General features: G+C 40.2%; 5 protein-coding genes and 1 pseudogene across 7 annotated transcripts; 5 read left to right on the top strand and 1 right to left on the bottom strand.

The window, feature by feature from the left end:
- Positions 1-602: 602 nt before the first annotated feature.
- Positions 603-18,066, top strand: LOC116936602 (runt-related transcription factor 1). Of its 2 annotated transcripts, XM_032943797.2 has the most exons (7): positions 604-885; positions 2,031-2,603; positions 4,785-4,898; positions 13,306-13,458; positions 13,866-14,162; positions 15,895-16,219; positions 17,263-18,066. In XM_032943797.2, the coding sequence occupies exons 2-7, from the start codon at positions 2,129-2,131 to the stop codon at positions 17,765-17,767; spliced, it is 1,869 nt and encodes a 622-aa protein (XP_032799688.2). In that variant the 5' UTR covers positions 604-885; positions 2,031-2,128; the 3' UTR covers positions 17,768-18,066. The 2 variants fall into 2 exon arrangements, with proteins under 2 accessions (XP_032799689.2, XP_032799688.2); XM_032943798.2 differs by lacking the exon at positions 13,306-13,458 and having other exon boundaries at positions 603-885.
- Positions 18,067-37,659: 19,593 nt separating this feature from the next.
- LOC123477491 lies at positions 37,660-38,128 on the top strand (annotated as a pseudogene).
- A 13,596-nt stretch (positions 38,129-51,724) lies between these two features.
- LOC116936601 lies at positions 51,725-54,837 on the top strand. The gene is made up of 2 exons (XM_045180836.1): positions 51,725-51,945; positions 53,409-54,837. The coding sequence occupies exons 1-2, from the start codon at positions 51,725-51,727 to the stop codon at positions 54,835-54,837; spliced, it is 1,650 nt and encodes a 549-aa protein (XP_045036771.1).
- Positions 54,838-57,745: 2,908 nt separating this feature from the next.
- Positions 57,746-58,816, top strand: LOC123477462 (ADP-ribosylation factor-like protein 2-binding protein). The gene is made up of 5 exons (XM_045180827.1): positions 57,746-58,046; positions 58,190-58,296; positions 58,364-58,449; positions 58,502-58,595; positions 58,655-58,816. Exons 1-5 carry the CDS (start codon positions 57,953-57,955, stop codon positions 58,706-58,708), a joined length of 435 nt encoding a protein of 144 aa, XP_045036762.1. The 5' UTR covers positions 57,746-57,952; the 3' UTR covers positions 58,709-58,816.
- Positions 58,727-60,133, bottom strand: LOC123477461 (NADH dehydrogenase [ubiquinone] iron-sulfur protein 3, mitochondrial-like). 2 transcript variants are annotated; one of them, XM_045180826.1, is made up of 6 exons: positions 59,977-60,133; positions 59,829-59,915; positions 59,410-59,657; positions 59,237-59,349; positions 59,047-59,179; positions 58,727-58,985 (listed from the first exon to the last, which is right to left on the bottom strand). In XM_045180826.1, the coding sequence occupies exons 1-6, from the start codon at positions 60,023-60,025 to the stop codon at positions 58,812-58,814; spliced, it is 804 nt and encodes a 267-aa protein (XP_045036761.1). In that variant the 5' UTR covers positions 60,026-60,133; the 3' UTR covers positions 58,727-58,811. The 2 variants fall into 2 exon arrangements, with proteins under 2 accessions (XP_045036761.1, XP_045036760.1); XM_045180825.1 differs by having other exon boundaries at positions 59,971-60,131.
- A 5,649-nt stretch (positions 60,134-65,782) lies between these two features.
- LOC123477475 lies at positions 65,783-66,384 on the top strand. Its single transcript, XM_045180835.1, has 2 exons — positions 65,783-66,006; positions 66,084-66,384. The coding sequence occupies exons 1-2, from the start codon at positions 65,783-65,785 to the stop codon at positions 66,382-66,384; spliced, it is 525 nt and encodes a 174-aa protein (XP_045036770.1).
- Positions 66,385-71,123: the final 4,739 nt, after the last annotated feature.

Genomic DNA, 71,123 nt, shown 5'->3' with positions numbered 1-71,123 from the left:
CTTGATGGTGGGTGGTCATCAGGATCACATTCATTATTTATGCTTCAATCGTTTTTTTATTTACGGTCACTTTTTCAACTTAGATCTTATTACTTACACTAGTAATCAACATGTTTGGCGTCTATTTACCTACGTACGCTTGGCACCTATACCTACAGCAATGAAATCAATTTATGTTGGCCATTTGCATTCATTGCTTCAGAGTTAGCAGTGACACATGCTAGAAGACAAGGATCCTATCATAGAATGTCACTGGTCATACTGAAATAAAAAGCGGCGATAGGAAATCATTATTTCTGCATTTCCAAGGAAAGCCCAATTTTTTCCACGTAATTTTACTGTGAACTCGATTCTAGCACAAGGGAGGGGAGGTCCAGTTAGTCTCATAGAATTCGTGCGAGCGGAAGATATAAAAAGGAACGCCACACTTGAGCGAAGAGCTGAACGAGAACGGTCTCGATTGGATGTGCTTTATGGTAAGTTATTTCACTTTGAACGGAACGCGGTTTGATTGGCTGACGACGGCGCGCTCTAGCCCCTCCTCCAGCAGTACAGCCCTTAGTCAAGTCCCCAAGACACCGACATACTACAGACATGTTTGCTACCGAAGCTTTTTCTTTCGTGCCTTTTGGGCACGGGGAATGTGGTGAGGCTTTCAGTGGCGTTGCAACTGTGACAAGAAACAGTATTCTCTCATTTTCATCACAACAACCTGTTTTGCATTGACTTATGGTTCATTCACATCGTTCAGACATCTTCTGATGAATTCTCGTCTTTGTGCGACAAACGCATTACCGAAACCCAGTGAAGTGTTGTTGAATTGATCATCTCAAAGGAATAGTGTCGTTTTTAATCAGTTCGGCAATTATTGGAATCATTCATAAAGTAAGTTGGCTATTCATGATTTCAAGCTTCGGTGCCGTGACAATCTGCTTAGAGCTGATTCTATTTTGTGCTAGGCAAATATGAACGCTAATTCTACGCTATGGTGTAGAATTAACATTATAGTTTCACGATCCTTAGATAGATTTATCACCGTTTTACCCATTCTATCATAGCTGCTGGAAAATGCAAGATTTCCTGAACACCCTTGGTGCATACCGTTCTTTTTATTGGGGCAATCTTGCAAGCTTATGTCTGAGAGGGAGACAACTGCCAAGCCGAAACAGGCCTCTCAATTTGGAACTGAAACAGAACGGAAAGCTATCGAATTAAGAGCTACTTGGAAAACAGGGGAATGAGAATTTCCTCCATAAAAGGGAAGCAAAGGAAACAATGCAGATTTGAGCAGAAAGAAAAAGACCTAAAATAGTACTAGTAGCATGACAACTTATAGTCGTAGTCACTACCAGGGGAATTAACTAGCTACTAATAAGGAAACAAAGAAACTGCATACATCAACTCGTTTTCTGTTTTAATTGTCCCCGCTGCAACGACTTTTGGTAAAACGTGCATCTCACTGGGCAGGATTTGAAGCCTCAACCGTAATGGCAGGTAGATCGAGTAAGATTTCAGTTCATTTATTTTTCTTTGCAGAATCCATCTTTCCTCTTTACGTTTTCATGTATTTCACCATGTTGGTTGTGTAACACTAGTTCTGTAAATGATAGTCTTCACACATTTCCACGCAGTCTAAATTATAAAATTAAGCTTCTTTAAATTTCGTATGAATCACGTTCGTTAACCATTGCTAGCCGCACAGCTAATTTTGCACACGAACCGATTATTTAGAGGTGTCGTAACCCAAAGAAATCCGTTTATCTCCAAAGGGCTTCACCTGCTGCATACATACTGTATACACAATTAAATGGTTTTAAACGAAATTCTTTAACTCTATGTTTGTTACATGTCTGTACAAAAATTACAAAAATATTTGCAGAATTGGAATCATTTGAAAATTAGGTTATTCTTTAGGCCTATTATTGTTGGTGGTTAATGTACATTACAAGCAGCTAATACGAGCAGCGTCAGTGGAAATGCATCTTGGTTGACAGAAGCATGAAAAATCTCCTATTTTTTGCGACTTTCAGGTGAAGAGGTGAAATCGTGCTGAAAGACTTTATTCGTTCATTGGTGGACATAATCCGCTTGGCATTCGACACGCTATTGTCCACGAACAGTGTCAACCATGTTGCTAGCAAACGAAATGCATATGCCATCGGGTCAGGCTGCTGCCACGCCGCATCACCAATCCGTTAGTAGCGAACTGGCGTCGCCAACCGAATCAACATCGTCGTCGCCACCTCACGGAGGGAGACCCGACAGTGCTCCATCTACAACTGATTTGTTATGGACCGATCGAGCATTAACTGAGATCATCGGGGATCCCTCAGCTCCGTCGGCCCTGTTGGGGGGCGAGCTGGTGCGCACCGGGTCCCCTTGCGTCATCTGTACCGCTTTGCCGACCCATTGGCGTTCCAACAAAACGCTACCGACGGCATTCCGCGTCGTTTGTCTTGGCGGAGTCGAAGATGGAACGCTCGTCACTGTACGAGCTGGAAATGATGAAAATTGTAGCTCTGAACTTCGCAATGCCACTGCCATCGTTAAAAATCACGTGGCCAAATTCAACGATCTCCGGTTTATTGGTCGATCTGGAAGAGGTATGTCCATTTACACTTCAATTTTTGGAACACTTAGTCAAAATCATCACAGGAAAAACAAAATTAGTTCACCATTTTGAAGTTTTTGGAATGTGACTTGTAACATATCGCAAAAAATACTGCGGTTAGGAAGAGTCCCTTGGCCAATTGTTGATATTGGAATAGTCACAGTTATGTAAATGTTTAATATGACGGCAAAAACAACGGTTTGATTACAGCTACTACCTGCAGAGTACTAACTCCACTTGATTTGCGTAAAAAACACACAAGAACTCGATGCTGAAAAATACTAGGTAATTCGAAATGAATTGGAATACTCACCGTGTACGAAGAAACATTAAAGTTTTTCACTTATTTCTTTTCTACATTTTTAAAAATTTTGAACTAGAAAGACAGAAAATGAGCTCTTCTTACGACCAATGCTATTCCTTATTTATATAGTCTTTAGAACAAAACTCCGTCGATTTCTGCGCATGTCAAACGTATCCTTTAAACGTCGATAATAAAAAATAAAATGACATATTGTAAAAAAAATAGTATACCCGAAATAAAAAAATTTATTCTAACAAGCAATTAACGGTTTGCAATCAATTTTCTAGGATTGAATGTTTTAAGTCGGATATCAGACAAAGACAAACTTAGCGTGTTCGGTTCATTTGCAAAAATATCTACGGGACATTTACAATCTAAAATTTTACTCCACTTTAAAACAAAAAGGGTTTTGAGTTTTTTGGACGGCCATGTTAATGCCAAAAGAATCATTTGTTAATTCCAAGAAGATATCCAGAAATCTTCGATTTCTAAATATCTTTGTGACTGATCACTCAGGCGCCGCTGTGCTTGTTCTGTTTTCGTTATCTCAGTTCAGTTAACAATCCTAAATTTTGTTTTTGCTGCAAGAAGTAGGTCTAAACAAATTTCATAAAAAAAAAAACAAAAAAAAAAGTAACTGAAATTTAGATTCAATGTTCTTTCAGTTCTATTACTGCAGCTCACAATGCAGCGGTTGCAATATAAATCTAGCAGTACACCCATTGTTGGTCTACAAGGCGAAAACGAAATTGACAGAATTGCATTTAAAAAGCTATTGAGATCATTCCGCGACGTGGCTCGTGCCTTAATCCGTTTTTGTAAACACCTTGTTCTAATTCCTAAGAAACACGTATATACAACAAACAAAATGTAAATCGTGCTAGGCCATCGAAGTAACCTTATTCATTTTGTCTTCTCGTTCTCACGAAAATGGGATTATCGACGAATGATTCTGTGTTGAGAATAGTCGGTTGTTTGGAATTCAACTAAAGCCTAACTAATGTTAGTACAAGTTAAACTTTCCAAAGGTACTTTTCCTGTAGAAAACGAGCTAGGGGGTGGGGAAGTAGTTGCGAGAAAAATTTAAGAAGGCGTCCTAAAAGTAAAAGAAAAAGAAGAAGAAGAAGAAAAAAAAAATGGCTGTTTCCGGTAGGTCGTTACCAGAAAATAAAAAACGCCAAAGGGTTTGAGAACAACGCAAGGTTGTTGCAAAGGGGCTCTTACACCTACTCAGACACTTGATTATTTCAAATAAGGGAGGAAGACCACTTATGTCAGAAAGAAAAATAGGAAGCGAAGAGGTCAAAGATCTCCATTTTTCCAGCTAGAGCATCAATTACTTTGGTGCCATGCCGTCGGTATCTAGACCTAATGTGAGCACCGGTACCGGCATGATTCCTTTGTCCACAGCTTAAACGTAAGCTTTTTAAAAGGATATGATACGGCGGTGCTATGCGCTTGGCTTGGGAATCCACGATACGATTACAAAATTAGTTTATAAATAAGTTCTTCCTGCATGACTCGTATAGGACGGTATAATTTTCTTTCACCAGCGAAGAACATAAACAATGTATCCGCAACATGCAAATATGTGTTTTGTTGATGGTAGCCGGGTTACGTCACATTCTTCCTCAAATAGACGAGGCAACCGTCTCATTCGACAGGTGGAAAATGTTAGCGAGAAATCGCGCAAAAGAACGGAATTGTAGACTACACGCGTTTCCCTGCTATGGAAAACTTAATTTGGAAAGCTAGGGATGAATTCGCAAAAAAACAATTGAATATTGTTTCACCTGTCTCCTGATAATTGCTTAAGTTTGATCAAGATTCACATTGCCATGGAATTAACTGTATTTTTGTTTTCTGCAGGTAAAAGCTTCACATTAACTATTACAGTTAGCACGACTCCTCCACAAGTGGCTACCTATTCGAAAGCCATCAAGGTGACTGTGGATGGTCCTCGAGAACCCCGAAGCAAAACACGTGAGTTACAGCAAGCCATACAGCCTTGTTTAGGATTCTGTTTGATTATTCAGCCTTTCGGCCTGTTCAATTAAGGGGTTCTATGAGTAACTAGGATATATGTAGCTTAGCTCTTACTGCCATTTGCTTCTGCAACGGCGCGAATGGCCAAAAGCCAGTAGCTAAATGCTATCGCTTTTCGTAGTTTTTTCGGCTTTTCGTGATGCGTAACTGTGTCTACAGTATCTTTCGAAACAAAGCCTATCCGAGGAAATTAGGACAATGTGGTTATCCCAATGCTGTTGCCAACGTCTTTACATTCCTAGTAATCTAAGGGGTGACTTGTTGCGTACACTCATCTGCATCGTATACTCTCCACGTATCATCTGAGCGCACTACTATGCAGAAAGGTACAGATTCCCATCTAATTTTTTTAAATCCCGGTTATTCTCTACATTGTTTTTTAAATGGGAATTCAGAACTAGACTGTCGGAATATTCGTATGATGGTTGCATACCTCTCATGCATTGACTCAGTGTTTTAGGGATCCACGTTTAAATTCTTTTGAATTGTTGTATGCTTTGTGGCTTCACATTCTTAAATTGAATTTCCCGTTGAATGAAGTGCAAAGCACTTTGGAGTTCACCGGTTTTGCTATATGCGGTTTTCGCATTGACGCCGACGATTTGCTTGAATTTGAATAACATATACCTTTTGAATTTGATTTTGCTAGTTCATCCGAAATCCACTATCATTTAACGAGTTTTCTTGTAAAATTTCACAATAGATATTAAATTGAAAAAGTTGGCTTTAATTGGAAGGCTACTTGAACGGATACAGGACATCAAAATACACTAGACTGCACTTCGATAGAAAACCCTTGAACCAAAAAAATCCGAAAAAATGTACATAAAAACTTTCTCGTATTAGAAAACTTTGACTTCCGCTTACCAACATTGTATGAGTCACACGTTAGTAAGAAGGCTATAGCTAAGGTTTACCGTTGCATGTGTCATGAGACAGGTAAATGTTCTGCCTTATGGCTGCAATTTGCCAGACTTCATTCCATTTTAGAAATTTTCGAAAAATTTTCAATTAGGATGGGATCACTACAACGTAGCTTACTTTGGTGAATGGCTGCATTCTACCAATGATACATTTTTTCCTTGCATTGACAAAAAATACTGACAACTTGTCCTTAGAAATAATTCCCTCGACTGAAACTTCTGATTCCATTTTTCTATCAACTGGTAGTGAATGATTTTACAAGCGACGATTTTTAATATAAGTAACCAAAGACGAGACGAAACGATATACCACTGTCAGCAATTGCACCATTCGGTCTAATCATTGGAGTTTCATGGTAATTATTACCAACGATATGCCAATGCCACATAATTGGTATATCACGAATTGCTGAGGTGAAAATCGCACCTAACCGAGAAGTTCGCAGACAGTGCTTGAATCTCCAGGCGTTGATTTCAAAAAAATTATTGGTTTCATTTTAACGACAAAACTGGACGCATTTTGAACTGCATTTTATTAGCCATTTCCTCCAGTTCAAATTCTAGACAGCGAGCTTCCATATCCTAACATTTGGTAGCAGTTGAAACAATTTCTGTGTTGATCTCTGATAGAATAAATATATATTTGGTGTGTATATATTATTCTGATACATATGACACGTATCGTAACTTCCGGGGGAACTACATATAATACATAAAATAACGTGAGTGGGTTATGAATTCGGTGTAGTCAGGACACTAGAAAGGGCGAAATATATGATTGTTAAAAATTATGGCGTTGTGAAATCCAACAGTGTATAATTTTTAATGTTGAAAAATCTATGAAAAGGGCCTAAATTAAATAGCGCACACTGCTGCAACCACATTTCTTTGCTTTGGCTTTGCAGCTGCGTCACACTACAGGTATCTGTGTCATCCTAGGTGTGAATTAATCTTGCAGTTCTTAAGTCACGGAAATGGTGACGATGACGGAGATTTTAACGCCAGACATGGCTTTCTGAGTTGCTCGTGTTATCACACGTAAATGCGTCGTGTAATAAAACTAGAGCGTATCAACAGGAAATAACTGTGGACTCCAGGAAATTCTACGTATTGCACTTGTAGCAGCTGGAGTTGGCTGTCTAGCACATTGTAGCTCAAAGCTGTTTGTGTATGGTTAAGGAATATTACCTGTAGTCACGTAAAAGTGGGACTCGGATAAAAAAAAAAATAAATAAATAAAAAAGGAAGAAGAAAAAAAAAAAGGGAATGACCCCAGGGTCCGTACTCGAAGCACCGTGGTCTCGACAGCCATGACGCATCCTCCCCTAATCACACGCACCTTCCCCACTCTTGCAACAGCTGTACACAATGTGGGCATGCACCCCCTCATCTTACGCTAATTACACGCTATTGTCCAATTTAGTTATTTTTTTTTCTCTTCCGCCATACCAAATACTTGAAAGAAAAAAAAAAAAAGGGCTCCACATATTTCTATAGGCAGATGTGTTTATTATCGTGTCACTCAAACTAATACGTCCTGTAAGAAACAACGGGTGGTGCGAGTATATCTAGATTTGTATTCTCATAATAGCCGTCAAACTTTTTTCAATTACATTCATTCGATTCGCCTTGATCCGTATAAAAACCAGTCACAGCTTTCACGCTTCACGCTGCTGTAGGCAATCGGCGGTATTTTTCACGAAGATTAGGCTCAACGTGTCAACGAACAAATCAACTGATCAGGCCCAAACGCATAATCATAATCTCAAAGCCTTTGTCTGTCGTGTGAATTTGTCATAGAATTAGCGTGAACAGCAATGATCTGAGTTGGTGTTTAACAGTTATTACCTAGTAATCATTGAATTCTTTTTGGTGCATTCAAACTTCCGTTCAAGACGGGATATTTGCAATCATTTTCACTTCTTTAGATACTTACCCCCTATTCTACATTAGCTTCTCTGTCAAGAAGTTTGGGGGGTGACCTTATAAACCATTTCACTTTCAAATATGCGTAAAAGTATTTCTGAGGGTCATGTATTGAGCAGCAATAGAAGTTGCGACAATGAAACCGTGCCGATGGAAGAATTTTTTCTTTCTCTCGAATGCTTGTAATTGCAGCCTCAATAAGTAAGCTTAGTTGTGCTTCACGCTGCACTGGCAACCGGTAATTACGCTGCGAGCTGGATGAATTCAAAGAAGAACTCTTCCGTACAGCAAAGTTGGAAAACTGTAAGTTTCAAGGTTGCCAACAATTCGACTGTTCCATGTTGTATTCTCGACATACCGAAGGTCAGGAAAAAAAAAAAAAAAAAGACGGCTAAAACTTCGATTTACTCCATTACCTTCTTTCGGGAAAAACGGCAAAATGCTAAAATTCTGGGAAAAAATTTTCATTTTTTTTTTTTTTTTTTTACCGTTGAAATTAATCAAACGAAACGTTTCACGTAGATTTCTTAGTCGTCACTACCGTGTAGTTTGAAAAGTGAAATAATCCGACCTGACTAATGATGACGTAGCGATTATCTACCTGACGTGGCTGACGATTGCGTGTAAATCAGTGTTGGAGAAATTGCGACGACGCTAATATGTCATTTTTTGGTGTCCCCGGTGCCTAATGCATCTGCATCCTCTGAAGCTAAAAGAGCAAAATGCGTGTTAAAGACGCACGAAACATGACAGTGAGGGGAGCTCGGCTGCACGCACATCGGCCCACACGGTAGCAGTACCAGACTACCTGCAACCAACTGTTGCGTCTGGCGTTGTTGTTCCTCCACCATTCCCTCTCTCTTTATTAGTTCCTTCAGCCTACTGGAGACTAATTGCCATGTTTCCCTCTCCGTCTAATCATGCCACCTTCTTCCCTTCTTTTTTTTTTTTTTTTTTTTAAACACTCAGTCTTCGGCCTCTGAATCATCATGTACAAAAAAAACATTTCTAATTAGTATTGTGATGTGCTTTTGAAGGTAATTACTCAAGCTTTTATAGCTATAAGCTAGTAGCTACCTCATGCGCTTATGGCCAGAGCCTACTGTCGGCCCTGGTCAACTTCTAAACAACTGACAACGTAAGCTGTAGCCCAACATCACACAACATCTTAAAATATCTCTAGTGGAAACTGTTAGCATACGTTTGACGCTCTTGATCTTCATTTCTCTAATAGGGAAATGAACATCAGGAGGAATTTTGGCAGGTTTTTTTTTCTGAAGTGTAGGCTACGAGGAATTTTTTAAAATCGACAAATCCTGTAAAACCGCTCTACTTGCATGTTTTTTTTGTTATTTTTTACTCAAGCTTAAGATTCTTTGTAATGGTCGGCAAATATCCTAGATCACTTAGCCTTTGATTCGTGGATTTGCGACTAACTTGAGAATATGAAAAACGTACAGTAGTGCACAATGCAGTAACAAGAGAAAACATCTACTATTAATTTGTTGCTTCGTGAACAAATGCTTATCGTTAGCCAAGGCAAAACAAAGTATTTAAAATCCGTCGCGAAACAGGATGAATCATGTTTGTAGATTATGAACTGCGACGAAAAGGAAAACAAACACAAAAAGAGGGGACAAAAATGGAACTACTTGTACATTCCGTTGCAGATATCATGCTTTCATTTCTCCCTAAGAAACCCCTGGTTATCTATCGCGCCAGCTTCCGCTGTGGCCGATACAACCAAACCTTTTTTGTTTTTCAGCCGGCGTTCTTAGAAACGAGGAAATGCTCAGCGGAAATATCACAACTACAGCTCTATATGGCATCGAAATATCGTGACACTGTTTCAATATGCTACGAATATCCTGTAGTTATATAAAATAAAGGCGCTGCGGTTACGAACAAATTCTAATCTTCGACGGAAAAAGATTGATGGACTCCTTCGGGCAATTACTGAATTTTCGGCAGAAATCAGCTACACGCTACATATATATTCACGACATCGCCTAATATATAATTATTTCTTTATTTCTTTTTTTTCTTTTTTCGATTTTTCATTTTTGGAGCGCCGAGAAATGTTTCCTATTAGTTTTCGACCAATATTTTACTTGACTTTTTTCACATCCAGCGAGGCGAGGTAATCTACTGAAATACAAGGAAATGTCCCATGTTGCGAGAGCTTTTTTAATTTAGTTTTCTAGTTACCCAGTAGTTCTCGTGTGAAGAAACGAGGAGAATCCTAAAAGACCTCTTAAGCTACAGAGGCCATAGACCGTTTCCGCTTCCAAAACTATTGAACCGTGGGAATCTTGGACATCTATAATTGCAGTTAGGCTTAGCCTATAGCTGCTCGCATTTGTCTCATCAAGGACGATGGTACAATGTGAATTCGCATACAGAAAATAAAGGACTTCCCAATTTCTGACTCCTGCTAACTCATGCTGGATGAATACCAAACATCACAATCTGAGAAAACAAAACAAAAATAAATAAATCTTGTTTCCAGAGCAAGAAAACTGAAGATGTTTTCCCGCGGTAACCCAGTTCCCGCCAATGCAATTCAACTTGCAGAAATTTATCAGAGATGTTTCGCCAGCAAATGAGTAGATTTTCATTTCGGATTTACTTAAAAATAAATAAGACCTGGCTACTATTACTAGTAAGTAAAACCTATAAGACATAGTCATCGACGAAATTATTTCAGATGTTAAACAAGGGAAAAAGGAAATCCAAACCAAACATTACTTATCGTCAAAACGTGCAGAGACTGCATCCGTAAATTCCTTATCTCTTGATTCCCGCTCATTTCTGTTTTACACATCCTTGACGTGGGACGGAAATGGAACTCAAACTCACAAGTTATCAGTTGTCAGCTATAGACGGGTTTAACGTATACTCGCCGTCATTCTCCAAGTCTTTTTTTGAAGACAAAAAATGTGAAATTTTAACTTCACTAAATATAACTAAATATAACTTCACTAAAAACTATTTGTTGATTATGCTAAGCATTTACGTTGGATGTTGGAGTCGGGAAGAGAAAAGTACAAAAATGGGTAAAACACTGCAGACCTTGGGTACATCGAAGTTGGTCGATGTGCCGGTACCACTAACCGAGTCTTATAGATGCATTGACAACATTGTTGATGCTATACAACAAACTATTCTTGGGCAGAATAGTTTGATATCTTTTGATTTTTACCTTTAGTTGACATGGAATTGCTAAGAGTCCTCCATCTCACCAAAAACGCTTTAAAAATGAGATAGGTCTTCTATTGTGTATTTTGAAGGGTGCCTCTGTTTTATGCACATCTTACCGTATTCTATATCTCATTTAACAATTAACATTCTGAGGTTTTGTTCGTATTTCTAACGCGAATCTATTATTTTGGCCTTTTCTTGTTTTAAAAGAATCTTGTCTTCGAAGCCAGACGTGTTTGTCGAGTATGATTGAAATGCATTACCTTTCTGACATTTGTTGTTTCGGTCCGTTGAAACATTCTGCCATCGCAAGTTTTATCTTTAACATCACCTAAAGGTGAAGTTAATGTAGTTTGGAAGGGAAAACAATTTAATCCGATAATTAAGTTTGATGTTTTGATACCTAACTTCCTTAACTCCATAAAATTTAATGTTGTTTGGAAGAGAAAGTTGCTTGAAGTAATAGGGAATCGAAGGATATATGGGAGGCACAGAGCCAAGGCCTATGCGAAGTCTCCACTCAGCCATGTTCTTCATGGCTCATTTAAATTGCGCAAAGTTGAGATATGCTTCACAAGTGAAGCATATCTCTAACTTTACACGAAAATTGTTCTACGTAACTTTTTACCATGAGAGTTAAATATAATAAACGTGACGACTAAAATTAAACCTCTCCCAAAAACAAAATGCAGCTGTATTGTTCCTTGGCTTTGCTTCTTACAATTAATCTTAAGCTATCCCCATGAGATTAACGGTTTAACGAAAATCTTTGATGAACACCATGCAATGCGAAAGTAGGCTTGTAATATTTCCGTGTCAACTGACTTTTTCCAGCCTTTGAACTATCATTACATCATATATTTCATTTAATATTTAAAGAACGCCATTTGAGCCTTCCCCATCACATTGACTGAACTATTTTGTCTTCTTATCATGTGACGGATAACACGGTGACGATACCTATTTGTCTGCCTCATCCTTACAACCTAATCCTTTAAGGTTATATCAGGGAAAACAGCCGAAATGCAGATTAACTTCGTTTGTGTTCGAAAAGCTGAATAAAGAAATCTGTTAGTCGGAGGCCGAGGCCTCGTAACGTTCTTATAGCGGACGTTATGCATGCTCCTTCCCTTTGCTCCCCAATAGGAAAAAGAAAACATTTTGGTAAATATGGGCTACTGGAATTAGTGAAATAGTTATCACCATTAGCTGCGTGTTGCCTAATACGTCCGTGTTATTTTCTACACGTGAGTGCATTGGATGAGAACAAGCATTAGGTAATGTCCGTCATGACGACGTAAATAGGCGAAACATCTTTGAAGATAAATGCTTCTACTCAGGCTACTTCTACCTGAAGAAAACTACATATTAAACTGAGAGCAAGAAAAAATTATTTAAAATGGGACGTAATGCACATTGATTACATTCATTAGTTCCGCGCTCAGACAGATGATGCCTTAATGACTGCAAGACATGGATTGTCATTTACATGGCGCTGCACGATCTCTACAAAAATATAGCTGAAAGCCAAAATAAACGGCATTTCGTTGTTGGCAGAGAGTATCTATTACAAAAAAGGATGGTAAAATTGCTTTCCGTAGTAGGATTACTAAATTAATTATTTTCACGCCGTTTTGCTTGCGCTTGTCGGTGAATAGAAGTTCATTTACAGTGCTTCTGAAATACCCTATTTGGGTGATTCTCTAAAGCTTTTCGCAGAAGTCCTAGTTAGTTAGAGCAAGTTTTTGTTGTTGAATTCATAACACACAAAACCAATTCTTTCGGAAAATTTGGTGGAATGATTTTCTTACGATGCTTTCTAAACACAGGCTACGTTTTGGTTACTTATATACTTTCAGTTTAGGCGCATTTAAACAAATTTACTCGGAAAATTGACGACGTGGAAAATAGGCTACTTTCGCTAATGCGATCAATCGCCATTTTCGTACGGCTTTTGCCATCTCAAAAAGCTTTCGCTGTATATTTATGCAAGATTTTTTATTTCTATAGAAAAATCGTCGAAGACATAGGTGTATAGTTCAGTTCCAAAGAAAATGACTGTCCTCTTTATGTCAACCATGACACGTTATATCCCATCTGTTGGGATATTCAGAACAGCTATGATCTTTATCGACCTGACTGACGTCACAGTAGGCTACTTTAGTAGGCCTATCAGAAAATCAAACTGTAGAATTTCGTTGCCAACTGCGTATTTAGCCTGGTTTGAAAATTTTTCAATTTGCCTTTTTTTTTCTTTGTCTTTCTCTTCTAATACTATGAACGTACACAAACAGGGCAGCAACAGTCGTTTCGGCCATTTGGTCTGTCGGGGGCTCAGCGGCCATACATGCCTGAGAGTTTACGCGAACTCGATTCCCACCGCCGCAAGAACGACGCCCTTGCCAGTCTACATCCATTAGGCTTCACTGCCATCAACAATCATTTGGGTATATTAATCTTCTTTCTTCGGGATTTTATTAAGTTATGAACTATGGCAAACATGTATTATTGTTAAATGCTCGAACTGACTTGACAGATTTCGAAGCATTCTAGGAATTAAGGTGTCTGTCAAGGCCATCTGAGTTCCAGAAGCGCTCTGGATTTTGCAGTAGTCATGCTATAAAACATATTCCATTTGTTGCTTAAATTTAACGAAGGATGTGTTGTCACAATATTTAAACGAAATTGTGTAGTAAAATAAAAAACAGAAAAAAAACAGCGATAAACACCACAAAAGGAAATACTGCTATTGACGACACAGTTTTAAACGATATTACGTTTCATTCTTACGTTACGTTCATGTTTTTACATGCTCCAAAATTTGCACATAATTGAATACCGTTGCAATTTACAGACGCTGGCCAGCCAAATCATTTGGCAACCAACCAAGACGCAATTTGGCCCCCATACGGTGGAAGCGGAGGTAGTAGCGCTGGGGCGTTGAGTAGCGGAAGCAGTAGCAGCAGTACAATAAGCAGTTCCTATCCGTCTTACCTTGGATGCAACGTCACATCCAGTCCTAGCACTACGTACAATCCACCCGTCTTGACCTACACCGACCTCGGCGTAGGAGGAAATGGAAGCACGCCTTCAGGCAACAATGCAATCAACGTCTCAATAGCCCACGGACAAATAGCTCCGACTACAGCTGGTATGTACTCTTTTTTCACTATCGCCAAAACATGTACATCTTTTTCGTCTTCAAGTTTTCATCTTTTTTATTTATATTTATTTATTTAGTTTTTTTTAGATTTATTGTTATGTTTTTTGCATAAATTTGTTTAAATGACTATATTTCTCCGTGATCGCATTGGCGAAATCCGTAAGTTCGATTGGGATCGTGTCGTTTTTTAATAGATATATAAGAAAAGGGTATTATTGTCAACTTGACATTTAAAAAACCACTGGATGAGGATATATTTTTCTCATATCTAAAGATGATGGGCAGATGTTAGGATTCACCTAATGTACAAAATGGCTTTTCATTAAACAAGATAATCCCTCCCTTCCTTTACACTTGCTAAGCGATTGGGCTAAAACGATCATTAGGAGCACTACTGTTATTCATCTTAAATTTGTAATTTATTTTCTATGCATTATTTACTGCTCACAAAAAAAAAAATATGTCTCATTAAAAAAGAAGTTTTTAAGTATCGTTCCAGTATTTTACTTGCCCAATCTGATGAAGGCTCAAATAGTTAACTAAGCAGTATAGTTTTTGCCAGATTAATTGTGATTGTCTGACGTACTCCGCGAGTAGGTATCACTTCACTTGTACATTTTGGCTTTAAATCCATACCAGGTGCTTTTCAAAGCGCTTGAAAGCTTTTGGCTCAATGCTACTAACGAAGTAAACAAAATGGTAAATGCAGTAAACACAAAAATGTTTACCGAAATAGAAGGAATAAAAGGGATAGCAGTGTGTTCGTAAACCAATAAAATTTTATTGAGACTATTTCCTGGTAGCAAGTAAGAACAAGGAAATGGGATCACGTGTTTATACAATGTGCATTTCTGGACAAGCAAGCTTCGCCCATAAGGTTTCTTTTAGTTCTGAACGAAATCTCGAAGAATTGCCGTAGTATGTAAGCAACCTGTTTAATGGCAGAATTCATTAAGAAAAAAAAACAAAAATATTTTTCGGTTGAACCGAATTTAAGAAAAAGTTTAGAAGAAGGGTTATTCTTTAGGCTACATGGAATAGGCGCCACAAGTTTTTGATGCGCTGCCAACGCATTGTGCAGTAGGAGGGCAACCGGAAGCAATTAATTCCAATCAGCTTAAGCCAAGGGGGTATTTACGATCATGCGCAGGTGTAATCACACAAGGTAACAATATCTTGAAACCCTAAGCACCGAGCAAGTTTAATTTTAGTAACGACAAAATGGCATTGAAAACTCAGAAGTCTTTTGCGATACTAGACGACGTTTGCGGAGCTAGGATGTTTCTGATAGAAGCTTTATTCTTATCGAGACTGTGGGTCTACACCACTGAGATGGCAAACACTTCCTGTTATTGTCTAAGCTCGCCAACGTTCCTTTATAGAGTATCCAACAGTCGTCGAAACAACCCTGTTCCGTAGCTACGTATGTTGAATGAAAATGTATTTATTATGAAATTAATGATTTCCATCTGGTAGTTTACACCACAAACGTTTAATTGACTAATATAAGAAGTGCAGAAGTTTCTTTGGAATTTAGTGGATGCTAAATACGACATGACTATGAAAAAATCTAAATTGCGATGGTAAATGACAAAGACAAGCTCCGTTTTGCCGTACGAAAGCTTCATATCTAAATGAATTTGGTCGCTTTGTAATCGATTTCCACGAAAAAACGCGACCAGGCATTAACTGAAACTATAATTTTGTGATTCTATTTCAGGTATGGGCGATTGCAATGTTGGACTAGTTTCAGATTTTGGTTCCGATTACTCAATGATGAGCACAAACCGATACCATTCTAACATAGTGGCCACGGGATCAGTGTCGTCATCTGAAGGCACCGGCAATGGCGGAAATGTCGTCGAAATCAACCCTTCGACCAACGACCAACACAACCACTATGCCCAAGTACAGAGTAACGGCAGCACAGTATCTGGAACCGGTAGCGGGAATAACAGCACAGTCAACTCAAGTCAATTGTTTCATTCTCATCACAATATGGGGCATTTCGCACCATCCGCCGCGGCCTTTATCTCCGGCCCAGGGTATATTGTTTTATTCTCTATTCATAATTTCGTTTCATCGCAAGTCGCAGAAAGATTTATGAATTATAACTCAACATTTTTAGACTACTCCGTTGCGCCATATAACACAGTATTTTCTCTTTAAGTTTAGTTTATTGTAAAAATAAGGCAGAATAAGTTTACACGTGTATGGAGTGCAAAATAATTCTTCAGAGAGCTTTTAGTTTTTAAGTGTACGTGTCATATCGGCAGCGGTTGAATGAATGACAGCGGTTCGTTTGAGACTAGGCCACTGTAATAATAATAATAATTTTTTTAACTCTCACTATAAGATAACAAATAAGGCGACTGGCTCAGTAAACTTAAAGATGAACTGGGATGTACATGAGGTATTATTTATAGCTTAGCTTGGCTGAAAGCAACACTGTAATGACCTAACAAAATACCAGTAACAGCCGCTATTGATTGGGAAGCGAAAATGGAAGATTTCGCATATACTAGGGCTGTCCGAGTGGCTTGGGGGATCGAAAATCAGCAGTAGGTATTTTGTGTGGGTTCATGTTTCTTGTACCCCTGACTCTACCACCTCCTTGTTTTCACTTTGAATTCAGCCTGAGATACCTTGGTGTCTCAAATGATACTCATAACCGAAATACTATACGGTAGTCGATTGCTTTGTCGTCTTTCTGTAGTAGCGCGTATCTATTTCGAGGAATAATTGATACGTGCAAAAGTGTCAATCTTAAATTTTCTATGATTAGGAAAGTTTCTGCAAAAAAAAACAACACTTGTTTCAGGTTCAATAAAATATTTCTAGTTTAATCTTTAAATTTCATATATTACCCTTAAAATATTCGGCTATTAACTATTGACTAAAGAATAAAAAAAAAAATCATTTGACTAAAACCGAACCTATTACCATGAAATTACCGACTGCGGCCAAAATACTTTGGACGAATAAATTTCTCCGTTCGCCATTAAAAAAAACAAAAAAAAAACATTAATTAAAGTAGTATTATGAGTTTTTTGATCAATACTAAGAATTGCATTCTACATTTTTACAGAACTGGCAGTTCTCCGACAACTTATGCCCTGCTTGGTCATTCTTCAACCTACTACGGTACAGCGCCATCATCTTCAGTTGCCCCAACACATGGGCAGGTGTCATCGGTGGTCGGACCAGGATCGACACATAGTTCTGTCTACCAATCCATCGTCTACCCTCATTCCCATCAATATCATCACGGAACGATTCACCATACCGATACTAGAACGTCCCTTTATGCTCAAAGTCCTCATCATGGAAGTCCATCGCTCTACCGTGTTGATAATCGTCATCACCAACAACACGACGGATACCTAGAGTCGCTGAATTCAGCTATTGGGGGTAACGAATCAAGCGGAGAGATCGGTGAAGCGCTTCATGGATTGACTGGATCCCCACCGGATAATCCGAACGGTCCCGTCAATAGCGCGTCAAACGGGTCCGATTCTCCTGAACATGAAACGGGTGAGAACTTGGGAAGAACTCAACCCTCTACGGATCCAGCTGTTTGGCGGCCTTATTAACGAAGCACGTTACACAAACAAAAGGAAACAGCTTTCAGTAATTTTACCTATAATTATAGATAACACGTGCAATATGTTTACAGTTTCTTAAGCAGGAACTTCCATTTTGAATTTCTATTATACTTTAGAGAATATTGAATGTTTTAATGTTCACCAAATCAAGTTTTTCCATACCAAAGAAATGCCAGTACTAGCTGGGCTGTCGGAAAAATAACTAGTTACCCAATTCCATGTACTGTTGACTTGCGAATGGACCATAAACGAATGAGTTCCGTTCATAACGCGCGGTACTCAGCACATCTCTGATTATTCATTTTTTTATAATGTTATCACTTTAAAAACTATGCTCTCGAAAAAGTATTAACAAAAGAGATTTCTCCAATAAGTTTTCTAAAATTTATCGTTTTTTGTCCGATCTTCCGCAGAGAGCACCATTTAGCTACTTCAGTATATTGTAATCACACGTAATAGTAAATTTCTGATAAAATTTTAACACATTTTTCATGATTTGCATAACAATGACCACAGTATCAATACCAAACTTGCCAACGGATTAAGGGAGTCGCACTGGAAAATAATATTATCGCTGAATCTGAATTCTATTGACCCTACATTCTTTGGTACTGATTCTTTCTTTGACTTCACTGATAGGCCTACATTCTTTGGTACGTACATTCTTTGGCCTGACTTTGTGTCTCGAACTTGAACCCATGCTACCCAATCAACGAACAATGTAGCGTAAAAAAGAAAAAAATGTGCAAATTTTTACTGAGAAGATCGGATTTATGTCCAATGAAGGTATTTCTATTTTATTAAATTGTACAGCTATGACCGCTTTCTAGCGGTGGCGTTATTGATAGAAAGGGTATGCGGTGTTGAGGTGGTTATCTGTGGAAGCCACCGAAGCCACGGAGCCATCTGAAAAAAATGAAGGAATTTAACATGGGAGGCATAGGACGAAAGTGGGAAAATTAAAGATATAATTTGCTTATCATTAATTTGCTAGAGAAATTTTGCAGAAAAGGTCATTCTACATTTTATTTTTCTATCTTTTTTCTAGTCGAAATTATTCTGGTAAATTAATGGAAAATGAATTAATAAATGGTTTTATCGATGGTTATTTGTTGCAACTTACAGATTTTGATTTTGGACATATAGCTTATTAAAATACAATTATTTAAATTTTGAACTGTATGGAGCAGTAAAACGTCCAGGGTTGCGTGTTCTCCACAAATGCGAAAATCTCATTTGTGTCCAAGTTGGTCTGCTGTGGCTGCAGCCAGACTTGTCGCGATCGCGATCAAGATAAAAAAGTGATCGCCAATCCGATCATTCAAGATTGATCGGAGATCGAATAGACGATAAAAAAAAAATATTCCGATCCGATCATTTTTAGCGATCAAACTTTTCGCCATCTAGCGGTAGATTTTGTTATCGCATGTACCCTACTAGCATGCTGCCGTCACAGGGATATCCCAGCTAGGTCCTTTCAGGCTGAGCAGGATATCCCATTTGACGTCTTTAATAGGTAGGGCATTCTTATGTCCGTTTTTTAAACGTCTTTTTGGATTATCCATTGGACGTCCATTGGATATCCAAAGAAAATACACAAAATAAAAAGAGCCTTTGCTTGAAATTGAACCTTGGTTGTCTCTTCCATTCTATTGAGAATCAGATACTATAACCACTCAACTATTATTATACATTTTTTTTGTATCAAATTGCTTTTATTAGTGCTAAATAAATAAAAAAATAACTTGGAATAACTATTCCCACTGAGGTTTGCGAGTTGTGGGTTGGTTATTATAGTTTTATTTATTCTTAAGAATAATAAACCGTACGGTATAGTACGCCGTACCAGCATATGTTGTTATGTATAGTAACTGGGCTCTGCGTAATAATGTAATGCATTCTTACAATGTCAGATTGCGGCTCGTTTGAAAATTTGGACCGTATTGCTGAAAAACTATGAATGAGAATTTTAAACCATGCTTGGTTCTTGGTTGTACTTAAAATTTAATAAATATAACCACCTTCTTTCATGCTATTGCCCCGATATAAAAGGATTGGTACACTCTCGGCTATCCCCAAGACCGGCGGGTGTTCAGTAAAGGGTCCCAAGATTCCCCGCCAGGTTCGCTAGTAAAGGAGGCCCCTTGCCTCTCGGGGGTATAGTAAAAATTGGGGTTTTTCGTTCGTTATCTATAAAATTACCAATCAATGTGTCCAGAAATTGATTTCATTTAATTTTAATTTAATTCCCTATCCTTAAATACCTAATTCATCTAGATTAGGCAATTATTTCTATATTAAATTTGTAATTGAAATTCACAATTTTTTGAAATTTGCGCCTTTCGCAACATTGCCTATTTCATTATATTAAACACGTTTGTCTTCTCTCTAGTGCAGAATTCATTAGAAATAGAATTTGTCAATATTTATTAAATATATCCATTTTTAACAAAGGTGTAAAAGTTGCTGCACTAGAGAGAAGACAAACGTGTTTAATATAATGAAAAGCTGTACAAGAATATCATCATATTGTCACACCGGTTGCATTTGAACAAGCACAAATGAATACAACAAGTGATGACTTAAATCTAATCAATGGTTTTACTTAAACAAAAAGAGGATAACCATTACCAAAAGTTGGAGAACGTCTGAAGACCTCTAGGGAAACCAGGGAACTCCTCTAACGGCGCCCAGCTCCGGGAGCTCATCCGATAGAGACTTCTCTAACGCAGATTCGGGGCAGCGTTTTATACCGTTGCGCGAATTACTCCCCTTCCGGACTGGATATCTGCGTATCTTTCTTAGAGCAGACTTCTCCCGATAATTTCTTCACCACGATCGCAGCGTTGTCCAAGAAGTGGATGACTCATCTCTGCGAAGAGATAACCAATCTCTCTTTCCACCCGCGACAATATGGAATTCTTCATATCAAATACAAAATTCATCAAACAGTGTGAATTTTCAACATTAGGTGTCCCTAGAAATGATCGGGCAGAATGATCGGCAAAAATTTGACCGGCGATCCGTTCTTCACAGATTGATCGAATCTTCACAGATTGATCCAATTTGATCTCAGCCAACGTGACGAAATGGTAGGACGAATGTGACCCTCACTTCGTTGTACCGTTTCGTCACGTCTTTTAGACACCGCTACGCGTGCTGCCCTCAATGGCACAATTTTTAATCTTTAGCACTGTCAACACCATACTCTTCGCGCGGGAAAAATCATGTTAACAATATTTTGTGGTAGATTTGTGAAAAAGAAATGGGGAAAACTAATAGAAAACAAAATTCATTGAAGTACATTGATAAAGAATAAAGAAAGGAAAGAAGTTCGGTTTTAAGGAAACACAACTTGTCTGAAGTGGGTACAGGAAATGGTTGCAAATTGATGAGCAAAAGCAAAAAGACGGAGAAAAGGAATAACTCTCGAACCATATTCTGTCATCAGTCATGACACAAGAAGTGAATTTCCAAACAGTGATCTTAGTACATGTAGCCCGGCGTGTGGACGATTGCCCCCTTTAACTAATGCCCCCCCGTTTGGTCGACTATAGCCCCCCTCGACTGTTGCCCCCAAACTTATACTAACAAATGCCCTCCGGGACTATAGCCCCCCCACTTAGAAAATTTTTCTACTTTTCGTTTTTGCCCATTTCCTTCGTTTCTTCAACGGCTTCAACCACGTCAACTGCCGGTTACATTTTTCAATACTCCCGATGAGTTGGGACTTAGAAAAATTTTCAACTTTTTTTCGATTTTACCGATTTTCTTCGTTTCTTCAACGGCTTCAACCACGTCAACTGCCGGTTACATTTTTCATCACTCCCGATGAGTTGGGACTTAGAAAAATTTTCAACTTTTACTTGATTTTTTACACCAAATTTTTTTCCCAATCAAGTTTTATTTCGAAATATAAATAATAAAATAAGAGGGCTATCGTTTGTTTTTGGAGGGGGCATTTGTTAGTATTAGTTTGGGGGGCAACAGTCGATGGGGGCTATAGTCGACCACATGGGGGGCATTAGTTAAAGGGGGCAATCGTCGCAAAGCCGAATGTTCACAGCAAAGTTTTATTCCATGACAGTGATCAGTGATGGAAAACACAACAGCTTTTTGAGCCAAAGCGAATTTTTGTCTTCAGACGGATAAATTAAATAATTGGTAACATAAAACAATTTATTTTTCAGTTTTTACTTTATCTTCAATATAATTTCAAACTGTTGATATTCAGATGTTACTGTTCCATGTTTCCTTCCACTAGAATGTGAACAATGTAAATTCACAAGTCTACAATGTGTTGCAGGATCTAAAAATGTTGCTGTGGTCACAACAAAAGGTCTAAAAGCTTTACATAAATTGTATATGGTGTGACAGCAATAATACAGCCTGTTTAATTTGAAGGATGATTTGATGTAAAGTCCACTGCATTCGAATGCTCTGCGTGTGGTTGGAAAACTGAATAGGGATGTTCGAAATCTTTTTTGACATTTGTTGCCATCGCGGCAACGCAGCAGTCGTTGGTAGATTTCATCTGCTATGACTGTATTTTTGTTTTGCGCGAAATGTGAATAAATTTGAATGTTACAGTCGAACAATTAGTGTTTAGTGTCGTTATCTTCTTTTTTTGAATTATTACAAAAATATGTCGGTAACCAACTATGCAAGTGGACTGCAAAGTGATGCGAAAACTCGCTATTTAGATAAGTAAGATCGATAAATTGTGAGTGTCCCTACTTAATCCCTAATACAACGTGGAAAAACAGATTAGATTGTTGCCCTCTTAATTCTCTTAATATGAATTCTGAACACTACTATACAGTTAAAACTAAATTAAACTTTTACTTTTCTACTGAAAAGAGCAAAATTAACTACCTGTCGTAGTTAATTTTCGTGAATTTTCGTTTTACCTGTCGTAAATCACAATTCTGTCGTAGAAGATAAAATCTACCAACGACTGGTGCGTTGCCGCGATGGATACAAATGTGAAAAAAGATGTCGAACAGCCCTATACAAGACTGAAGACTACGTAGTATCAGGATTTTCGCTAGGAACTGTAGATGACGAGTCACGTTATTTGTTCTGTGAGAACCTTACATTACCTGGAACCTCACAACGCAAATTTCTTTAAATTCTAGGAGATTATCGGAAAAAACATAACAGAGTAAGTATGGCCTGTATATTTTCTACAAAACTTGTGAAAATATATAAATTTGTATATAATATTGTAGCTATATAAATGTATATAAGATTGTATATATAATAAATTCATTTACCTATATAGTGTTCAACAATAAATCCAACACATTTTGAAATGGCTTCAAGGGAATATGAATTTATGAACTATCATATTGAAGCAAAGATCAAGCTTGTCAATTACACACGGCTGTTAGCATTTTAAATTTCTAAAATGAGCTACCTCATTGATAAGTGTGTTGATTTGTTTTGTAATATCACAATGATTAACCTTCTACATCAAAGTGCATAATCTCCAGCGTGGATTGAAAACGCACAAACACTTCTTTTTCTAATTAAACAATTATTTAGATTATGTCTTTTTTGATTTTATTTTTATTTTTGAGACACACGTTTGTTTACTTCTTTAAGTAGTCACCTATCTTAAGGTTTAGTAACCAAGAGAGAAAGGGCTTCAGGAATTTGCTGAGACATAATGATCCAAACCCTTTAGTGGAAATTTTCACTGAGATTAGCTGATCCAAGCTGAGCGCTCAGTTACTTCATACAGCCCTGGATGGAAATGGGAAATGGGCAGGTCACGTGTCCTACCGTTTAGCCAACCAGCAAAAACTGGCATCCCCAAGGCTGACGAAGCCATATTTTAACATGCATTGAACATTCATTGAAGGCCAAGTTGAACTTGGAAGCTTTCTTTCCAACTGATTGTCCAATTGCTGCTTCGTTTCCATTAAAATTGGAATACGAACCTGAAAGGCTAAAATAAAAGATTAATATTAGGACTTAACCATTAGTAATTAATGAGCTAAGTTAATAGATTGAACTGCTGAATTTTCTTACGGAACTACAATGCCTCCTTTTACCCATTGTAGTGTAAAAATCCCACTGTGGATTGGAAAGGCAGCCAACATACTGTACCAAGATCTAAAGATAGGCATGAAATAATATTGCAACGTGGGGAGTTAACCTGAAAACCCGGGTAGTGACTAAGACACGTTTATTCACTGTAAACGCACATACAGCACTACAAAAGATGTAACTAGACTGGGGATATAGCAAGGAAAACGTACGAGTATTTATTATTTTGAGGAACAGCAGCTATCGTGGGAAATCTCTGCCGACAATACTGCCGGACATCTCGGATAGGATTGCGGGAAATCTCTGATAAAAGATAGCCGGACATGATAACCGAGTCCATATAGTCTCAATAACCGTGACATCTTTCTCTTTAGATAGTGTCACGTGGTCAATGACCACGTTATGTGATCCGGTATGGAATGCTACCGGACGTGTGACGTCAGTGTTTCCCCCCCATATATAGTCCCCCGTGGTCGTGTATCAGTGGGCAGTCTTAGTCTTGTGAACCGTCAATACAACATACTGTTACATGGTGGAGATGCAGAACCTCCGGTAAGTCTCTTTGTGGTTGTGTTTCTGTTCGATTCTGTGCTACGGAGGCGGTGGCTGTCAGGGACCCCCGAGAGTCGACGACCCAACTGGTTTTAGCACCTTAAATTGTTGGGGTACGGGGTCACGGCTCCGACCGTAGGGCAATCGGGGGAAGCATAACGAAGGAGAGACGCCGGGGGAAACGGTGAAAAGGTTTAAGGCGGGGCAGACGGGTACATTGAGGGAAAGTGGATAGCGGAAACCGTGAGCCGAAGTGGTCGGCAAGAATCGGAGAAGTGACCGTGAGCCGAAGAGTGCGGCAAGAAGCGGAGAAGTGACCGTGAGCCGAAGCGTTCGGCAAGAATCGGGGCAGTGAACCGTGAGCCGAAGAGTACGGCAAGAAGCGGAGAAGTGACCGTGAGCCGAAGTGTTCGGCAAGAATCGGGGCAGTGAACCGTGAGCCGAAGAGTTCGGCAAGAAGCGGAGAAGTGACCGTGAGCCGAAGTGTTCGGCAAGAATCGGGGCAGTGAACCGTGAGCCGAAGTTTTCGGCAAGAAGCGGAGAAGTGAACCGTGAGCCAAAGTTGTTGGCAAGAAGCGGAGAAGTGAACCGGGAGCCGAAGAGTTCGGCAAGAAACAGGCGGTGCGAGGATTGTGGGAAGTAGATGATAGGAGAGGAGGACGTAAGGAGCGGGGAGAGAATCCGAGACGCTCGGGGACGGTTCGTGGCACGGGGTAGTTGGGGTATACCCGAGATCGGGAGTGCATCCCAGGGGCGGGCGATGACGCGCAGTCGACCGTTGAGGGAAAGCGGAACGGAAGAGCGAGGAGAAATAGAGGACGGGGCTAACGAACCCCAACAGGAGCAGCGACCGGCATCCGTTCAGCAGGAGTATCATCTCACATTCAGTGAGGAGGAAACTGAGCGGTGGAGAACGCCGAAGAGGAAGAAGGATCGGGAGAACACGGAGAAGAGCAGCCAGAGTGGGATTTCACGGATTTGAGAAGAAGATCGTCGAATATCAGTAGCTACATCCGGGGATTCAGAGCAGCTCAACAGCAAGTGGGCGCAAGGCACGCGATGGCCGCACAGATAAAATTCCAATCCCCACCCACCTTCGGGGGAAGGACGGGGAAGACGTCGTGCAGTGGATGCATCGATACGAAAGAATCGGGAGATATAATCGATGGGGAGATGAAGAACTTCGCGACCACGTGGAGCTGTCGCTGTCCGGGGCAGCACAGAAGTGGTACTCATACAAAGAGGCCGCGGGACAACTAGTAGCCGAATGGGAGGATGATGCAGGACCGCCAATTGTACCAGGATTTAAAACACAGCTGTTGGAGCAATTCAAGCCAGTCAATCAGAATCGATTCAATGAAGCGAAACTGAGAGAACGCAAACAAGGAATCGAAGAATCCACGATCGAGTATTTTTACGACATCCTGGATTTATGCCGCAGAGTAGACCCGAATATGTCCGAAGCTACGAGATTGGCGCACCTATGGAGAGGACTCAAGCCAAGTTTACTAGAGAAACTCTGGAGTTTGAAACCCAACTCATGTGACGAATTCCTTCAGGAAATTAAGCGGTATCAGGAAATGACTTCCCGAGCAAGACACGAGGAATGGGCGATGGGCGGGTCGGAAAACAAACACCAACGGCGGGAAGTGAGAGAATGGATCGATTAGAAAAATTGCTAGAGGGACTGATGGGAGCCGTTGCATTGAGGAACGCATCAGGGGCAGCCGAACAGCAAGGAGAAAGAGCGGAGAGTCAACAGTATCGGTCGGATAACCGATCGATACTGAAATGGACTTCGGATGGGGAACCTATCTGCAGCAGATGTAAGACGGAGGGACACATCGGGAGAGAGTGTCCAACAAGAACATACGGTCAGGGAGGCCTGAGGGGTCGGACGCCGGACGGACAGGTCGTATGCTACGGGTGTGAAGGGATAGGACACATACGTCGTGACCGCCCGAGCTCCCAGCGAGAAGGAGGGGCACCACAACAGCAACGGCAGGTGCGATTCGCTGGAGAGGGTAGGCAAGTAATTGGTCTAGTAGGGACACAGCATGTAGACCCGGAGGTAGTAGCATGGCCAATTCTGAAAATCGACATCCAGAGGATGGTAGTACTGGATGTGTGGTGCTGGGGAAAACGGGTGGCTGCCGTGATAGATACAGGGGCGGGAGTGTCCGTGTGTTCGCCCAAATTAGTAAGAGAACTAGGGATAACAGTGACACCATGGCGCGCAAATCGTCTAGTATCAGTTGACGGCAAGGAGATTCAACCGGGAGGAGCCGCAATGCTGTCAGTATCAGATGGGAGGATGACCGTTGAGGGGGAGGCTTTGGTTCTGGACGGCGACATCGACTTTCTTCTGGGGAAGGACATGTTGGAAAAACTTGGAACGCGGATGAAGATTGGGGCGCTACCGGAGATCTTCATTGGAGACACTGCCATGGGAGCACCGGTGGAAGAGATGCCGGAGGAAGCACCGAAACTAGTAGTCCAGAATGGATGCTGGGTCCCACCCCGATCGAGGAAAGTGGTCGCAACTCAACCACTAGATTTGAATGGGTTTGGCGAAGGTGCACTGGTGGAACCATCCCAAGCATTGCAGAGGACGAAAAGGGTGTCGACGGGAAAGGTCCTAGTTAGCGGAGGGGAACAATCGACAGATGGCGATAACCCACTTATCGGACCACAAACAATGGATTGAAGAGGGACGGTGTTAGGAATAATCGAGCCAGTGACCGAAATCAAGGAGGGAGACACGCCAGTAGCCGTCGCGACAGCAGAGGCAGAGAAGAAAGCGCGCCGAGAGCACAAATTTGACAGCAGGATTGCAGAAGGATTAATGCCGACAGAAAGAGAAAAGATCCGAGAAGTGTTAGTGGAATATGGCGACTATTTTTCGTGGCCCGGAGACCAACTAGGACTGTGTACGGCAGTAGGGCAGACAATAGAGGCCAGGGAAAGGACATCCGTGACCGAGAGGCTGAAACTAGAGAGACTATACCCCTGGACGAGGAGGTGCAAGAAGCTCGAAATGAAAGGGTGGACGATCAGGTGCGTCGATCGACACGAGTCCGGATGCCACCAGTACTATACGGACAAATGCCGCAGGTGGCAGTGGGGGCTTTTCTCCTTCTGCTAGGACTACTAGACCGCGGATGGGGAACTTTTCCCACCTACTCAACTGCGGTCGGTAGACGACTCAGTAGACGACTCGGAGAGGGAAAACGAGCGGCGGAACATCATACATACCAATTCGAGCTACGGGGTGTGGAGCAGCGTTGTTCATGGCCAGTGTGGCTGTGTTCAGCATCCAGTGGTGCCACGGGAGAAAAGGAGACGTTAATAGGCCGACCTTCGGGAACGCCTACGGATAGTGGAGGAGTTCGAAGAAGAAGAAGCTAAGAAGCGACGTGCGTGGCGGTGGAGTACCGCCGAAAAAAAGGATGATGTTTTTTTGGGGGTGTCATGTGGCCTATATCATGTACCAATGTTCCCGGTTTTCTTTCGGTATATCTTTTTTGGTAATGTTTGTTTTTTTAGTAATGCATTCGGGGACGAATGCAGCCAGAGGGGGATGTCACGTGGTCAATGACCACGTTATGTGATCCGGTATGGAATGCTACCGGACGTGTGACGTCAGTGTTTCCCCCCCATATATAGTCCCCCGTGGTCGTGTATCAGTGGGCAGTCTTAGTCTTGTGAACCGTCAATACAACATACTGTTACAATAGCTAGGTTTCCCGACCGCTATTATTTTCCTCTAAAATCTCCTTTTTAAGACTTTCCTTTCCTTACGATAGCTTAAATCACTATTTCTTTTCACTAAAACCCTACATCCTAAAAACTCAACATACCATGCGAAACATTTTACCCATCTACACTCTACAGAGACAACACCATGCCAAACATCAACTGAGAGAAAAGAAACCAGTATATTGGTTCATGAAATAACATAAGTTGGGGAATTTTTCCACTTTCAGTAAGTCAACAGCTCCCGACATCGAAGAATTTCCATACATTGTCACTCATCTCCACTATTTGATTCTCCAGATTAGCCAAGGGGGGCTCATCTCTGCTTATTCTTCTCTACCTCGGGCTGCTTTCACGCCACTCATTTTCTTCCTTGCCCCACGCGGTAAGTCATCTCCTGGAAGCGTTTTAATTCCTGGAGAAACTCATCGCAGGTGGTGGGTTTCAGACTCCATAAATTTTCTAGTACACTAGGTCTCAACCTCTGCCAGAGATACGCTAGCTTCGTCACCTCAGCCATACGCACGTCTACCCTCCTGCACAGATCAAGCACGTTGTAGTAGTACTCCAGGGTCGATTACTGAATTCACTGTTTCCTCGCGCGCAATTTTGGCCTCGTTATGTTGTACATAGTTTACGGGCGTAAACTGTGTCAACAGCGTCGATTTTACTCCTCTGACCACCAAGGTGCCTTTGTACGTTCCACCACGTATTGGGAAGATTGTCCACTGCCTCCATGCACGCATACAATTTGCCCGCAGCCCCCTCTAACGCCAGCTCGATGTGATCCTTTAATTCGTTTTCGCCCCACCGGTTGTTTTTAGATTTTGATAAATCTAAATGTCGGAGACTGCCGACTCAGGTGAATTTTTAAGTGTATTTTCTTTTGTTGGTTTTTATTTTTTAGGGGCCTAACACCGAGGTGTCAGCGTATATATTTCTCTGGCCTAACACCGAGGTGTCAGCGTATGTATATTTGTTCTGAGGCCTAACACAGCAGTGTTAGCGTTTGTATATTTGCTGAGGCCTAACACCTTTATGAGGCGTCAGCGTAGGAAGAGGTGGGCCGTAAAGGACGGAAATATCAAGCGGGTTATGGCCGTGACACAAATGGAAATAACTTGAAAGAGCAAGAAAAGGTGAGTTTTATTTTTACTGTTGGCTTCGGGTTCTTGAGGGCATTTCGGGTGGAGCTGGCTGGATGACTGGGCTGTTGGGCGGCAAGGATGACCGGAGGGCGCGGCAACAGGAGGACCGAGCAGCAAGACAGCAAGGCAGACAGGCAGCAAGGCAAACAAGGCAGCAAGGCAGCGACAGCAAACAGCAACAAGCAGCACGTTACAATAATTAATTACAACTATGTTACCGAAATGAGAACAGCTAGACCGGAGCTTGGTGAAAATTAAGGTGTGTACTACTGAGCCTGAGACAGGCCGTTTTATACCAATTACAAAAAAATCCCGTTGATGGAGAAAACAATTACGTGTAACCTTAATTTTGATGCTGGCGTAGATGTCGTTGTCGGCTTCTATTCGTCTTTTCCGCGCGTGAACCTTATGAGGTGAATGAACTTGGTTGCTATGGTAATGTCTTTTAACTGGTTAATCGTGTTGCTATGGTGGTGGGTTTAACCGGTGAATCGTGTTATGATCGACTATCCTAAGTTTCTGAACTCAGCCTGTTTGTTGCCGGTTACTGATGGTGCCATCTCGTAACGAATTATTCTATGAATCTGGTTTCGCTACTTGGCACTAGATCTTGTCCTATATATATGTAAAAGCAACCTAGCTATTCCGATCTCACAATAATCTTCTCCTGCTTTCCGCTTATTTGTTACACTGGTCTTTTCATTATTTCTCCGTTTAGATTTCCTCAAATGTCGGTTACCGAAACATCAGGTTCGGGTGTTGGAATTTCTAACAGTTGTATCTACCCACCTTTTTGTAGCGATGGATCCAACTCACTACGTGTTTCCCATGCAACCCGGTGAAGGGGGGGGGGCTCTGGAATTTGATTTGGGCCGCCATCCCTACGGGATTGAGGGGGCGACTACCGCAGCTACAACAGAATTTATCGCTAACCTGCTACGTAGCAATCGAGCGCTTACAACCGAGGATCTCCGTCGAAAAGCCTCAAAATATCACTCCCACCCTTCTTCAATGGGTTCAGAATCGGAGCTGTCCTCGCCCCCCCCCACTAGAGTTTCCTCTTCACTTATTCTAGCTTGATGTTGCCCCAAATTACTTTCCCTCGTTATTACCCGTGTACGGTCTTCCCACCTAGATAATCCTCCTGACTCACCTACATACTCGACTCCCGTTCCTTGGCACAAGGTGATTCGGGATGAAGATTTCGACGGCACAACTTACAATTGCTTGATCAACCCTAGGCGCAAATCGCCCAAACTCGTCGCGAGGGCACTGTCTTCCCCTGGCTCTGCCAACACCCCCACTCATCTACCGCCTTCTGACTATTCGTCTTAAATCCGAACCTCAGATCGCTTGAAACGGCAACTTACTGCCTCCCGACGAACGACTCTTCGTCCAAATCCCAATTTTACGATCACGCACAACGGCAACCTACTGCCTCCCGACGAACGACTCTTCGTCAAAAACCGATCTTCAGATCGCCTACAACGGTAACCTACCGCCTCATAAGCCTCATTAATCACTACTGGGTCTCATCTTTCTCCCTTGAATCTCTTATGGTGTCCCTATGTTGTCACACACTAATCACCCGTCACACGGCCGGTGCCTTGACTTCGGACTCCAACAGTTTAAGGCGCGTAGGCCAGTTGGGTCGACGACTCTCGGAAGCCCCTAACAGCCTCCGCCTCCGCACAACTTGAGCAAAAAAGAATGAGACAAGGCAAGGACTTAACACAAGTTCTGCATCTCCACCATGTAACACGGGGAGTTAACCTGGGTAGTGACTCCCAGGTCCTAAATTTCTTCTATGAGACTGAAATGACTAGTTGCAGGAGTATTAGTAGCCTGGTGGGACATGCAACATGCGCCGCCAGTGGTCGAAAAATACAGCTATAGTCGTTCTAGTATAATAAGTTTTCTATGGAAAGGAAAAACAAAATTTGGGCGGTAGAAAGCAACAAAATTCAGGAAATAAAAGTAGGGTAAAAAATAATTTGATTACACAAGAATAAACTTGAGCTTATTCTTGTAACGGGGGAAACAATTACAAGTTCGTGCGACTTTTTGTTTCAAGGATATGCACGAAAGAAAAAAGGGACGTTTTTGGGGGGGACACTAACAAAAGTAATGGCGGCGCGAAACTAGGAAAAGGAGGAATTTTTGTACACCTGAACGCACATATACCGTTCAGGATATAACACGCTCATAGATGCGCTACACATCAAATAATAGCAAACTCATCGATGAGTATGCTGATTTTTTTTTATTTTTGTATCTTTTACGCCTGATCCGTAAAGTAAAAAAAGGGGGACGTAGTGCCATAAGAGGCCATGTAAAAAGGGACGAAAAACGACAAAGTGCACAATAATTTAGGTGGGTACTGTATGTTTGAATGTTATGCGTTGTTTTTATAACTGTCTTGTTGAAAGAGTATACATACAAGAGTTAACAGCTTACTTGCTTTATATTTGTGGAGAGACTGAGCATACCGAAATTGACAAATAGATCCAGATAGACTTTCCAACACTAACATACGACATAACGCACAGAGGAATCAGGGCAACATGTTTACATAAAGTAGAAGCCTCTTCTAACCACATGAGATGGAAATTGCTATTTCAACACACCCACTCAATTTTACATCACATGATTTAAATCAACAATATTGCTTTCTTCCCGGAGTCGACTGAAGAGGTGTCCATCCAGAGGCTTTGTTAAAATTTCTGCTAGTTGTTGTGAAGTGTGAATGTACTCAATGTGAATGACTCCTTCCTTGACCATGTTGCGAATGTGGTGGTACTTGACGTCTATGTGCTTTGTTCTCGCTTGATGCCCAGAGTTTTTCATCAAGCTGATTGCACCCTGATTATCACACAACAAGGTAGTAGGTGACTTCTGCTCCAATCCAATGTCACCCAGTAGTTGCCGAAACCACATGACTGCCTTTGTGGCTGCACTGGCAGTGACATATTCTGCTTCAGTGGACGAAAGAGGTACGTAGTCCTGACGATGGCTTGACCATGACACTGGGCCACCATTAAGAAAACAGAAAATGCCAGTTGTTGATTTCCTAGTGACGAGATCGCCAGCGTAGTCCGAGTCCGAGTATGTTAGCAGCATATTACTTTCATGTACTCCTCCATAGCAGACTCCAGAAGTGATGGTGCCTCGAAGATACGAAAGAATTCTCTTCACTGCCTCCCAATGTGCCTTTGCTGTATTATTTGAGAATTGCGCAACTTGATTCACTGCAAAGGCAATATCAGGTCTTGTACAAGTATCCGCAAACATCAAGGATCCAACTGCTTCTCTAAACGGAAAGGAATCCTTTGGGTCTCTTTCTGCATCATTAGACAATCTTGCATGCGGGTCTGCCGGTATGGATTTGGGATAACATTTTTCCATTTGGAATTTCTTGAGGGTCTTCTCGATGTATTTTTCTTGACTGATATGAATAAGGCCCTTTTCTCGATTTCTTCTTTTTTCGATCCTCACAAAACACTCCACGTTACCATAGGTCATTTCAAACACATTCTCAAGGTAGCGGACAATGTCTTCCAGTCTCGATGGTAGAGAACTGTAAACGATTCCGTAATCGACCCATATGGCCATTATGGTTAGTTTGGTTTCTGTTCTGATCGTGTAAACACACGGATCTGCTTTACTTTGCGAGAAACCATACTGCATCAAGAAGTTGTTGAATTTCTCATTCCAGGAACGCGAGGCTTGTTTCAAACCATACAGTGATTTGTTCAGTCAACACACCAGATCTTCTTGCCCTTCAATTTAGAATCCTGTTGGTTGAAACATGTAGATTTCTTCATGAAGATCCCCGTTCAGGAAAGCTGTCTTTACATCTCATTGCACCATCTCAAGGTTTGCAGCAGCTATAATTGCAAGTACGGTACGCAGAGAGTCATGTCTCACCACTGGAGAATACGTTTCTTCGTTGTTAGTTAATGCCAGGTCTCTGTGTAAATCCCTTTACGACGAGCCTAGCCTTGTATCTATCTTCGACACCGGTCTTAATCTTAAACACCCACTTGTTCCTGATTGAATTTCTCCCAGCTGGTAAACTGCAGATTGTCCAGGTGTTGTTCTTCACAAGGGACTGATACTCTTCATCCATGGCTACCATCCACTTCTCTGATTGAGCTGAGTTGAGAGCTTCTTCAACCGTTTCTGGTTCTTCAACATCCAGTATTGCCATTCCAGCATATTTTTCAGTTTGAGATTCTTCTATCCACCGGCTGGGTTTGTTTCTGATTCTTGTTCCAAGTGGATTTTCCTCTCTGGGAGTGATGATGGTAACTTGTTTCTTTTTTCTAGGATTCATTGCAACTGGATCGATGGTAACAACCGGTTACTCTTGGGCTTCAGATGATTGATTTGGATTCAAAGACAATTGATTTTCAGACGGCAATGTTCCAGATGAGTCTGATATTGAATTTTCTGGAGCCAACACTGCAGGTTCTGGATATACCAATGGAGGATCGCTGAAACTAAATTCTCTTGATTTATTAGAACAGAATTTCTCTTCGTTAAAGAGGACATCTCTACTGATCCTCACTTTCCTAGTGGCTGGATCCCGTAGTCTAAAAGCCTTCTGGGTTTCACAGTACCCAACATGGATACACTTAATTGCCTTCGGATCAAATTTTGTTCGTTTATCCTTTGGTACATGAACATAGGCATCTGCTCCAAACACTCGAAGATAAGAAAAATTTGACTTGATACCTTTCCAGATCTCATAAGGCGTTTTCCCTTCTCGACTCCTTGACACAACTCGATTCTTGATGTAGACAGCAGTATTGGAGGCCTCCTCGCAAAGTTCAATTGGAAGACCTGCGGCATGCAGCATACTCCTGGCTGGTTCAACAATGATCCGGTTGGATCTTTCCGACACTCCGTTTTGTTCTGGTGTCTTCGGGGCGCTTGATTCGTGCTTGATTCCTCTCTCCTTTTAACCATTCTTCAAACGTGTTGCTGAAATATTCCCCACCGTTGTCTGAGCGAAGGGTGACAACGTGATGGCCAGTTTCTACCAAGATGCGTTGAACTAGTTGTCTAAAAAGTGCTTCTTTCTTAGATTTTAGTTTGATAAAATATATGAAGACACTAAGTCGTCACTACACACTACACTAAGTCGCCACTAAAGTCGTCCTTTAATATAACAAAGTGCTGGGCTCCTTTAGGTGAGGGTTTTGACATGGGTCCACACACATCTGAGTGAATGAGCTCTCCTATCCTATTGGCTCGCTTTCTCCCTCCAGTCGGAAATGGCAGCCTATGATGTTTACCTAGTGCAAAACCTTCACAGAATGGTGCAGCAGATGTGTCGCTACGTTTGATAATAAGTCCAGCCACCAACTTTTCTGACTCCATCTTCCGGATGGTTTTTGTGTCTGTGTGTCCTAAGCGATGATGCCACAGGTGAAGAGGTTGAGCTTCTGATCTGGATAGCACATGGAATGCATTTTGTTGACAATCTGAAGTCTGTCCCATCTTCGGATATTCAGCTCGAAGGGGAGGGTTCGAATGATGGTTCTTGGCACTTCGTATATTCAGACGATATAGATGATTTGAGAAACTTTCACCAACCGCCAAAATCTTCTCCCCTTTAGATGATAACTCGGTTATTGTTGAACAAGACGAGTAGGCCTGCTTTTGTTGCAGATCGAACGGAGAAAAGATTGACGCTTAAATCAGGAACAAAGAGCACATTCTTTAGGATACCTGAATGCCATTCTTCATTGACATTGGTCTGGATAATAAGGTCTACCATTTCTTTAGCTTGTAGCAGGTTGTTATTATGTCCAACACCTTTCACTGGCCAACTTCCACTCTTAATCGCTTGATAATTTGTAAATAGATGAAACTGATCCGACATATGAATAGTACAACCAGAGTCCACATACCAGTTGTCCTTAAAATTATCTTCAAATTTAATACCACTTGGGAGAGTAGTGAAAGCGTAATCTCGGATTGTCTTTGAGGCTTGAACTCCGCAAATTGGGCTTGTAGTAGCTGAGATCCATTAGGGATTCCATTTTCAATGTGATCTTTCTTTGTCCAACACTGTCTTTCCCAGTGGTTCTTTCCACCACAGTAGTTGCAGTTTCTCCTTCTGAATCCTCGTCCACGACCAAATGAATGTTGAGCTGGTGGCTGTGATGGAAGGCAAGCAGCAGAAGATTGTGGATATGTAGACTGTTGACTTGGCATCTCTTGTTTCTTGGCAAAGAACGCAGCGTTGACACCATCTTCTTCTTGGCAACCTTTGTTTCGAGCATCTTTCTTAAAAAGCCGTGACCTCAAAGACTGCAACGTTTTCTTGCTATCATCCATGTTATCCCATACTGATATTATATGCTTGTAGCTGGGAGGAAGGGTGACAATAATCTTAGTTACAATGTCAACTTCGTCAGAACTCACCCCCCTATCATTCAATTGTTTTGCCATCGACTCAATCATGGTGATGCGTGCAGCAATGTCATGCTCCTTGTTGAACTGGTACTGATAGAATCTCTGCCGAAGAAAGTTCTTTTCTTCTGAGGCAACCTATTCATACTGATCTGCCAGGCGTGTCCACATCTCCTTTGCTGATTTACATGTTACCATTGAACGAGCCTGTTGGAATTCCATTGTTGAAGACTATGAGATTTCTAGCAGTACTGTCTCGTTGGTTCCAGTTCTTAATGGCAGCAGAGTTTGTCACGGCTTGAGTTGATGCATCAATGGCTGGATCAGGTGCAGTGGATGCACCAGTGACAATTTAAATCAGATCATGCTGTTCTAGTAAGAGGGTGATCTGAAACTTCCAGAATTGGAAATTCGTGCTGTCGAACTTAGCAACGTGACTCATTTCCTTGATTGGATTAGAAGTCATGCTAAACAATAGGCACAGTTTATACTCGAATGTAGTTTTCTCTATGTTACAGTATGCGTTCAAATAAGGGCCCATAACCTGTTGAAAGAGTATACATACAACAGCTTACTTGCTTTATATTTGTGGAGAGACTGAACATACCGAAATTGACACATAGATCCAGATAGACTTTCCAACACTAACATATGACATAACGCACAGAGGAATCATAGCAACAGGGTTACACAAAGTAGAAGCCTCTTCTAACCACATGAAATGGAAATTGCTATTTTAACATGCCGGAGCACTAAAAAAACTTTGCTGTAATTTTAAACAATACACCAATCAAGTTCCTAATTCAATGAGTAGATAGCCCTTATTATTACCTATCCATTGCTGTAAAATTTATGTAGATCCGCTGAAAACTCAAACCATAATTAATTATTTTGTTTCATGACCTTTTAGGGGGGGAGGGGGAAGGCCTACAAACAGACATTTTTAGAGTACGTTGTTTGATTACTAATATACACCAAACTAAAAAGAAAATATTTTTTTGTGATTCTTTATTATCTCTAGCATGTGTTGATATGATAATTTACTCCGATTTTTATAGTTTAAGAACTGCAAATTACAATAAAATGTACCCCCCTTCCCAGCATCAATTTCGGCGGCCATTTTGATGACGAACGTGAGAGCAGTAAAACATCCAAGGATGCGCGTTCTCCACAAAGGCGAACATCTGATTTGTGTCTAAGTTGGTCTGCTGTGGCTGCAGCTTCTTATGGACAACCAACTCCTTTACGTTAAAAAATAAGTTTTAATAACTATAATTTAGAATTCTCCTCCTTTTTAATTGGCTCGTCTCTTCTAGGAGAAAAATTTCGTTTCCTGCAAGAAGCTCGTCTGCTACAAAGGAACGAGCCACGAGCAAAATACAGCCACTCACAAACAATTATTAAATAAAGATAATCCAAGATTCGATTCAAGGTTACTATTGGGCTAAAGATCAGGCCACTCTTTTACCCTTTCTGGGATATATGAAACTAGAAGACGGAACTGACGTTAGTGTCAGTATGGCAGTTATAAGTAATCACTTGACGCATGATACTCTCTCGGTCCATTCCTTTTTGAAACCAGTTCTACAGCATTTAAAACAACTTAATCCGCCATTGAAAAATATCAAATATTTTACTGATGGCTCGGGCGCACAGTATAAAAACAAAAAGAATTTTGCCAACTTATGCGCGCACAATCTAGATTTTAATGGCCTTGATGCTGAGTGGCATTTCTTTGCTTCCTGTCACGGGAAAAGTGCTTGCGATGGTATTGGAGTAACATTGAAAAGGTTAGCGCGACTGGCAAGTCTTCAGCGCAACGTTAACAGTCAAATAACAACGCCGCAACATCTTTTTCAATGGGCTTCAGATAACGTCACTGGTATCAAGTGTTTTTATGTTAGCTCAGAATTAGTCAGTTTAAACGAGCAATCGATAGAAAAAAGAATGAATGAAGCTATCGCTGTAAAAGGAACACGTTCCTTTCACTATTTCGTACCAATCAACTCTTTTCAAATCAAACCATCTCAACTCTCAGGACCTGATTCTGACTTAAAAGTATTTGATGTTCTTCCTGTTCCGAATGCTGAATTTGATTTTGATTCTTGTCAAGTGGACGATTTTGTGGCATGTATTTATGAATCTGATGGTTGCTGGTATGTTTCGCGAATTACCAATATTGATGTAGTTAGCAAAGAATTTGAAGTTGAATTTTTTTCGCCTAACGGTCACACTGATTTCGTTGAAGGCTACAAAACGACCAAAGATTCATCATGGATAAGAAACGAAAATATGTTGCGGTATCAAAGTCATTTCTCTTAAAAAGACCACTGTTCGTGATAGACTGTTTAAACTTGATAAAAATGAATATGATATTATTGAAAATAAATTTTCAAGCCATATGGCTGATGGATGAAAATGAGTCTTTAATTTTTTTCATTCATTTACTATTATAAACAAAAAATGTAACCGTATAATAAATGTGATTATACATGCTTTTGAGTTTATCTCTATTTACGTCCCCAGCTCCCTCCCCTCCGTCCCTCTCCCTAGCCCTATTCCCCAGCCTAATTAATCCCATGGGGGGTTGCGGCTTCCATGATGATTGATTTCTCCGACCTGACAGTCCTTCCCCGTGTAAAAAGATAGGGCTGAATTTCCATTTTTAATTAATCATAACTAATTCACGCCGATCTGGCGGACGATGAAATTTTTTATGACGATAAACGTTATTGATATCTATTAACTATAAAAATTTCAAGTCTCTACAGCCAACGAGATTTTGTCTGAAGGCATTTGAAATTAAAAATTAAAAACTAGCATTAGGGTAACTTAATAAAACATAATTTAATTTTTTTTAAAAGATTCCGAAAGCCTGAATTTTTTCCGTTTTTTTATGTCTTTTGTTTTTTGTTTCGGTTAGTAGAAACGGTCGGAAAACGTGAAAAATCACTATTTCCGCATGCAAATTTAATGCAAAACCGGAAATTTTGATTCCAATATCACGGCTTCCTATTGAAACTAAAAATCTGATATTTTACACAGTGCATGATTGATGCATAAAGAACACACTGTAAAAAATCAGACATTTCTATTTTTTTCCGCGACGGAAAAATTCGAGTTGGGATGGAATGACCCATTAGTTTATGTTACGTAGAAGAATATAGCTTACTTTATAATATTAAATAATAAATCAAAAACTCTCATTAAACTTTTATTATTAACATAATTACATGCAATATTTTAATTTTAATTAGAAAAAAGAAACAAATAAATGTTTCATAAATGGCGAACAAAGTTATTGCATCCGACGTCCCATGGATGTAAAAATTAGTCCGTTTGTGAAAGTCTATTTTCGGACATCGATGGGACATCTTAATTGTAACGGGCTCCCAAGGCCAATTTTTGTCCCCGTGGAACAACACCTGTTCGTTCATTTAGGATGATACCAAGGCCGTTCAAAATTTTACGTCCATGGAACATCCAAACCGTCTCGAAAGACGGCGGATGTAGGTGGGAGCAACGAACGTCTATAGGAGGTCTCCAGGACAAGCAATGCTAGTAGGGTCTGTTAGGCCTGGTTTCCCGAGATCGCTTCTTCTCTGATTCTCTGCTCATCCGATCTCCATTTCTGTCGTGAGGAAGTCCCTGACGCATTCCTAATCGCGACAGCCCCCAAGTCCTTCCATCGTTTTCTCAGTCCAGTCTAATCACTCCCTTTCTGTTGGCGGTGCCTCCTTCCCAACCCCTCTTATCGCCCATTCTTCTTTCCGTGTTCAGGAGGTCATTTTTCTGATACCGCTTGTTTTCTTGTAGAAATTTATCGCAAAAGTTGGGTTTCAAACTCAAAACTTTCTCCATTGAATTCGGCTTGAGTCCTCGCCATAGGTGCGCCAGTTTTGTAGCTTTTGTTATATGTGGATCTACTCTACGGCATCAATCCAGGTCATCGTAGAAATATTCAATTGTGGACTTTTTGGGTCCCTTGTTTACAGTTTCTCAGTTTCGTTTCGTTGATTTAATTCTGATTGACTGGCTTGAATTGCTCGAAAAGCTGCGTTCTTACTCCTGGCAAAATTGGAGTTCCTGTTACATCCTGCCATTCAACTGCTAGTTGTCTCGCTGCAACCTTGTAATGGTATTTATAACATTACAAATTATTCAAAATCAGATTATTAACAATTGGGTTACCCCTGTCTGTTTCAATAAATCGTTCACGCATTGTTACAGTAAAGGTGTTGTTTACAATTGGGTAAAACAGCTTTATAGTTTCATAAAAAATTCTAGTTTTCATTCGTGTGCTTGTTTTCAAGGTTAGGGCTCTGGCTGGAGATGGTGGTGCTATTCTGTTAATGCATTCACCAAATTCTAAAAGCTTTTTAATAAAGGTCAAACCTATGGAGTTTTGGGAGCTCATATTTAAAAAAATCAGTATGTCAGCTTCCGAAGAAAGACTTTTTTGATGCAGTTTAGACATTCAAAAGTATTTTTATTTATTTCATCAACAACTGAAAATACCACATGTTACAAAATATTTCATTTGCAGAGAAACGAAAACAATGCAAGATGATGATCTGGAAATAAGTAGATCAAGAACTAAATATTCAAAGAAGAGAAAGAAATTGAATTTCAAACTGATGCTATCAATCAAGGTATGAAATATTTTTTTATTAGTCACCCTAAATGTAATGCGTACCTTTATTTGCATAGCAATGCAACGGATACCAAGCCATTTGGGAACTTCACTCACCGACCCAATTACCAAAGATTTTCAAGAAAACTCATCTCATACCCAAGATGATAGTTTAGTCAGGCAAATCGAAAACAATGTTAAAAATTAGAATTTTTGCAATATTCATGAAACATTCACAGAAAAATAGTTTAAAATGAGTAGATACTGCGATAAAAAAGCTCTCGGTGAAAGTAATGGGTAACATAGGTAATTTAATTAAATTAGTTTTTGTGGGAAAAAAATAACATAAGTATGACAAAAAGCTGAAAAGCATAAGCATAAGCATAAGCACATAACGTTTAGTGGAAGAGAACGAAAATGTAGTTTTTCAAATAATTTTTGTTCTGTATTCCATCAAATTGAAAATTAAGTAACATTTACTTTATGTGATGTTTATAATTTTGTTTTACGATGTGTGACAAAGTTTGTGTCATTTGTAATCGTGTTGATAAGTTATGTATATTGAGTGAACTTCTGAGTGAAAAGGGTGCAATTTCATTGATCTCAGCAATATTGACGAGGGGTGACAGCATTCCTATTACTTCAGAAGGACAATACGATCACGGAAATTGCAGAAAGAACTATTCTAACAAACGGAAAATTCTCCAGGCAATTCAAAATAATGATACCCTTCAACAACGTAACTACTTCTCAGTCAACCACGAAAAACAAGGAGTTTCAGATTTTCCATCACGTTTTGATTTCGACAAAAACTGCTTTCTTTGTGGAGATTCTGCTGGTATTTCAGCCTCACACAAAGTAAAAAATTCTGTGGTAAATGTGAAATCTAATGATGTTCATATAGCAATATTAAAACGGTGTGTAGAGAGGGCTGATGAATGGTCAGCTGCTGTAAGTTCTCGTATAGAAACTGGTTTTGATTTAGAAAATGTAACTCCAGTTCATCATACCAATTGTTTTACTAACTTCCATACATTGAGGCAAATTCCTGTAAAAAGGAAAGTTGAAGATGACGATAGTGAACGTTACAAAGCCTTCCTTGTTGCAGCAACTCACATTTCGCTATAATTGTTATCTTAAGAAATTGGGTAGTGCTCAATCCTTTGTACACCCAAAATGTTTACCCCCCTGTTGCAGCTGCAAAGTATCATAGTCTAAGAACTTTATTTTCAAGTTCAAGAATGGAGAGAGAACAATAACCTAATACCTTGTGATTTTGGTTAGAATCTCAGATATGGACGATTGCATCCATTAACTACCGACCTACCACCTGACCCTACTAATGTTTTAAAGTATTTAACTTTCATGTTCTGGTTCATGTTCCAAAAGGTGTTCTTGTAGAAAAATGGCTTGGAATGTACCTTAGCTTATAAAAATTGTAAAGGTTTAACTTGTACAAATTCAGATAAATTTAATGAAAATGACGAATCCCATATAGCAGATTTCTGCCGTCGGATGTCCGAATCATGGCCGAAAATCCGTTAGATATCTATGTACTCAATGGGTAGTTCCAGGGATGTCCATCGGCTAGTCACCTTGGAAATGCAATGCATGCGCGAAAATTATATTCTATGGACCTCCTTCCAACAGCCCAGAAGATTTTCAAAGGTTTTATTTAAGGATCGGCCTCGAGCCAATTGGAGCGCTTTTTTGCCAATCGGGTTTCTCATTTCGGGCCATCCAAGCGTGTCTCAGGGTGGAAAATTCTTCTCCCCGAATTCAATTGGGGTTTAATCGAGGTACTTAATCAGGGAAGGTACCCCAATTGCAATCAATCGATTCATCAATGCAAAAAACATTATCGATTGACTGTTTCACCCGATCGATCCGATAACAACCCCGATAATAGCTCGTTCTACCCGCTTGCCCCAATTTTTACTCTGAAACCAAAAGAACGGCATTTTTTAAAAATTGCGTCGGGGCAACGTAACCTAAAATTTTTCCCCGCACCACTCCGGTTGAAAAAGTGGCACCTCCATTCAGCCCCGAATGCACTTTATCGGTGCGGGGCGGTTAACTCGTTTAGAACTAATTGGGGCCGATCGCTAAGTTTCATTATTAATTGTCAAAATTTCTTGGTTTCCAAAAGGGAAGTACTTAACCGTGTTCAAATTTTTCCCTTGAACGTATTTTTATTTTAAGTCCACCATTTAATACGAAAAATTTTAAAAAATAAAGGAGTAGTTTTCTATTTGCCGGATGGTTTATTTTTAAATTTATTACAAAGAATGAATAAAATATATGTAAGTCATGAGTTTGTTTGCACAGGCTTTTCGTTTAGCTTACGGGAACCAAGCCATTGGAAATTAACTTACAGAAAATAAATATTATTCGGCATTTAATACTATTCAAAGCAAGTATACTTATGATAGGATTTTAATTTCAAATAATAAAAAACTACTTCAAACTTAATAAATCATGCTGAAGTTTAAAATTTAAAAAATATTTAGCATAAATTGTTTAATTGCAATTTATACACTTCTGGTTTAACCTAAGTTCGACATCATCTAGATATCTTTCAAATCCTAATGGTGATTTGTTATCGAAAAAAACTCAAGTGTTTTACAACAATTTGGTTGGATTGTTCGAAAATGATATATAGGATATTTGTAGATTGTCACAGTGGAATAATATTCGACTGTGGTGCGGGAGACCTGAATTCGAATCCAGATATAACCTATTGGATTTTCAAGATTAGAGGTCCAATGCATGTCATATTTATAGCCAAATGAAAGCCCGTTCAGATATCCTTAGAATTTTCGACGGCGCTGTTGAGAGCGGTAAAAACCACAAAAAATTACATCCATAGAACATCCAAATCGCATATCGGACTGTCTGGAGGATATCAAAAAGATGTACTCAACATCTGACCCCGACATCTGTCGGACATCTGACGGACTGCATTGTGTTATGGGGGATCGTTGCAAAATACAGAAAAAAATTTAAAAAAAAGTATAATTCTGTTATTTTTACACAAAGAAGTACTCTAGAGTACAAAAAGATAAACACTAAGGTAATATAAGTGGTGTCAAAAACCATATATTAACGGTTTTGGAAAAACTACAAAAAATGAATTCGTAAATTTAGCGGCAACACAAATCGTCTGCACTATAAATTGAAAAAAAACGCAGAAAAACATAATTTTCAATGAAACGTCGTCTGCTTTTAAGCTTTATAAAAAAAATTAAATGCTATACCATAATAGATGTAAAAAATTACTCTTCAATATATTTCATGACAGAAACTTATAAAATTTAATTTACCTATCTTCCCCACCGCATTCTATATCATGAACAGTTAATTTTAAAGATTGTAGATATTAAAAGTACTCATTTTCCCCTATTATTCTATATTGGTTTCATGAATATTGCAAAAATTCCCCTCTCTTTTCTTACGCTGACTAGACTATGATGGCTTTATAAGTAATAAAAAAAAAGAAAAAATTTTTTTTTTTTTTTTCTTTTGCTGAAAGTCTCTCACAATGTGGTGCTTTTTTCCGTGATTCTGCTGACATCCTGTTGACCTGACACCTTCCAAGTCTACTGGGTAGCAAACCGTCAACAGAACTCGCAAGCGGTTTCTAACGAACCGCAAACTGTTCCCATCTTTTAAAAAAATACATCTCAAGTACCCTAAGCTACCAAAATTGTCTCCATCATGCAAAAATATGCGTCTCAAGTACCACAAGCTTCCAAAAGGTCTCTAGTATGCAAAAAATTGTCTCAGGGGCAAGTTGTCTCCAACAGACCGCAAATAGTCTCAAGCACCCGTTTGCACCGTAACTGTTTGCCAAGTTGTTCTTTAACGGGCAAATAAATTCATCTTGTGGACCTCGTGCTATTTTCAAGGCACCAAAAACTGCATCTCAGGGACCGCTAACCGCAAAATGTCTTACGTTTCTTCGTTTATATATTAATCTTTTAGCTGCATCGGTACGTAACACGCTTTTGATTACAGAGGCAGATAAGCAATCCACCATGATCGACATGCTGCAAAACTGTAAAGACAAACCACGCACGGTCCCTGTTTTAAAAAGTCTCGTCGTCAATCCACTCATCATCCACTCACGAAGAAAAAAAGTGTTTTTGGTTTATTTTTTATGTTTTGTTTTACGTTTCGCGTTCCCAATAATGTTGCAATGTTTTGTTTTTTTAATTGTCAGAAGAATGATTTTTTGTTTCCTTTATTTTTTTCTCTGTTTTTTTTTGTTGGTTTTTTTAAGTTTCTGTTCCGCATTTGGTTGCGCGAAGTTTTTTTCATGTTCATTTTATCTGGTCATATAAAGCGTTTTAATACAAAGATCGAATAATAACACAACAATCTTATCTATTTCCACATTTAATTTTAATAATCATTAAAACGAATAAATAACCCTAATATGTATTAATCCCTTAGATGTCTAGATTATAGCCGTAAGAAGTCCGTTCGGATGTCCTTCGGATGTCTGACGGCGCTGTCTAGGGTGGTCCAAACCAAAAAAAATGACATCCGTCGGACGTCCAATTTCGGGCTGTCCGGCGGATGTCAACAGGATATACGTAATATCCAACCTCGACATCTGGTGGACATCCGACGTACTGACTTGTGCTATGTGGGGTAGGGCATGTCATGGAAGAAATGACGTGATTGCTTGATCGTCACAACCAAAAATACTTCCCCTTAATATACTACTTTGATTTAAAATATGCTCTAATTTGAAAACAATTTTTTAAAAAAAATTCCAGACATAAGAAAAAAAATTTAAAAATAGTGTCTCGGTTATTGAGGCCCCATTGACTAGTTGTCACGTCCGGCGCTCCTGTATCAGCTATTGACCGCAACTCTAACCGAGATGTCCGGCAGCCTTGTCAGTGGGTATTTTCCCCGGTAGCTGCTGTCCACAAAAGTGCATAAATACTTTTATGTGTCCCTTTCTGCCCCCAGTCTACTTATATCTGTTGTAGTGTTGTGTACGTTTACGGTGAATAAACGTGTCTTAGTCACTACCCGGGTCTTCAAGTAACTCCCCGCGTTACAATAGCATGGTAATGCCATAAGCCCCCATGTTGCCGAACGCAGTGTTCGGATTTTTGTTTACTAGCATGCTTCTCAACAACTATAGGTGATAAAAATTTTTAGCTATGTGTAGCAAATACCCTGTTCCTTGTTGAACGATAAACAAAATGTTCATCAGCATGCCCGATTTTTCCCTCTCGTCTATTCGTCCGAACAAGACTCTCGTCGCCGTAAGAGCCCAAGTTAAAAATAACACTAAAAACGGTGGTTGTTCGAACACTAAGGGCGGGTACTGTATATCCCAAGATGGCTTGATCAGAGAGGGGCAGTATACATTTCATCTTAAAATCGAATTTTCTGCCAAATACAAGAAGTTGCGCATTGTTTGAAAATGTTTCAAAAAAATTTCTATAATCTCAATGTAGAGACCAATTAGAAATACGAAGTTGTTGGGCTTTTTTGAATTGAGTGTCCATGTTTTACCTTTTTCCTTGCTTTATTGCTTGCCCGTTACGTTAGGGAAGAGTTGCCCAGTAAAATGCTCACGAAGAATGTTACGTTTTCCCCTTGTACATAATTCGTTTCAATGAACCCATGATGAATAATTACAGCCCTATGTTAAGTCAAGGAGAGGAATAACGTATTTATGCGTGTTTTTTTCAATAAAAATATGACAAAAAGAAGTTTATTGTACTAGCCAAACGTTGTTTGCAATGAAATAAAATGAATCAGGCTAACCCGTACGGAACGTTAAGCTTGGGTTTTGGCGGGGTTCAAATCCTAGCTTCATCAAGCTACCCCGTTGCTAGCTTGCAAATATTAAACAAGGGATATGGATGGGGGCAAAGCGACGATCGCCCTCTTTGACAATGTCCCCCCCGTTTTTGCTACAGTACATCCCCACCCTCCCACGAAAGTAAACTACCTAGCCATTGGACATGACACAGGGCCTTTTCGTTAGAAGAAATCAATTGTTATAGTTTTGGAGAGTAATTTGCTAGGGGGGCATTAGTTAGGGAGGGACACAAAATTTTTTTATGGGGGGGGTGGGGAACGCAACTGTAGCAAACATGGGGGCCTTTGTCAAAGGGGGCAATCGTCTATTTTATTTTCAAGCAAAAATTTTATAGAAATGGATAGCCTTCATCAATAGTTATCCGTTTGTATGAAATTGGTTTTTTCCTGATCTATAGTTTTCTCAAAAATAATTGTTTAAATTTTCGGTATAACAGAGAGTAGGGTATCACTGAGGCCCGTTAAACCAAGTCGACCTACCTGAAAAATGACCGATCGGTTACTATCCGGTTAGATACTTTTAAAGAAATTTATTTCAGCTTAAGATACCCGGTGTAACTGAATCTACCTTGCACAAACTTAAAAAATTACAATAATTGACGAAAAATTAAAAAAAAAATGAGTGAATTACATGTGGAGAAACTGGGGTACAAATCAGTGTAATCAGGAATTTGAACCGGTTTTCTTTCTTTCCTGGCACCTGTTTAATCACGGGTGCTTACCCAAATGCCCATGGTTAGAAAACCCCGTTATTAGAACTGCATCGAAAATTTGGGTCTTTCTTTTTGGCATTGTTTTTATTTTTTTAACGATAAAATTCTAATTATTATATTTCTCTTAACACAAGGAAAATCAAAATGTAATGTTAAAATTAAATACAATTATTTATGATTAAATTTGAAGTATACGGTATATGGTAAGGGCTATCCATTTCTGTAATATTTTGATCCATTGTTAGCATATATTAATAGAAAAAAAATTTTGAAAAAGAAATAAAATTTTTACTTATGTCTATTGAGTCTAGTATATGGATAGTGTTGTTCATAGTGCTAGCAAGAAAAACAAAATTGGTAGGGGCATCGTCAGTGCTTCTTTGTGGCCAACAGCAGACGAACTCTACAAACATTTTAATTAAAATTACTTCCATTACACTTACGGTAAAACATTTGAATTATTAATGTTACCAGAATAATATATAGTTCGTCACCTTGTGTCTAACTATTTCCTATCATTAACCAATTTATAAATTATTCAACTAAAAAATTATTCCATAAGAGACCCTGTTAAAAAGGGTGTGGCTTTCCTAAGATGGCGGATTGCAACGTTGCCGAACTACATGAATCCTAATATCCACATTGTGCTAGAGTATTCATATGTTATTCATAAAATGAAAAAAAGATTTAAAATAGGTAAAAACATTGTATTTATATGAATAAATAAATTTGAAACAATAAACTACATAATAAAAATAGAGAAAAGAAAAAACAAATGAAACGGCAGCGCTGCAGAGAACTCCACTGTGGAGAGTGTGTATCAGAAAATGCATCGCGGCATACAGAAAAGTGCATCGCACCGTGCAAAAAAGTGCATCGAGATTTAGGCTGCCATCGCTCGGAATCACCACGAAGCGTCTCTGAGAGCCGTCGCGATGATCGATATCTAGTTATCTCCCTATCTCGCCTTGTTAAAGGGTGTCGGGTTGGGCTATTTTCACGAAAAAAAAAATTTCATTAAATGCAGCTTTAAAAGGGAATTCTAACCACGTAATTTTTTATTTATCAAGCATTTCCTTTAAGAAGATATTGTGATTTTAATTTTAGAAGGAGGGGGAAAAGGGCAGACCACCGGTGCCATCTATCAACCACAAATCAAGCCAAGTTGACAGGACCTTGAACCATCCGTAAACATAAACACACACAGAACTCCAATCTCAGTGCTGTAGATTTCAACAGTTCATTATTGTGGCTAGTAAAAATAGATATTCACTTACTTTGTTGTATTTACTATTTGAGCTGTATTACTACTGACCAGGTTTCATTTTTGCGTTATTTGCTGCTAAACGTGTGATATCATTTCGTTTGCTTCTTTGCGCAGATTTTGTGGACGAATTTGCAATAAGAAAGAGAAAAGGCCAAACATTTTTGTTTTTCGAACATCTATTTGTGAACAATCGAAAATTACGGTAATGATCATTTCAAAATTGTGGATACAAAAAAGCAATGGGTTATAATTTTGGCTCCTAGATGGCACCGGTGGCCCGCTTAATTTCTCTATTTTCTAATAGAAAATAATTAATATCGCTTCGGGTGAATTTTCAATATATGGAAATTTGGTAAGTCAAAAATTATTTTTTGAAATTAATTTAATTAAAAATATTTTAAAAAATACATGGCTGACATAGGAATTGTCGAAGAATCCCGTCCTTAAGTTATAATAGTCTATGTCTTTACTTCGTAGTCTGTGCTTTCATTAATTCTCTCGTAGGAGCCAAGGCCTTCTTATTGCTTAAGGTCGGTAAACTCGAATACCTCCTATGGCGTTGATGCGTTACCTGGCAACAACCATTGTTGTCAAAATCTATTGCGATTTAAATCACAAATGATTTAAATCGTGATTTAAATCATTTTTTCATGATTTTGATTTTGATTTAAATCATTTTAAATTTTGTGATCTTTGATTTGATTCATGCGAAATAATTAATTTTAAAATATCAAAATCACCGTTGTTTTTTTAATCTAAATTTTAATACAGATTTCCGAATCGTCATCATTCTTTCTAAAATATAACGATCATTGCGGGAATCGTGCCTGATACTTTTTGTTTTGTACTGACTTCGTAGGGGAGGATGAAGCCAATTGAAACGCGGGGTTCAATAGAGCAGTAAAACATCCTACGTTGTGCGTTTTCCACAAATGCAAAAGTCTCATTTGTGTCCAAATTGGTCTGCTGCGGCTGAAGCGTCTTATGAAAAACAGGGTTTCCTTGTGTTTTTTAATTAAGAGTATCTTAGAATCCTTAACTTTTAGTTAAAGAATTCCAGTTAATGTGAAAAATCACCTCTTTGAAAAAGTTTTGTGTCCACTAAGTAATATTTTCATCATTACATTTCACGATTGCAATCAAACTTGCATCGGTATTGGGATTTTAGTTAAGAGGCGCATTTTTGCGCAATAATTCACTTCAGCTGTTTTTCAACTGAAGTGAATAAAATTCATGCAAAAATGGATTTTGCTGAATTAAATTTAGATGAAACACAATTTATCTCAAATTCACCTGAAATTTATTTGTTTATTTCGTCTGCTTTTTGTACTACGTTGCAACAAATAGAGGAGGAGGAGCCAAAACCTAGAAGGGTGTATAGTGAATTGAGGAACTGAATTGAGGTCCGGACCTCTATTCAGCTGAAGTGAAAAAAACAGGTGGGACAGATGAATTTGAAAATTCAGCTGAAGTGAATTTAAAATACAAATTCACGCAAAAATGGACTTTTTAAAATACTAAAATTCACTTTAGCTGAATTGTTTGTGCAAAAATGGTACTAAGGACTCTGTTTAGGGGTTTTTCGTCGAAATACACGGTTGCCAGATCGTGAATTGGTATTAGGGGACTCTGTGCAAAGTACGCCACCATCTTAGAAGTAGGGATTGGCCCCGATTAGCCATAATCGGGTTACTGCCCCGCCCCGCCCAGGGAAAATGTAATCGGGGCGGAATCGGGTTGCTATTTCACCAGCAGGGGCGGGGTGGAGCAAAAATCTAGGTTAACCCGCTTGCCCCGACGCCATTGGCAAAAATGGCGTCTGATTTGAAACTGCGAATTTGGGTTGAGTTTTTATCAGGGCAACCGGGGCGAGCTCCCCGATTTTCATCATAATGATCGATTTCAACTTGATCGATTATGTTTGACGTCGATAGATTGATTGCAATCGGGGTTTCATCCACGATTAGGCACCCCGATACAACCCCGATTGGGATCGGGGTTCAAAAATTTTCACCCCGAGCCCCAAACGCCCCGCCCTGAGCCCCGAATTTCGAAACCCAATTGGCAAAATGCGCCCTGATTAGGGTCGGGGCCGATCCCTACTTAGAAGTGAGTTTTTCCCCTGTAAACGTCAGTGGTTTGAAAAAAGTGATTGTTGTGATTGTTATCGTTGTTGTTTGTGCGAGTGTAAATAGTTTTTGATATGAGTTCAATATTCATCAACAAGGTCGGATCCAGTTGCAAGGGCTCGTTATTTGGAAGAAATAAGTTCCATCAACATCCCTTGTCTATATTCAATTCCAGAACTTATGTGGTCAAGAGGAAAAGAATGCTGCCCATTTGTTCCTGACATTACTACTTAGTTCCTTACATCTAATGGAATCTCATGACAACATTACTGGGACAACTATTGCAGCATCAAAAGAGTTAACAAAAGGTGCACAGAACTCTGTGAGCAATGGTTGGTTCGGTGACTTTTGTGTACTAAAATTGTCCACTTCAATCGTCCTCCTAAAAGCAAATTGCATACAAATTGCTCGACCTTAACCATAAGTGTTGATACTTTGTATTCAGCCGCTCTTAACGCAAAACAAACAAAAGAAATACGATCGAGGCCCCTTCGGCGCTACTGCCCCCTCGATGCCTCAGACTCTTTTCAGCTCTTACGCAACGCAGTCATGTCGAGCCCTAGCTCAAGCTCTAGCAGTTCAAATTCAAGTTCTAGTGGTGAAGCTTCCAGGCGAAGCCGCGGTCATGAGAATCATCGTACATCATCGTCATCCGACTATCGTCGGCAGGTGGATTTGCGGCAGTTACGATTTACAGAGACAGGTTGTTGGCGATGCCCAGCAGGAAGTCGGTGGCAGGCGGCAGCGTGAAGAGGAGGCTCGTCAGCGTGATGAAGAGGCTCGGCAACGTGATAAAGAGGCTCGACAACGCGATAGAGACCGGCGTCCCAGAGAACGTCGTAGCCAGGAACGGGACCAGAACCGCGATCGCAGCCGTACTCCTCATGCACGAAGCCCGTCTCCTACACCACTAACGAATTTCTCGGTGTGCCGCAAGAGCATGAGGGAGTTTAGAAGTTGGATGACTTCGTCGCTGAAACCAACAGAAGCGAAGCAGCTTCGGGAGAGTTTTAGTTCTAATTTCATTAATTCTTCTTTTGAGTGGAAATGTCCCCAGCTCGATAGCTCAATGGCCCGTCGTTTTAAGGATCCTAACATCAAAGGCCCAGAACTGTCCAAGGCGGAAGCAAATGAGAAATCTCTCAGAGCGGAACAATACAAAGTTCTTGATGTAGCCCGACCACTCCTCTTTTTACGGGAGAAGATGTCCGAGAAGGAGGAATTCAGAGGGTAACTTATGGCCAATGCGGTTGATACTGCGTTGCGCTTATGGGGCCACACCTTTCACCACATCACGGCCAGCCGACGGGAGAATCTTTTGAAAATTTCAGACCCTAAATTTGTTTCGCTTCTGTCCGAACCAAACCGTTTTAAGACTCGCCAATGCGGGTCGCTTTTTGGGAGGACCTTCATCAAAGGGATGGTGAAAGAAGCCAGGGATGACCAACAGCTCAGGATCATCAGCCGTGGCAGTGCCCCTTCTTCGTCTCGAGGACACGTGAATGGCATCAGCGCTAGAGGAGCGTCTAACGGTTTCCAACGCAACGGTAGCAGCCACGGCGGGCATTACGGTGGAAGTTTCAACAACGGCGCATACAACAGAGGTGGAGCAGCTAGGAACAACAGCTTCAGCAACAATCGGTATGTGTCAGACTCCTCTGTTCCTTTATTTGTTTTGGATTCTGTCATAGTGGGCGCCAGGCTATGTCTTTTTGTTGATTTTTGGAAGTCCCTATCTAAAGACCCCTGGATCTTATCGAGTGTAGGGGTAGGCGTAAAAATTGATTTTATTAGCCCTCCCTTTCAAACAGTCGCAGGCCGTAATATGAAAATGGGAGAAATTCAGTCAGAGATCTGTGACAGGGAAGTAAAAAATTTGTTAGAAAAGGGCGCTATTGAACCAATCTTCAGACCTACAGAAGGATTCATAAGCGGCCTATTTGTTATACCCAAACGTTCAGGCGGATTTCGACCTATTGTAAACTTAAAATCCTTAAATAAATTTGTTAAACCGGAACATTTTAAAATGGAAGGCATCGGCTCGCTTCAAGAATTGATCCGCCACAATGATTTTTTTGTTAAAATCGATTTGAAGGACACTTATCTCACCGTTCCCATCCACCCGGAGGATAAGAAATTCTTTAGAATACTTTGGGGGGCGTTTTGTATCAATTTTGATGCCTAGCCTTCGGTCTTTCCTCTGAACCTTGGATTTTCACCAAAATTTTGAAACCAATTGTAACCTTTTTGCGGAGACAAGGCCTTCGTTTGATAATTTACCTAGACGATATTCTCATATTAAATTCAAACGCGGAAGGGGAAGGGAGAGATTATTTTTTTGCGGTGTCCATTTTGGAAAATTGTGGTTTTCTTATAAATTTAGAAAAATCAGTGGGCACACCTAAACAAGACATTGAGTACTTAGGGTTCATTATAGACTCGAAGTCTCTGTCTCTTTCTCTCCGCCCCGAGAAAACTGCGAAAATCATTGATCTTTGTGGGAAAGCCTTGGAACGGGTTTCAGTTTCCCTAAGAGAAATCGCCAAGATTTTAGGTAATCTTGGCTGGGCGATAAAAGCAATTCCATTCGCCCAATCGCACTATAGAGACCTTCAGTCGCAATACATTGAAAGTTATAAACAATCGGGGCGCTCGCTTAATTCGACTATCGTTTTGGACCAAAATTCGAGACAGAATCTGTCTTGGTGGATAGCCAACGTGAGAGAGTCTAACGGCAGACTGATGTCGGCGACAGACCACGATCTCACAATATTTTCGGATGCGTCGCTTTCAGGTTGGGGGGCAGTATTGAATGAGGTTTCATCAAGAGGTCCGTGGACTCTTCGGGATAAGAACAGGCACATTAATGAGTTGGAACTTTTGGCGGGTTCTTAATGGTTTAAAATCCTTCACCAGTCAAGTCTCCAACCTATCAGTCCGTCTTATGTTAGACAATTTTACGGCGGTGCATTATATTAATAAGTCGGGCGGAACTAAATCTCCAGCTCTCAGCGCCATCTCGGCGGGCATTGTCGATTGGTGCGAGAAGCGCCAACTTTCGATCGAAGCAATACACCTACCCGGGGTTCTAAATGTTCTTGTAGATCAGCCATCGAGAATTCGGAACGAGTCCAGCGATTGGAAACTCCAGGAATCGACGTTCCAGTGGATTTTGGCCCTCTGGGAGCCAGAGATAGACTTATTTGCCTCGACATGGAATCGACAACTGGATCGGTTTGTCAGCTGGAAGCCTCAGCCGGAAGCAGTGGCAGTCGATGCATTTTCCCTGAGCTGGACCAATCGGAGGGGATATGCATTTCCCCCCTTCAACATGATCGCCAGATGTCTGACAAAGATCATGAAGGAAGAGGCCGAATTAATTCTAGTGGCACCGGTTTGGCAAGCGCAACCGTGGTGGCCGACTATCATGGAACTAGCCTGGCAGCCCCCCCGAATCATTTGTCCAGAGATAGCATTGCTATCGGACCCATTGGGAAACCCTCACCCTCTTCTGGAACGGGGATCCCTCCTGTTAGCCGTTTGGATATTGTCCGGAAACGCTTCAAAGACAGCGGCTTTTCGGAGCAAGTGGTCCAGCTGCTCGTGGAAAGTAACCGTGAGACCACATCAGCTTGCTACCAGAGCTCATGGAACGGTTGGGTCTGTTGGTGCGCTCAACGGGATCAACATCCCTTGTCTGCTTCTTTAACCGTCGTCCTCGATTTTCTTTCCGATTTGCACGACGAGGGTAAGGCATATAGGTCGATTAATGTTTCTCGATCTATGCTCTCGGCTACCCTTGATAAGATCGAAGGATATGACGTGGGTAAACACCCTTTGGTTATAAAACTTATGCTAGGCATTTTTAATTCTAACCCTCTTAAGCCCAGATATAACTCCTTCTGGGATATAGGCTCGGTTTTATCTTATCTGGAAGGTCTCGGTCCAGACACCTCCCTATCGCTCAAAAGCCTATCATCTAAATTGGTAATGCTTCTCGCCTTGACTTCTCTTTTCAGGGTATCGGAGATCGCGGCCATCGATTTTAAATCGATCGTCTTTTCCGGGCCGGTTGTTAAATTCGCTCTTGGCCGACTGAGGAAGTCACATCGTAAAGGCTGCCTACAGGTTTCTTCCTTAAATCGCCTTAATTCGTCGCCTTTAATTTGTCCGGTCTCATGCTTGGAACGTTACATTTTCGTAACGAGAGATTTTAGAAACGAATCAACGAATTCCAGCTTGATTTTAGGTCTTAGGTCGCCCCATCCGCCTATCGGTGCATCTACTATTGGGCGCTGGATTAAGCTCTTATCTTCAGAGGCGGGAGTTGACACAACTATTTATTCCGCCCACTCTACGCGTGGGGCATCGGCTTCGAAAGCCATGAGCGCCGGCCTTTCGATCGAATCAATTTTGCGGACTGGTAGTTGGGCATCCGAGAGTGTATTTTCTAGACACTACAACCGCCCAATAAATAAGGAGGCATTTGGAGAGGTCATTCTTGACGGAGAAGCCAATAGAGATGAGCTTTAAATTCACTTATGGTTAAGGTCAAGCAATTTTTATGCGATTGATAAATTGCTCGAGGTCGCATAGCGACCGAAGAGCAATTGAGATTGCTTTCAAAGAAGTGAGACCTTAACCATAGTTAAGGTTCCCACCCTCCCACTCCTGAACTAAATCGTTTTTTTTTTCTTTTTCTTTCCAGAGGACGTGGTTACCACGGTTCCCGCAACAATAATTAATCGGCCGGTCGCGGATGCCCACACATATATATATATATATTTTTTTCCTTTTTTCAAGAAGAAGAAGCTTTATTATTTTGGCCGAAAAGGTCTAAGGCATCGAGGGGGAAGTAGCGCCGAAGGGGCCTCGATCGTCTTTCTTTTGTTTGTTTTGCGTTAAGAGCGGCTGAATACAAAGTGTCAACACTTATGGTTAAGGTCTCACTTCTTTGAAAGCAATCTCAATTGCTCTTCGGTCGCTATGCGACCTCGAGCAATTTATCAATTTAAGTGTTTGAAATTTGTTATTCTCATTCAGTTTCCAGTATTGATGGTGACCCAACTATTTCTCGAGCTCAAAAGTTGACGATAAAACGCACCCTTACTATACGACGGCTATCAACTAGATGATGCTTATCGGCTAAGTCTTGACTTCCAATTAGATGATGTTTATCGACTGAGTGTTCAATTTCAACTAGATGATGCTTATGGACATATGGAAGGCCTTAAGGGCATTTACAAGAATTTTCCTACTATTATGCCAGCATTTAAATTAATATACGGGTAATTACTTACACAAAAAAAATTCCACTTATTGAAAATATAGCTATTAAAATTCTCTGTGTAATACCAGAAAACGAGCATCATTTATTAAAATCTTAGCTAAAAATATGAGAAAAACAAAATTTTGACCAGAAGGCACCTAAAAAACGTTTTAAAAAACTTTTTTGAAAATTATTCTTACATTCAAAAACTTAACAGAAACAAATGAATTTTAGTGCAAAATGACCGCGTTGACTAGAACTTTTGAAATGTATAAAAATTAAAACGAAAAAATAATATTCAGAAAAATCCGAAAAATTGATATTTGTTTTTCTACAACGAAAATGTCTGCTAACTCTGTACTGGATATAGGCGATTTGCTTTCAAAAACAAATTCAGTCAAAGAGATTTTTTTTTCATGTATTAATTTAATTTTTATATATTTCTAGAGTTCTAGTCCACGCGGTTCTTTTACACTAAAACTCATTGGTTTTTGTTAAGTTTTTGAATGAAAAAAAAATTGGTATTTTGCTTGTACCGGAAAAATTTTTGTCTTTTTCTTTGATTTTTATACTAGATTAACATAAATGCTGCTCATTTTATGGTATTTTATAGAGAATTTTCTTGGCTATCTTTTTCAATAAGTGGAATTATTTTTAGGCAACTAATAACTCGTCTATTAATTTAAAAGCTGGCATAATGGTGGGTGAATTCGCGTAAATACACTTTGGGCCTTATGTTCGGCTACTTGAGTTTGTAGGAAATCATTCATTTTACGGTACGTTTAAGCTTAACCATGGAACCAGGTTTTGGCATATCGGTCGTAATATCTTTGGTACAATTAGATCTACAACCTTCGATAAACAAAAATGGCTGCAGTATCCTAATATCCTTAACTTTTCGATAGAAACTTATAATTAGCATAGAAAGATTCGTCTTAATTAGATAAATTTAACCATACTTAGTTTATAGGGTGCAAATGATGTCTTGAGGTAGTAAATCCACTTTGAAAATATTCATTAACCATAGCTTCCCCACGCGTCTGGCGGGGAAATACCCGCGTACCCCACGCCAATTTTCCCCTTTTTCCCCTGAGTGGAAATTTTACACAAATATTTAAAATTTCTCGAAGTCTAGATATGGATCTATCTGAATTTGAACACGGAAAGTCCGAGTCGCACACTGCACGCACTACCGTAAAGCTACCAGACGGTTTTATCTTAGACTAATGTGTAATATCATTACCAATCTTATTTTTTGCGCGCTAAATTGAATGTATTGTAATCAATACACTTTCACACCAATTCCAATATTGCCCTTTGGCGTTATACCATTTTTGCATTCTCTTTCCCTCCCTCACCTCCGACCTAACACCCACCATTCTACCACTCTACCCCCGCAGTTCTTCCATTTCTTCTTCCACTTCACGTAAAGGTCATCAAGTTTACTCACGGTCAGTCACATGAAGATGATGTTCCATCAAACACCATTTTCACATTTTTATCGATAAAATGTTTATTTATTTATGAGAATTGAACCATGCATGACACGTTGTTATATCAACGGCGGGAGCTATAACCACAACGTCACAGAACACTGTTTACATTTTAGTATTCTAAAATGTCTATATCCAAAAATTTAGCGTGAAAATAATATGTTGCGTTTATACGACAACAATTTTCAACATTTTGTACTGACTTGTAGCTTTACGGTAGTGCGTGCAGTGTTCAACTTGGACGATCCGTGTTCAAATTCAGATAGGTATACATCTAGACTCCGAAAAATTTTAAATTTTTGGGTAAAATTTCCCCTACGCCTCAGGGGAAAAAGGGGAAAATTGGCGTGGGGTACGCGGGTATTTCCCCGCCAGACGCGTGGGGAAGCTACGGTTAATGAATATTTTCAAAGTGGATTTACTACCTCAAGACATCATTTGCACCCCCATAAACTGTATGGTTAAATTCGTCTAATTAAGACGAATCTTTCTATGCTAATTATAAGTGTCTAACTAAAAGTAAGGAATATTAGGATACTGCCATTTTTTTATTTATTTCCTTTCTCTTTAGCATAATTTGGTGCCTCAGACAGGTCAATATTATTATATTGCTGTACTATTGGATGCCATTTTCATAATATGTGGACTTTCGTCTGATACTGTTGCTGGGATACCACAATAATAGTGGCCTTATTAGTAAACTCATCTAGACGATAACTGTCAGCTAGATTATAAGTATACGCGGCCCAATAGGAAAAATTAGCGATGCAGCTTTGCCATCACCATCATCTAGATGTGTGCGACCATGTTGCAGGAGTGACATAAAGATCTGTTCTAAATTTTTTTATTCAAAGTCAATGTTTAGTCGATTGTGTTCTTTATCTCAATGGATACATCTAGTCACGAAGATATTGAATCAGTAGATCCGAAATTTGTGAAATTTGATCGGTGCATTGGCTGTATTGAGGAAATAATAATAAGTAAGTAATAGACCAGTAGAACTCATTTAAGTTTTATAAAGAATCACATGTAAAACTGCTATAATAAATTTTTGTGTTTGTCACTTTAATTTTTTGTTATTGGATTTCTTTGTCCATTTATTTTGTCTTACTTTCTACCTTAGGTGAAGAATTCATGAAAATTCAGCACAACTTCATAACCAAACATTGCATAATGTTTGATGATAAGGAAGAGAATAAGCTAATCTATACCAGCATATTTCAGGATTATGTGGGTAGTCGATTGAGCTATCAGCACAGTGTTAGTTACTAAAAATACAAATCTACTGATTCCCTAGGCACAGTTGGCTGAAAAATATCTTGAGCAAAAATTGAAGCAAATGATTCCAAATTTTTCTATGAAAGAGTTCTGTATAGAACTAAAGTAATTAATTTCTTTGTGCATGTTAACTTCAATATTCTAAATTTATGTTCAGCCATCAGCCAGTTCTTGATGGAGAAGTATTCGACATGCTGCGCGAATGCATCGATTTCTTTTCGTTCAAAGCGATGATGGTTGATTTTAAAAAGGTAATATGATTGAATCAAAAAGTAAAACCATAATGTATACAACGTATTGTTTCCTTTAGAGCCGAAATATAGACAACCTTCTACTCAGCGGCTTCAAGATTTCTCCCGACTAATCGAACGAATTGCAATGCTTCTCTTACAGGGCGTTACTGTATTTATTATTTGTACACCAACTAAAACCACTCTTGTCAAAAGAAGCACAATAAATCATTTTCATTATTGCTTTGCTGGACCAGTTTGGGTAGCTTTCAGGTCTTCCTCAGTACCAGCCGGAAGCGTTCGAAGGTTGGGAAACGTCTCCCATGGGCTTGAAAGATCAAATTTCCTGAACTCTTGCGCCAATTCTACAGGCTCAACAACGACGCGCTTAACTTCGTCATCGTAACGCACCTATAAGAAACACGTCGTGAATATGCGGATGTGTAAAAACAAACTAATTACTATTCCATACTTCAACGTATCCAGTGAGAGGGAAATCCTTGCGGAAAGGATGCCCTTCGAATCCGTAATCAGTCAGAATTCGTCGCAAATCAGGATGGTTTGCAAAAAAAACTCCATACATGTCCCATATTTCTCTTTCATACCTTTAAAATCATATTAGCATGTTTGTTTCATTCTTGCATTGAAAATATAAATAATACCAGTCAGCAGCTTTGAAAACTTCATAGCAAGAGTCAACTGGTGTGAGTTCATCTGTGTAACTTTTGACACGTATCCGAGAATTAAACCGTAGAGACAGGAGATTATAAATTATCTAGAATATAGAGAATCACAAGAACATAGAGAAAGCAGAAATTGCAACAAAACAATATACCTCAAATCTATTCTCCCGAGAAGGAACATCCATGGCTCCAATATCAGCCAAGCTAGCAAACTGACATTGATGATGATCTTTCAGAAAATGAAGAACAGGCACAATTCCATCAGGTGCAACTAAAACCTCCAATTCATTTCCAGTAACAATCTGCACTTTCTGCACATACTTTGGCATACACTCTGCTACATATAATCCGAAGTCCATAAGACTGGAGGTCGCAACAGCATCAACTTTCTTGATGGTTGCTGTAAAAATTAAATATATTTTTTGTGCCAGGTACAGATAGTAAGATAGTAAAGATTAAATGAATGACAAACATGCAGTAATAAAAAAAAATTATGTTCATATATGGCAGCACAAGATACTATTCTTATAGACACATTATTATGAATTTATAATTTTCACAAAATACATACGTGATGATTCCGTAGTGTTATACCGGAGAATTGCATTCGAAGACAAGATTGGTGATTTACTAGGCAAGAAGCTAGAACAGCACTTTCCTGGTAAAACAAGAAGATGTACTAAAACACAAAAGGAATCATTTAAATTATCAACCTTTACGCGAAAAAAGCGAGGAAATTCCTCGAATAATACGTCCTGAAGCCGCCATTTGTTTTACTACTTGGCTAGGAAAATATCCCAACACAAGCCAAAGCCTACTTTATGCTTAAGGCCTGTAAACTCAAATACCTCCTATGGCGGGTAGGCGTTCCCTAGTAAGTAGCAGAGTAATAGAATACTGGTGTAGCCACGGCCATGTTAACTCCCCCTCTCGGATTTTTTCCCAAAAGTTGTTGCCAATTTCGCGTATCGATTGTGAGAAAATGAGGCAAGATATCGATTTAAGTGTCCCATAACCGTAACTGCCACCTATGAATTGAGTTTTAAGGGTTGTTATTATTATAACAACCTATATGTTTATACATACATTTTTTCACACTAATTAATTAAGCCACTTTTTGTTTACTTTCTGAAGTACAGACGACGAAAATGAGCGAAAACATAGCGAAAACGTAATACATAACAAGTTCACAACACAGCCGCTGTGGCGCTTTCGTTATGGGACAGAAAGACTTTCAGGCCAAAAAGGCAATGGGAGGGCCCGCCATAAGCGTGGCTACACCAGTATTCTATTACTCTATAAGTAGTAACTGCCAATCAGACAAAAAAACAAGGGTTACGACGACACCATCTGGCGCTCGCAATTATAGCCTCGTTTAAAAATACCCCCAAAATACTTTAACCACGCTATAATAGGAAAGGGGTACAGTACACTATCGGCTATCCCCAAGACCGGCGGGTGTTTAGTAAAGGGTACCCAGATTCCCCGCCAGGTTCGCTAGTATAGGAGGCCCCTCGCCTCTCGGGGGTATAGTAAAAATTGGGGTTTATCGTTCGTTTTCTATAAAATTACCAATCAATGTGTCCAGAAATTGATTTCTTTAAGCTTTATTTAATTCCCTATCCTTAAAAACCTAATTCATCTAGAATAAGCAATTATTTATATGTTAAATTTGTGATTGAAATTCAAAATTTTTTGAAATTTGCGCCTTTCGCAACATTGCCTATTTCATTATATTAAACACGTTTGTCTTCTCTCTAGTGCAGAATTCATTAGAAATATCGTCAATATTTATTAAATATATCCATTTTTAACAAAGGTGTAAAAGTTGCTGCACTAGAGAGAAGACAAACGTGTTTAATATAATGAAATAGGCAATGTTGCGAAAGGCGCAAATTTCAAAAAATTGTGAATTTCAATCACAAATTTAACATATAAATAATTGCCTAATCTAGATAAATTAGGTATTTAAAGATAGGGAATTAAATTAAGCTTAAATTTAATCAATTTCTGGACACATTGATTGGTAATTTTATAGATAACGAACGATAAACCCCAATTTTTGCTTTACCCCCGAGAGGCGAGGGGCCTCCTATACTAGCGAACCTGGCGGGGAATCTTGGGACCCTTTACTGAACACCCGCCGTTTCTTCCAAGAGACTGGGATAGCGCGAGAGTGTACCTTTCCTATTATATCGTGCTTTAACACTTGTTATAGTTACATAAACACACGAATAAAGATAAAACAAAAGGAAATAAAATTTTTGAAATGAAAAGTGTGCTAGTTTGACAGCAATATGGCAATTGAGTTGTTAAAAAGAGAAAAGTAGTTTGTTAAAAATATATAAGTTTTATTATCATGTTAATGAAAAATTTTGTTCTTGTTCTTGTAGTTAATTGAATTAATCACCACAGACCAAGAATGGAAAGACTACGATCGCCTATACTGGCCAAAAGGCGATGCTCGTAACTACCTCCAGGTTCGTGTCGTGTGTTTTTGACAAGTTTTTTAATGAATTTTTTGATTTCCCTACTGATCAGATTCTTCACACACCCGGGGTTTGTGAGAAAAAAATTGCATTTAATTTTTTAAATTTTATTTCTTAATTACGTGTAGCACTTCTTTGTATAGAGCATTAAACATCCTGCGTTGCGCGTTTTCCACAAATGCGAAAATCTCATTTGTGTCCAAGTTGGTCTGCTGCGGCTGCAGCGTCTTATGGAGAAACCATCTTCTTCACGTTAAAAATTAAGTTTTTATAACTATAATTTAGATTTACCCCTTTTCTTCCTAGCAGTGGGTACCCTATTCATTTTTTCATTTCCCAATATTTTTTTATAGCTCCAGTTCTATCTACTTTATTTTTATTTTATTTTTGTTTGTAAGTTGCTCGTCTCTTTTAGCCGAAGAATTTCATTTGCTATCAGAAATTCGTCTGCTACAAGGGGATGAGCTACAAACCATTCACAAACAATAGTTAAATAAAAATAAACCAGATAGAACTGGGGCTAGAAAAAAAAATAGGAAATGAAAAAAGGAAAAGGGTAGAAGAAAAGGGGGAAAATCTTAACTATAGTTATGAAAACTTATTTTTTAACGTGAAGGAGTGGGTTTCTCCATAAGACTCTGCAGCAGCAGCAGACCAACTTCGACACAAATGAGATTTTCGTATTTGTGGAGAACATGCAACCTAGGATGTTTTACTACTCTATACTAGGGATCGGCCCCGACCCTAATCGGGGTGCATTTTGCCGACGTAAAAACATAATCGATTGAGTCGAAATCGATTATTATGATGAAAATCGGGGAGCTCGCCCTAATTGCCCCGATAAAAACCCGACACAAATTCGTAGTTTAAATTCAGGCGCCATTTTTGCAAATGGCGTCGGGGCAAGCGGGTTAACCTCGATTTTTTCCCCGCCCCGCCCTGGCTGACGAAATGGCACCCCGATTCAGCCCCGATTGCCTTTTCCTGGGGCGGGGCGGTTAACCCGATTATGGCTAATCGGGGCCGATCCCTACTCTATACACCCTTTTCTCAAAATTTCTCTCCCATTTATTATGAATCGTGAACCGCTGTACTCATACCTCAATACGGGATAAAGCCTAAATTGGGCGCGAAGTTCCAGAGTTTCAATCACAGACAACGAAGTGGTTTAAATAGTTTGATGATTAATGATTTATAAGTAGTAAACTAGTAATTACGTAAATAATCAAACTATTGAAACTAGTTCTTAAAGAAAATATGGAAAATATTCATTCCAACATCAACAAATTGGTGTTAAAATTAAAATTGCTGTACGGATTTTTGTGCAGGATACTGTACCTCTCCTTTTTCTCCCTATGCTTCTGCACGGTGTACGGGGCACCTCCTTCATTTGTTTTTTTTGCTTGTTTTTTTTTCGTGCTGGGTTTCCGTTTATTTTTCGTCGTCTGCTACGAAAACTGCAATATGGGTTGGTTTTAGTGCGATTTATTAGGGGAACGATGTGCAACAAGTTCAGTGTGTAGCTAGTACGCCCTGTTGGATATTATGCAACCTGATCCCCTATAGTCCTACCTGGCTTAATTCCACACTGGAAGTGTGATGAGACAGCCATACTCAAGAATCCCGTTGTTTCTCTACAGGAAAACGCAAATGCAGCGGCCATCAGTGCGTGGGAAAGAAGAAACACCCTGGCCATGAGAATCATCTATTCGTCCATCAAGGAGGAAAAGTCACGACTGCTGGTGTCCTGTACCTCAGGTCGAGAAATGTGGACGAAAATGGAGACAGCATACTCGGAATCTGCCGCTGATAGTGCCCCTCTACTATGGAGCCAGTTCTATGGGTGCAAGTTCCTACCTGGGCAGACAGTTGTGGAGTTCATCACCGAAATCGAACACGTCGTTTCTCGCTTGAGAACAATCAACGGGATCGTCCTCCTAGATGATCAAATCATTGCCAAGGCTACCATGTCGCTACCACCGATCTTGAAGCTGATCTTCAAAGCAGCATGGGAGAGCACGGCCGCTGCTGAGAGGACGCTGAGGAACCTTACTACTCGTCTTGTCCAGATGGAAAAAGAAGTCAAGGAGAGCGAGAAAGAGAAAGAATCGGATGCCCTGCTTAGCAAAAGAGTGAACCCCACAACGTCCTTTAAACCCCGAGATGAAAATAAAGAGAAGGGCAGAGCCGTCCGGGCATGCTGGGAGTGTGATGACACAAGTCATGTAAGATCCAACTGTAGAGACTACAAACGAAAATTAAAGAGACAAAGGGAGGAAGAAGATGATGACCGTAGCAGAAAGAGACGAAGGTGGGACGGTGAAGATGGAGAATGGAGGCGGAGCGACAACAACCAAAAGAGTGAGGAGCATGATCGCGACAGCCGTGACCGTGGAGGTGGCCGTGACTACGGCAATAACAATCGCTATCGAGAGGATCGGGAGCATCGCAAGGGCAACGGCAATGGTAGTCGGAAAAATCCTAGGAGAGAGGAACACGGAAGACATAGGGGATATAGCTATTCTGCTGCGACCTCGGAGAGAATAGACAAGCCCACTGAGTGGTTTGCTGATTCAGGGGCAACGCAACACATGACAGGCAACCAGGATCTTCTTGTCAATTTTGTTCCGGCTGGACCAGAACGCTGGATGGTGTCCAGAATTGGAGAATCAGAGCTCACAGTTGCAGGACAAGGAGACGTGTCTGTGAAAGCCACCGTGAATGGAATTACCCTTGAGAGAATCATGAGAGGAGTGCTCCTTGTCCCCGGCCTAGGCATCAATCTCTACTCGATTGGGTCAGCCACTGATGCTGGTGTAGAAGTTCACTTTGCAAACAACACTGTAACCTTCTCTCACAACAACGTAATCATCATGGAGGGAAGGCGATCAGGAAAGGAAGCCTTATATCACCTGAACATCAAAGCATCAGAGGGCTACCGGAGGACAGAACGGGTTCTCAAAGGTGTGGAAGTTGAGCCCCTGTCTCTTTGGCATCTACGCTTTGGACATCTAAACAGTCAATCCCTACTCAAGATGGCCTCCATGGGAAGTGTGAAGGGGCTGGCGCTCTTTAAAGATCAACTCCACTCTGCTCAATGCCACGGATGCCTACAGGGCAAGATGTGTAGAACCACCTTTCCATCAAAACGCACCAAAACCAGATGTGTTGGAGAGTTGATTCATTCGGACGTGTGCGGTCCTATGCAAGTCACCACACCAATTGGGGAGCGCTACTACGTTGTCTTTAAGGATGATTTCTCGGGCTGGTGTGAGATAAAACTTCTAAAGAAGAAATCTGAAGTATCCAATGCCTTCAAGAACTTCTATGTGAAAGTAGAGGCTGAAACTGGCAAGAAGGTAAAGACCTTAAGAACTGATGGAGGAGGAGAATATTGTCACACTTGACTTGAAAACGTTTGTATTATTCTTAACACAGAAAAAGGGAATACAATGATTACATGAATAATGAATTGAAACCTTACTTTTGCTAAGCGTCTAGTTTAGTGGAAGAGAGAGCGACTAATAATGGAAAAACAGTGGGTTTTATACTAGCTTTGAAATTACGCCCTCTCCCTAAGGTTAATAGATTTTACTGCACATTCTAAAGCTATTCTGGAACTTCTACTTATTTAGGAAGAAATGTCTGATAACATAACAGATAGTAGAACATTCGTAACCATAGCGTTTGAGTTTGACGCTTCTAGGAACAGATAGGGACATCTGCTGTTGTTCCCCGCGACAGGTCCCCCTTCTTTAAGACAGGCGACCCGACTGTACTACAAAATAGCATGGAAAGTGGGACAACATGATAAAAGGTGGGAAACTGGAAACATCATAAGAACTTTAAGATTTTTTCTAGAGTAATTAAAAAATAGCTGAAGAGAGGTAATAGCGCGAAATGAAACAAAGCTACGATGAAGGTCGTAAGTAAACATTGATAAGAGATTATCAGAAAGGATGAATCACAGTAAGAATAAAAGTAAGAAGACTATTTCAGATTGCATGTTCAGTGTTTTTTCAGCCTCCACAGTAAAATGTTCACTTACTCTGATGTTTTAGAGAATCTCCGTGTATTTGAGTGCGCCCTTGTGCGTTTTGTTGACGCAACGTTTGATAATCATCGGAGTCGCTACAGCCGGTTACATTCAAGTGACCGTGTGTTTTTCTTTACGGTGCTTGCGGAAGTTCAACGAACTGGTGCTCGCTTGAATTTTTCGCCATCTGTAAGCACTGTTTGGTTTGGCGATTACTACTTCAGGTAAGGAAAACATTTTCTTTTTTCAATCTTCTTGCTCTTTTTTAATAGAAGTTTTTCTTTTTTCCTTATTGTTTTAGCAAGTATTCTGGATACGCCAAGTATCGCGAGTTGTTCTCTTTAACGCATGCGCGTCTTCTCTGGTGGTTTGAATCGGATGAAGACATTTACCACCCAACTCCGCATCAAACCGATTTTTACACTGAAATAACACAGGCTGAAATGGACAACCGTCTCGCCGCTCGTTCGACTTGGAACGACGTTTTGACTTCGTTCGACATGGAACACCCAGGGCCAGAAGATTTTCACTTGTTGCGGGAATTTTCCCATAGCTTAGTTTCCCTCCTCGACTATGTCGAGGATCAACTAAACGAAGAGTGATGTAAATTCTTCTTGAGTGAACTTGTTGAAAAAATACACTTTTTTATATTCCAATCTGAATAGTCTTTTTTCTTTCTTCAGTTATGACAAAATGGTTACGCCTCTTGCATCTCTAGCTCCTCCCTCCCGCGGTCTCCGGGGGAGGGTTGTCGTATCGCTCATGTACGGCCAAGCGTACACTGAGTGTATACAATTTGTATGCTAGGGCAATTAACCCTAAGGCAATAAGTGAGATTGCAGATACCAATTCGTAAGGGTAGCGTATAGAAGATGTTTCTTTCTGTTTTTTCGTTTCAGTGATGAGATTGTGAATTTGCTCTCCGGTCATTTCCGTTGAAAGGCTGGCTTGAGCATTACGATGAAGCAGTTGACTAATGATGTCTATTGAAGAGGTGTTTTCTCGCGGAAGTTCCACGAAGGTATGTTTCTTGTTTGTAGTAATGTTGACATCTTGAGAAAAAATTTCAACTGTTGGTAGGACAACTGCTTGCAATTTTAGTGCCATTATGTTGCCTTCCATACTAGCTGGGAATACCCATTCTTCTGTACGAGCAGTGCATCCCAAAGGTATTTCAAACATTCCTACAGGCGGTAATGTTGTTGTTCTTAGTGTTGGCTGCTCACCACCAGATGGACACGAAAATACAATTTCGTGTGGCTTTGTTGCAGAATAAACCCATTGGTTGGATCCCATGTAAACGACTTCAGGACCGCGCCATTCCGTAAATTTCTTTCTGCATTGTGTGTTAATTCTTGGTGTATCATTCATGAACACAGCTGTTGCACAGGATTTTCGAGCAGTTCTTTTGCTGACACCGGTATGGAATTTGCATAGCGGGCGTCCTATCTTGCTACAGTCTTTAATGTCGTCTTTTGAAAGTTCCATAAATGTTTCGAGATCTCCTGACACAGCAAGGTAATCTGGTAAATTTCCAAACAAGACGCCATGTGTTCCATTATCTGTTGATCCTGGTAGGTTGATAATCTGGAAGAGCTTGTACTGCTGAGCGTGATCAAAAATAGGAACACGTATGAAGAGGCGAAAGGAATTTTCCATGGCTGCAACCGAGACAGTAGACTCCCGGTAAGCGACCCAAAGTTCGTTGCTAGAAATAGACCATCCTCTTGGTAATTGACCATTGATGGTTTTGATGACTTTGTTGAATTTAGCTGGAGAGATGATTTGAGGGGCCAAATGCCCGTTGGCTAGAAGACTAAAGCCGACGTCGAGACTATCAGCAAGTTGTTGTAGCCACAGCAAGATTTGATTCATTGCTTCAAACGTTTCATCCAGTTGGAAAAAATATTCGAAGTGACTCAGTTCTAAGTCTTCCATGTCAGCTATTTTTTCCATTATGTTTGTGGTCACATTTTTCAGCATGGAGTATTGGCCTCGTAGTTCTCTAATTAATTTTGCGTTAGTTCTGGTTTCCCATAGTGATTCATTCAAGACTGTGGCTTGTTTGTCTATAATGTAGATCACTTCTCGTTGATTTCGGGAGAGAAGTTGAATTTGATTATTCAGTTCTTCTAAATCTTTTTGTGTCGATACTCCAAAAAGCCATTTAAGGATTGTTCCTCCCCCGTCGACGAGACTTCGACGATTTCTTTGGTTTGTATTCAAGGCTTTTTTGATATTCGATAATCGATCTGCTGCGTTCTCCATTCCTTTCAGGAAAGACTGCATTCTGCTGGTAATTCTTTTGGCTGGTATTTTTTGAGGTCTGGTACCTTGATTCTTCCATCTTTCTGCTACTTCTTGCTGTTGCAGAATTTTCTCTTTAAGGTACGCCGTGGCCGTATCAGGTAATCCAAAATCAAGATCAGTCACTATTGTCCAAGATGATTCACTAAACGCAACGTCAGCTTGTTGTTTGAAAATGGCGTTTTCTCTCAGGATTAGTGAACTGCTTGTGGAGGGGGCCAGCAAGAAAATGAAGAACGGCACTAAAAAGGTGAGATACATAGCCGGAGGTCTTCTATTTCGTAGTGGTCTTCGTGATGCATCTGAAGGGACCTGGTCTGGAGAAGAGGTTATCACTTCACTACCACTTGTGTCGGGTGACACGTTAATTTCCTCAGGTACTGTTACTTCCTCTTCGGACAGAGGTGGTGAGTGAACTGCATCAGGTAGGTCTTGTGCTTCTTCTTGTTGTTCTCCATCGTTCTGTTTGTCTTTTTCTGCGGCTCTCTCAGTGTTATCTGGGATGGATGTCTGCGGTGACTCCCATTCCAAAGTGGCTTCGTGAAATGACTTCATTCGAGCGACGTGAACAATATCTGATTTTCCCCGTCCGGTTGCGGAGATTACTTCGTAGTTTACTGGTGTAGTTTTTCTCAACACCTTGAATGGTCCCAACCAGCGGTGAAGAAGTTTTTCTGCTTTTCCTACTTTGCGAAATGGCTTGTAGATCAGGACTAGATCTCCTGTTTGAAAAGATAGTTCTCTATGGCGAGCATCATAGGTTTCTTTTTGTTTTTCTTTTACTCTCTGCATTCTAGTTTTTACAATTTCTTTTGCTTCAGTCAGATCAGCTTGTAGTCGATCTGCATAACTCATTGCAGCGTCTTCTTCTGTCAACAATGGGTTGGGATCAGCGTCCAATTCCAAATCAATGGGAAGTCTGGGTTCACGTCCATAGAGCAGAAAAAATGGTGAATACCCCGTCGACTCTTGTCTTGCTGTGTTGTATGCAAAGCATACGTATTGTAGAGTACGATCCCAATCACGTTGGTCACTGCTGACGTACATTAAGAGCATAGCTGCCAATGTATGATTCATCCTTTCCACCGCTCCATTTGCCTGAGGGTGGTAACTTGAAGTTGTCTTGTGGTTTGTGTGCAATTTCTTGACAACAGCTTGCGTTAGATCTGAGGTAAAGCATTTTCCTCGATCCGTTATTATTTGTTCTTGAGCTCCGTGACGTAGGACAATTTGATTAACAAAAAATTCTGCGACGTCATCTGCTTTTCCAGTCGGCATGGCTTTCAGTTCAACCCATTTGGTTAGATAGTCCACTGCCACGATAATCATCTTGTTTCCTTTGGTAGATAGTGGGAATGGACCTAGTAGATCAATGCCTACTTTTTGAAATGGTCTCTCTACTTTGATGCATTGTAAGAGTCCTGCAGGTTTGTCTGGGACTCCTTTTCTGCTTTGACAATGTACGCAGCTCTGTACGTGACGAGTTATGTCGAGTGCCATCTTCGGCCAGAAGAAACGATCACAAATCTTGTGTAGAGTACGCTTGATGCCAAGGTGACCTGACACAACGTCGTCATGGTATGCCTGTAGAATTCTTTCACGGTAATCGACCGGTATGCACAGTCTTCTGTAGTTCTTTCCATTTTTAAAAGTTTCCTTGTACAGCTTTTCGTTGTGAATTACAAAATTTTTGACTCTTGATTTTCCGTTCTGGAGTTTCACAATTAGCTGATTCCAATTGCGACAAGTTTTCTGCTTTTCCGCGAATGACTCGTCTTCGTCTTCGGAAAGGCCAGGGAAGGTGATTGCTCCCACGATGAAACAGCGTTCATCTTCTAGCTCTTCTGCAACTGGTAGCGGATTTCTTGAAAGACAGTCTGCATTGTCATGCGTTTTCCCACTACGGTACACAATAGTTATGTCGTATTCTTGAAGCGACAAGCTCCATCGGGCCAAACGGCCTGCAAGGTCTCTTTTGCTCATTAACCAGCAAAGAGCCTGATGATCGGTCACCACTTTCACTTTGCAACCCCACACAAAACATCGAAACTTGGAAAGACACCACACTAGTGCAAGACACTCTTTTTCGGTGATTGAGTAGTTCACTTCTGATTTTGTTAGAAGGCGGCTGGCGTATGCTTCTTCAATGTGTTGAGCAAGAACGCCTCCTATGCCATAACCACAGGCATCGGGAAAGATTTCCATTGGTAGATCATAGTTGGGATGTGCCAATACTGGTGCCGAAGTAAGTGCTAGTTTCAAAGCATTGAAGCTGCTACTTTGATCTTCTCCCCACGTGAAGGGAATTTCTTTCTTCGTCAGTGTAGTAAGCGGGCGTGCAATTGATGCAAAACCTTGGATGTGACGTCGATAATACGAGCACAGACCAAGAAAGCTTTGTACTCGTTTCACCTTGTTTGCTGTTGAATGGCCTTCATTGGGTGATGGGAAACTTTGCACTGCCTCCAGTTTTTCAGGATCTGCTGCCACACCTTCTTTTGAGATGAGGTGTCCCATCACTTTCAGTGCGTGCTCCATGAATGAGCATTTTTGCCATTTTAACTTCAACCCAGCTTGAGAAAGGCAACTCAGCACTAGACGAAGTCTTTGCAAATGCTGTTCGAAGGTTGCTGAGTAGATTATGACGTCATCCAAGTATATCAGGCACGTCGTCCAACGAAGTCCAGCTAAGATGATGTCCATGGCCCTCTGAAAAGTACCAGGGGCGTTTGTTAAACCGAACGGAAGAGTACGAAACTGGTACAATCCGTCTGCAGTGATGAAGGCTGTTTTCGGTCTGTCACTGTCGATAACTGGAACTTGATGGTATCCTGATTGAAGATCCATGCTTGAGAAAAATATGGCGCCTTCCAGCCGACTCAAGGTGTCGGCAATACGTGGTAAGGGGTATGAATCTTTTACCGTTACTGCGTTAAGTTTGCGATAGTCCACGCAGAAGCGCCAAGTACCATCTTTTTTCTTGACTAAAACCACTGGGGAAGACCAAGGGCTGTCAGAAGGTTCTATGACCCTT

This window comes from Daphnia magna, unplaced genomic scaffold, assembly GCF_020631705.1.
Source record: "Daphnia magna isolate NIES unplaced genomic scaffold, ASM2063170v1.1 Dm_contigs066, whole genome shotgun sequence".
Lineage (NCBI taxonomy): Eukaryota > Metazoa > Arthropoda > Branchiopoda > Diplostraca > Daphniidae > Daphnia > Daphnia magna.
Note: the sequence above shows the minus strand (reverse complement) of the source record. Positions and strands in the feature narration are given on the sequence as shown.

What these genes read in the sequence shown, in the direction of transcription:
- LOC123477461 (XM_045180825.1), bottom strand. Translation starts at nt 60,025, where the DNA reads ATGGCGGCTTCAGGACGTATTATTCGAGGAATTTCCTCGCTTTTTTCG. An exon ending in CTCGCTTTTTTCGCGTAAAG is followed by an intron (nt 59,916 to 59,970) that starts GTTGATAATTTA and finishes TTGTTTTACCAG; the next exon opens with GAAAGTGCTGTTCTAGCTTC. An exon ending in CTCTCACTGGATACGTTGAA is followed by an intron (nt 58,986 to 59,046) that starts GTATGGAATAGT and finishes TGTTTCTTATAG; the next exon opens with GTGCGTTACGATGACGAAGT.
- LOC116936602 (XM_032943797.2), top strand. Translation starts at nt 2,129, where the DNA reads ATGTTGCTAGCAAACGAAATGCATATGCCATCGGGTCAGGCTGCTGCC. An exon ending in TATTGGTCGATCTGGAAGAG is followed by an intron (nt 2,604 to 4,784) that starts GTATGTCCATTT and finishes TGTTTTCTGCAG; the next exon opens with GTAAAAGCTTCACATTAACT. An exon ending in TGCCATCAACAATCATTTGG is followed by an intron (nt 13,459 to 13,865) that starts GTATATTAATCT and finishes TGCAATTTACAG; the next exon opens with ACGCTGGCCAGCCAAATCAT.
- LOC123477462 (XM_045180827.1), top strand. Translation starts at nt 57,953, where the DNA reads ATGGATACATCTAGTCACGAAGATATTGAATCAGTAGATCCGAAATTT. An exon ending in TATTGAGGAAATAATAATAA is followed by an intron (nt 58,047 to 58,189) that starts GTAAGTAATAGA and finishes TTTCTACCTTAG; the next exon opens with GTGAAGAATTCATGAAAATT. An exon ending in CCAGCATATTTCAGGATTAT is followed by an intron (nt 58,297 to 58,363) that starts GTGGGTAGTCGA and finishes CTGATTCCCTAG; the next exon opens with GCACAGTTGGCTGAAAAATA.
- LOC116936601 (XM_045180836.1), top strand. Translation starts at nt 51,725, where the DNA reads ATGGTGAAAGAAGCCAGGGATGACCAACAGCTCAGGATCATCAGCCGT. An exon ending in AACAGCTTCAGCAACAATCG is followed by an intron (nt 51,946 to 53,408) that starts GTATGTGTCAGA and finishes ATGTTCTTGTAG; the next exon opens with ATCAGCCATCGAGAATTCGG.
- LOC123477475 (XM_045180835.1), top strand. Translation starts at nt 65,783, where the DNA reads ATGTTCACTTACTCTGATGTTTTAGAGAATCTCCGTGTATTTGAGTGC. An exon ending in TTTGGCGATTACTACTTCAG is followed by an intron (nt 66,007 to 66,083) that starts GTAAGGAAAACA and finishes TTATTGTTTTAG; the next exon opens with CAAGTATTCTGGATACGCCA.